Here is a 72,089-nt window from a genome sequence, read left to right on the forward strand (position 1 = left end):
TCATGAGAGTTCACAAATGACAAAAGGAATAGCAAAGACTTGGTAATAGAGGCTCATCAAAATCACAGGCACCCAGGCCTATGCAGGAATTAGCTTCCTCTGGGTATGATAAAGAAATTAGCAGTGTACCACTAAGGAATGAGGATTCTTGTTTGAGATTTTCAGTTTTAAAAGACCTCACTAGCAACGTGGTCTTTATTTGAAGTTAAATATACTGGCTTTCTAAAAAAAATTTCTTTTAAATTGTTTGTGTATATGTTGCATTCTACACCCTTCTCCCCATTCAGACATAAACTCCTCGGGGCAAGGACATTATTGTTTTTGCATCCCGCAGCAGCTAGTACAATACTTTACACATCAATGCCGCTGCTTCTTAAAAGGCACATTTTTTGATAACAGAAAGCTCTTCTTTCCATAGCTGGTAGGTATTTATTTTGTAAAGTTGCCAAAGTTGCAGGAAAGACTCAATGTTTTTAGCCAAGAGTCAGCCAGAAAAGGCCCTATTTCCACAACTTGCCAGGGCTGCACAGATACTTTGTCTCAGTTCTGATCTATAGATTAAACAGTTTAAGTCTATTGAGGCTTTGTAGCTTCTATTTCATGGCTACATGTTCAGGGCAGGACGAATTACTAATAATTTCAAATAGATATGATTAATATGGAGGAACTGAAGTGTTGTTACAGGTTTGTGTTTCCCTTCAGTATTGTTTTCCTTTGGAGTATCCACACGACATTCACTTTTAAGGGACCTGCTAGGTTTCTTTGTCTCAGTCAAAAATTTCCTATCAAAAAGGGGAGGAAAAAAAAAGATCCAAACAAGAAGATATAAACATCCACCATTTATTCTCCAGTGCCCTCCGGACAATTTGAAAGTCAACATCAGAAGGAGAAGTTTTTGTTTGTTGGTTTGTTTGTTTCGATCTGAACTCTCACAGTTGTTCAAATTGAATCAAGAAGAGCTTTAAAACTAAGTAGAAAGCGAAAATAAAAGTGTGAGAAATCCTTTTTTACAAGCATTGTGTGGGAGAACTGCAGAAAATATCCTGCAAGCAAAATCAAGGAGTGCTGTAGTTTTCACATGCAATTATGACTGCACAGCAGTCTATAGTAATATGCAATCTAATGTAGGGAAAATAGATAGATGTACACATAATGTAATTCATATTGCTGTAATCCAGGCTATGTGGGAAAGGTCCTGAGGTAGAGTTTTTGAAAGCACTATTTAAATGATGCCATCAGATGGAAAAAGTAGAATTCAAGAAGTCAGATTCCAGGACTCATCCACCATTGCTTCCCTCCTTCCCCTTCTAACAAAGACCTCCCCCTCCCCCACCACAAGACATGATTGGGGTACAAGGGTGCTGTGTTTAGAGAGCACCATGGAACAATTTTCTTTTTTGGATTCTGGATCAAATTGCTGCCCTGCTAACGAGGTTAGTACTATGTCCTTGCTTTGGGCTGTGCCATGTGGCAGAGGCTAACCTCCTACACCATTTCTATTCATTGAAAAAATAAAACCTGCAAGAATGAAGAATGTCCTATTGTTGGAGCAGAATTATTCCCCCAGATTCTCAAAGAGGAGGTATTTTTGGCATCTGGGAAGAGAGTGTATCCAGAGGGGATTCTTGGATTTACAGCTGGGTCCACTCAAATAGTTCGAACAAGTCAGCATTACATAGAGCAACACAGCCAAATGCACTCACTTCAATCAAGCTCAATTCACTTGGGCTCTGCTAAATGAAAGAACCCCACCCCCCAAACTTGGCTTTTTATTTTTCTTAGGGCAAAGTCCATTTAAAATTGATATAATCACTTGCTATGGTTACATGTGCCACATTCATTTTTAAATAGTTCAACATCCCAAGGGCTCCTAATTTCCATCCATACGGTAGGCTGCAGGAAAATAATTTTCAACAATCTAACTTGATCAGACTCAGGAGTATATCTTGTTATGCAAGAGCCTACCCTATAAGAGATCCTCAATCAGCCATAGCACCCTATGTATTAAACTCTTTGGCAGTGAATAAGAATTAGAGTGATGTTTTTTCTTGCTACTGCTAAAGATCTGACTAAGTTAATTGTAAAAGGGAATGAGAGAGCAGTCACCTGGAATGGGGAATGTTCGGGAGAACTCTCATTTGTTTCCCCCTCCATGAATATTGAGTCAGCTACACAAAAGATTCAGATGACAGTAAGACAAAAGAATGAAATGTTAATGTGATATTGGGATGAATATTATTTTTAGTGCAATTACATTAGCAACACATAAAACACTCCTAGCACCTACACATATATTTAACAGCAAGATAGGCTAGATGCCTAAATGAGGGAGGTAGCCACTTTTCCCTCTGTGCTTTGAATGGGATTGCGAGGGGCCATGTGCTTCTTCCCCAATTACTTTCCTATGGATTTGTAGTGGCACTAGCTTTGTGGTGGGCAGTATTGTCCAGTGGAAAGAACATTGGCCCTGGAGTCAAATCTCATGTCAGATCAATACTACCTGTATGACTTTCTGTAGGTCACTGAATCTCCCTAACCCTCAGTTTTCTCTTTTACATGTAGCAGGTGAAGACTGCTTATTCAAGGTAGAAAACGTTTAGTTTTTGAGATGCTGTAAGAGGAAAGAGCAGAAATTTTTCTCCCTCTCCCCCAGCCCCCACTCTTAGAATGTGAGCATCACTAGCCTTGTCTACCCACTTCCTTTCTCCCCCAAGATGTGCCCTACTCTCTGGATACTGCCTTCAGCCCTAAGGTTATAGAGGAATTTCTCTGCACCGTTTGCAGGGGGATACAATGGAAAAGGCAACATGACCATAATAACACCCAACCTCCCACCAGAAAGGTAATTGCTATTTTTAGTTCCTAAGGAAGAAGACCCAGATCCACACTTATGCCATTTTAGGAAGTTTTTAAAAATTTATTTATTTAGGAAGGTTTTTGAAATAGCAAATTAATATCAATAAGATTCTCATTTGGCTCCTGAACCCTGAACAAGATCACTCTGGTAAAAGTTGTACAGAGTATCTGTGTTCTCTGTCTGTCTGTCTGTCTCTTTCTCTCTCTGCATATGTGCCCCACCATCTCTTTTCACAACTTCCTATTAACCAGCAATTAAACAAATAGATCAGAAGTAGCTATGATGGATCACCTTCTGTAACCAGTAGATTCAAACTAATCTAAGAGAAGTTACTGTAATTTTAAGGGACAGTGATAAACTAGGAACTCAAGCTCTCCCTGGGGTAGGGAAAAGAAAGAGAAAGGGGAAAGAGAAAGTGTCATCATTATCCCCTTTCAGCCGGCTCCGGTAACCACAGTCTCCTTCATTACAGCCCAGGTAGTATCCTCAAGGATTAACATGAGGTATGTGCTAAAGCCAGCTCATACTGACTCAAGCTAATTGTTCTATTTTCATTGTGAGTATTTTCACTTCAGATAATGGCTTGATAATTGTTGTGTTGACTGTATAAACTTTAAAAAGTGATGGAAAAATGTTAATAATGCATTATAAACTTAAAGTGCGTCATGCATACATTTCACCCAGAGAGCCAGTTGTTAAACATTTAGCAACACATCCCCGATTAACCCCCATGGTGATGGCGAGAGTAAATGTTTCTTTCATCTCTCCTATTCTTCAAAAATTGAAATTCAATTTGAAACCTGAATTTGAACTATTCATATTTCTGTACTACCACTCAATTCAAAACCCTTAAGGCATGGAGGAACTGTGTCCAACCCTCTTTCTTGTAAGAGCATCTCCTCCAAGCCAAAGAGAAAATGAAACACTGTCCCTTTAAGATATAAAGCCCCTATTTTGACTAACTTAGAGGAGATGGAGTTGAAGAAAAATGCTAAGTGGAAGATTTGCACTCCTACCTCATGCCTCTGGACTTCCAGGGGCAATTGGGACCTCAGAGGGAAACCACTGAGGCCTTGGTTTAAGAGACTACAGTAAAGATTCCCCTGGAGCCCAGGCCAGAGCAAACCGAGTTATCTTTACACAGAATTGCAAAGATACTGCTCATTCAAGCTCCCCATTGAAAGAAGGCTTTAAAAAGCTTTGAGAAGCTGTGAAGAAAGGGGAGAAGGGGAGAAGGTTTTAACAAGGCCTGGGGCCTGTCTCTAGCCTATCCATCAAGCCGAGGGCAGCACTGAATTACCAGTTGAAATGAATAGGGCTGTGATTTGAAGTTTAGTCTGTTTCTTTCTCTTTATCCTTAGGTCCTAGCTTTGCAACACACCTAGTTAGTAGCAAGATAAAAGTAACATACAAAGGGGAGTGTGGGAATGCAGGGTGATTAGTTTGAGCCTCTTCTCCCACTCCCTAGACAGGGTAGGAGGAGCTGGGGAATTTGCAGAGGCAATACTCTGTTTCTTACAGGCTTTGAGAAGGGTATATTCCATGTCAACTGCTGCTCTGCCCTATAAGCAAACTGTATTCTTTCTGCCTTTGTACATTCAGGCAAGAAGAGAAAAAGAAATCTTTTTAAGAGGCAATCACACACACACACACACACACACACACACACACACACACACACACACAAGATATAAAGCCCCTATTTTGACCGTAGATCATGGCAAACCATTTCTTCAGGTCAGCAGAACTTCTTCAAGCGTGTATTTCTTCATGCCAGAAGTACCCAGGGTTATATAAACAATATATAAAGCTAGAGGGTTGGACTACGTAATCTCTGAGGTCCTTCCAGCTGTCGATCTATGATCCACATGTGATCTGAAACTCTATCAGTCACTCTCCTGAGGCAGATAAAGATAAGGGTAAAATCTCTAGAAAGTCATACTTTTTTTTAAATGGCTAGCAGAGTCAAAAAGGTGGAAAGGCCCAGGGAAATATTCTGATGCTCAATTCTGCTCCTGTTAGAGTATCAAAAAGGCTTTTATTAGATTATCTAGTTATTTGCAGAAAGCAACCATTTGAGAATGGAACTCACAACAGGTAAACTTCAGAAATCATACCAATAAGGGGAGCAAGGGATTATTGGATGCTGAGTGTGGCTGGGCAGAGCCAGGGAGAATACTGCAGAAGGAACCTCGGGTCCTTTGGTGCCAGGTCTGGGAAGACACGCCCGTGTTAATGAGGCTTTTACAAAGGGACTTTAAGGGCTGGGGGTCCTTCCAATCCAACAGAGGTTGAAAATCCATTAAAAACATACTCTGCCATCTTCACAGTAGTGCAATAGAATAAGCTCGTCTGTGGCTTTAGGACACAAGCCATTTACTTTCTTGGTTACCTTAAAAGAGGCTTTTTGTAGCACTGGCAGACCCAGTCTTCACAAATTGTTTCTATGCAAAACTAGATTAGGGCTCTTAGCATTTAGTGACTCAACTTATCATGTTCACCAATATATTTTTCAGGATTTATAATGTGATCATGGTTTGCCTGAGGGCAAAGGGCTCTATGAGGAAAATCTTGAAAGGCTAGCATTTCTTAGAATTTTATTTAAAAGGTTAGAGTGAACAGACAAGCCAACTTTTCTTCTTGGCAGGATCACTTACACACTGGACTGAATGTGTTAGGAATCATCTATCAAGAGTTTTTATGTGTATTCTAAGGGTCTGTTGTTATATTCTGAAGACAGAAGAAAATAATTTTAGGGAAAGAGGTAATAAGGAGAAAAGAAGTTTTTATAGGATCCTTTAAGATGTGCATGTAAGCTAAAGGTTTTCTTTAGTCCTGTCCCTTTAAAGAATCACTTTTTCCCCCCCACTTCTCAAAACTACTTAAGTTTCATCTGTTTGAGTCTGGCTAATTACTAAGTTAGAGTTAAAAGTTCTACACTCTCAGAGGAAAAAGGAGTAAAACTAATGAACCACAAAAATTGTGTCAGGTTTATTTTTTGTGGTCATTGAATTGACAAAGGAAAAATCCAGCCTCTCTGTCTCTCTGTCTCTCTCTCTCTCTCTCTCTGTCTCTCTCTCTCTCTCAGTGAGTCATCCTGCCACAATTTGGTAGTGGTATTTGTCACACTCAGACCACCCATTACACTAAGAGAGAGGAAAACAACAATAGAGAATTCCATTATTAGAAATTTTTTTTTCATTATTAGAAAATTAGAAAACTTTCATTTTAAGCTGCTTGCTTAAATTTGAACAATTGTGTTATTTGAGGGAATACTGTAGAAAAGAAAATGAGGAGCAGATGGATCACATAATAGTATGTTTTACTTTTTCCTCTGTGGAAGTGGAGTATAAGAGGGCTCAGAAGCCCCGTATTTAAAGCTGAAAGTCTTTTCTTAAGATCATAGGCTCCTCTTGGCATTGAGTGAATGTCACAGGAGAATTCAAGCTTTCTATTAGTTATACTTCACCCTTGCTATAGTACTATCCCATTTAAAAAAAAAAAGTCACTGGGTCATAGATTAAGAGCCAGAAGTTCTACCTTCATTTTACAGATAAGAAAACTGAAGGCAGAGAAAAACTACGACTTGCCCAAGGTCACACAGCTAGTAAGTGTCTGAGGTAGAATTTGAATTCAAATCTTCCTGATTTCAAGTCCAGCGCCTTATCCACTCTGCCACTTTGAGTGAATGTGTGTATGTTAATTGAAAAGAGAAGAAAAAAAAGAAAGAGGAAAATGCTAACATCCATGGCTAGAAAACTGATCCTGGCAGAAGGTCACTTGTCATCCAATTTTGACTGAAAAAGGGATAAAGACCTAGAAAACACCTGGCCACGAGAGGGCCTGAGGGTACCTGAAGCTGGAGGCTTCTGTGGAAGATGGTCAGCAACAGGGGCTTTTTCAGAAAAAAAATAAGTCATTTGAAAGTAGTTCCATGATTTGTTATGGATTGTTAAAATATTTTTCATAGTGATTCATATACCTCCCTAACATCTTCTATTGAAAATGTTCCTAGTCAAGGAATTCTGAAATTCATATTTCAGCCACTTTAGTGATTTCAATGATAGGAATGCTGCTTCAGATCTTCACCCCACCACATCAAGTAAGACTGTCTTGACAAGTTGATGGTTTGAAAATATACTTACACCTGTGATAGGACTAACATTAACCAGTGTTTCCCTGATGCAGCTTCTTTCTCCCAACGCATAATATGGGATAGACTCGGGCCCTTCTTCCTTCCCTCCAACAGGGATGAGCTTTCCCTAAAAGGAGACAAAGCTGTCCCTGGGACCTGATAGGCCTTGGCCTCTTTTGTGCAGCATCCTGGTCATTTAAGAGCATAAAACGTCCCAGTTAAGAGGAGTCTGGGCCTCTCAGATTTGGTGGACTTCTGAAGACTGTACAAGTCACAGTGCCCTTCACCATGTTCTGCCCTGATGACTGGATGTTCAGATGTGTTTTCATATGGAGACTGGGGTGGGGGAGGCTTGTATCCAGAGAAGCTGAGTATCACTATGTCCTTATTGCATATCCATGCTGTGTTAGGGCAAAGCCAACCTCTTTTCATTTGTTGTTCAATGACTTCTTAGTGCCTCATTTTGTCCCAACATCTAACCTGAACTAAGAGAATACTGGTATTAGAGCCAGTTTCCAACATCACCTTATGGCTAACCTTGTGGTAATGAGCCTCTCTGAACTTAACTAGGCTGGCCCATGATCAATTAATCAATCAATCAATTATTCATTAAATGCCCACTTTGTATCAGGCACTATGCTAGGTGCTGGGGACACAAATACAATGAATGAAATAATCTCTACTGGCAAGGATCTTACATTCTAGTGGGGAGACAGTGTGACATATATAAGTATTTATAGAATAAATATAAAAAGAATAAAAAGCAGTTAAATAAAGCATAGTCTGAGGAGGAGGAAACTGGTTGTTGAGGAGAGTAGGGAAGGCTTCACACAGAAGGTGGTGCTTGAGCTCTATCTCAAAAGAAGAGAATGATTCAATGAAACAGAGATGAGGACGAATGCTTTCTAGGCATAGGGGATAGCCATCAAAAGGCATGAAGATAGGAGATGGACTACCACACAAGGAACAGAGTGGCCCGAATGGTAGAGTATGGGACATGGAGCAATGTCCACTGAGTCTAGAAAGATAGGTTGGGGAGGGCTTTAAAAGCCAAACAGGAGTTTATATTTGATCCCTGGGGCAAGTCAGTTGATCAGAGAAGTCATATGGTCAGACAGGCTTTTAAGCAAAATTACTTTAGCAGCAATGTGGAGGATGGCCTGGAGAGGGTGAAGACCTGAGACAGGGAAACGATTTAGGAAGCTATTGAAATATTCTAGGTGAGCAGACCTGAACTAAAGCAATAACTGTGTGAATTAAAGGCTCAGATGCAAGAGACATTGTGAAGGTAGAAATGACAAAATTGGACAAGTGACTAGACATGTGAGGTGAGGGACAGACATGCAATCTATCAACTGTCTATGTTCAAACACTTTTCTGATTTTTATACTTTTTTCCCCAGAAACTCATTATTCTGCAAGATGAAATCAACACTGAAACTCTCACCTCTAACCTAAGGTCCTCTTCCTTCCTCTTTTTTGGAGAGGGTGGAGGATAGGAATTGAAGACCTCCCCCATAAAGCTCTACTATTTAAGGAGGGCTCTTAAGTAATTTGCTTCACTTATCATTTCCCACCCGGATGCTTTCTTGATCTCCAGAAACTCATCATTCTACAAGAAGAAATCAACTGAAACTCTCACCTCTTCAGATCATTTCCCTCCCTAGCCACCAGACTTCAGCACAGGAGGTAACTTCTCCCCACCCTTTTCAGCTTCTTTTTATGTGTAGTCTTCCCCACATTAGATTGTAAGCTCCTTGTGCACAGAGACTGTCTTATCCTTTCCTTAGTCTCCTCAGCTCTTAGAACAATGCCTGGCACGTAGCAAGTGCTTAATATATGTTTATTGGCTCTGACTCTGACTTTGGTGTGGCAAACCAGAATTCTCTGGTGGAATAACATTTGAAAGCCCTGGGATACTTCCTTCACCCCAGGGCCATAGATGGCCACTTGAATTCTCTTGACATTGCATAAATACCACAGGAGTATGCAAACTGTTTATTGGTTATCCCTCATTCTTCCTATATGACTGCCTCATCTTTTTTTTTTAATAGTTGTACATTTCTCTGGTGGCATCCTTTACACTGCTTACCATGCTTAATTCCTTATTGTATTGTGATGTAGCCTGCTCAGACTTTGAGTGAAACTCAACTTTAATTTGTCAGACATGGAGGTATTCCATGACTCACTGCCATATAACATCAATAGAAGTGTTTTGATGTAAAAAATATAAGCCTTTGTTTGAGGGAGAAACTTGGAGTCATTAAAAGAATTATATGATTTGCCAAAGGTAACCTAGCCTGCTCTTCACCTGTTCAATTCTAGGACAAGGTCATTGTCCATTGTCAGTGTCTGCTCCAGATAGAGGTACTAATGATGATCTCTAAGTGTTGTTCATCCAACTTCACGTGATAGTCTGAACAATAGACATTCTTCACCTCCTTTATGGAGGATAAGACCAAACTCTTCCAAGTGATTATGGATCTTATTTAGGAAGCTCTGGAATGTTCCAGGGTTTGATGCAATCAGCCCAATGTCATGTGATAACTGAGCCATCTGGAGGACCTTCCCATCTACAGGGAACCACTCTTCACTGCGGACTCTGTGCTGGACATCTTCTACCACTATGACTGTGGTGAACTCTTTTGTTGACCATATGCTTGTTTTATGCTTTACTTGGTATTAGTAACTAAAGGATCATTGAACAAAGGGATCTTTACTAAATATAAGCTAATATGATCAAGGTGTAGGTAAAGCAAGATAGCCAACTAAAATTAATACAAAAAAAATAAGATACTGTACTCTAAATGTATGAACAAGATGTATCAAACTTTTCTAATGGCATTTTACATTGATAAGCAAAACCAGTCCATTTTAATTTAGTACAACTTAGAATGAAAGAAGTCAGTGTCATAGTTTTAAGAAATGTCCTGCTAAAAATTTTAAGCCAGATGGAGATTTCTAGTGTAACTCAGCTGCTCTGGGGCCAGTTCTGAAGACCTCAAAGGGGAAATATTATAAATAATGGAAAAGTACCTTGGGAAATGGGGTTCTTCCCCACCCATTCCTTTAGACTGGAAGAAAACAGAAGAAATGATTTGGGGAAATTTAAGATTAAAGTACAGATCTTGCATCAGCTAGAGCCTGAATAGGGTGTAAGACCCTGTGTGCTTGTCTCTAGTGCAGCAAAAGTGGAGCAAAGGAATATGGTGGAGAAGTTGCTCAAAGCAGTTGTGACAGGAATACAGCACAATGGCATCCACAGAGTAGAGAATCTTCAAGAAGACAGAAACAGCAGTGATTGATCCAGCTGGGAGCCCCCAGTTTGGCAAATACTCCTAAGTTGTGGAACCCAGGCTGGAATAGATTGTGCTTTCCTCTATTGCATTTATTTGGAAAGCATTAGACGAAAATCCAACTTTTGCCATTTTCCTATCTCTCCCCCACTACCTCTATTAATGGCATTTTTGGAAGCCTGGTTTGCCTTTTATAAATGAATTTGTTCCTGTTGTCTGTGGGCCTGTCCTTGGGTTGGAATGTGTTTGGGGGAGGGGGACAGCCCTGAGGTATTTCTTATATTTCACAGAGTAAATTGTTTGGAGGATAAAAAGAACCCCCTTGAATGCTATGGAGTTACAGCTTAGCTTTTTTAAATGATCCTATAACTCTCAATAAGCAAAACCTTATAGTTTAAATTCGGGGCTCACTTAGATTTCCCCTAGAAGAAAGAGATGGTTGCAACCACAGTGCTGTACCCCTTTTACCTAAAGGAAGTGGAGGAACTGGAAGGGACTAGAAGAAAAAGACCTGTCTCTGAACCTGGCTAGTAGGCAGAGTTAGGTGCAGAAGAAGTGCTGAGAGCACAAACTTTCTTTTGTTCCACTTCACCACCAAAAGATTGTGCTAGGATTCATCATAATTATTCATGCAAACAGAATCTTTGATATGGTCTAAAGCTGTGTGACTCTGGGCAATTCACTTTTCCTCTGTTTGCTTTGGTTTCCTCCTCTGTAAAATGTAGATAATAATAGGACCTGCCTCTAAGGATTGTTGTAAGGATCAAGTGAGATAATATTTGTAAAGGGCTTAGCACAATGCCTGGCACATAGTAAGTGCTTAATTAATAAATGCTTAATCCCTTCCCTCATCTATAAAATGGAGATGATGGAGGGAAAGTTGTGAGGGAAGTGTTTTGTAAACCTTATAACTTTAATAAATAGAAATAGTTATGTAAACCAGACCCAACCAGCCTCTAATCTGTGGACGGCTGGAGCCGAACAGAAGAGGCTGCAGACTGAAGAGTCAGGAATCAAACAGAAGTTTAATTTCAAAATGAGGGAAAAGACTTGCATGTGCAAGGCCGCATGTGCCAGAGCCCTGCCCCTAGTGGAGGAATCCAAGGCAGTGGGGCTGAACCTTCATTTATATACTTGTGACTAGACAAAAAATCAAACAGTACAGTGTAGCAACAGTGAGGCAAGGTTGTCTATTTACAAAAAGTCTGTTCATAGCAGGGCTTCACATCTGGGCCTGCTGGTACTCGCCTGAGCTCAGGGACCATCAGTTCTGTGATTTAGTTGCAGCAGTGTTCATCCAGAGTGTGAGCTCAAAGGACTGTTGTTATGCCAAACTCAGGGCATGGTGCTTGCTGGGCCTTAGCTCTGGAAAACAGGGTGTCTCCTAATATCTTGACATTTCCCTATTTTGGTCAAAGGAAGGGGGTCTGAAAGAACACACCCTTCTGGCCAATAAAGGAGAGGCAGGTATAAGCCAAGATACCAGGAGAGGCCAATTGGGCCAGGATGAGATGTTGAGTTGAATAGATCTTGTCTAGCCATTGTTCACTTGCAAACAGAAAAGAGATGGGGGCCGGGAATGTAGAGGGAGAAAATGCCAGTACATGCTTCCCTTGGTGACTGTGCATATAACAAAAGGGAAGAGAAAAAAAAAAAAACTAGGACAGTCTACTTATCCCTTATCCGGAATCTTGGGACAACTGTCTTGTTTGGGTGTGAGCTGCTTCTGGGTCAGGTCCCCAGAGGGTTCTGCCATTCACTCAGGAGGAGGGGTTTTCTTCAGATGATCCAGGAGTACACACCCACAAGTTTGGCAGTTGTCAGAGTAGTCAGAAGGACCTGGTTGGGGCCCTTAGAGAAAACTCCTTACTTCAATCTTTAGATGAGTTTCTGGTCAGCATAACACCTGCCCTTGGTTAGGGATCTCTAAACAGCACATAGAGAAGGTCCAGTTTCCCAACCATTTATAATCATTCACATTACAGGTCAAACTACTTAGAGGGCTCACAACAGACTAGTTGTGAAAAAAGGAGTTTTACATGTCACCAAGTTAACCAAGAAAACTTAAATATAAATCATGCAAAGAAATACAATATCACCAGTATTAACTAACATCAAGTCTCCTTGTATCCTAATAACCTGCTCTCAATATCCATTTAATCAGTACATTTAGTCCCAGATGATCTGGTCCCTAGATATTTTTTTCTTGGACAATAGGCTTTATTCTCAGGACAGCTTTGAAGGGGGTTCTGCTTCTCTGGTTCCAACTCTAGAGGTTCCTAGATAATTCTGACATAATATAATTTAGTATAGTCATTTAAATTTGATTCTCCAATTTTGAAACTTCAGAGAATTTCAGTTTATATATCATGTGCTGTTTCTGTCCTTATCTAAATCCCGTACCTGATTTAAGAATCTTTTAAAATTCATGAGTATCTAATCATAGAATGAACTCTTCTCTCATTTAATGTTGCCAGATAGATCAATACAATTTATGTGTAAAATCCTTAATCCAATGTTGAGAACTTGTTACTAAAACATACACAAAGCCTGAATTTCCATGACAGATAAATTTGGAAGCCAATCATATACATCTGTATATAGTTCTTAGCAAAAACAGTCTAATCCTGTTGCTTTCTCAAAATTTACTATTCCATCTGTTTAGAAAACTTTCTATATCTTTGTCTTATTACTTTGTCTGATCACTTACCCCTTAGGAGGATATCATTCCTATATTATAATTTGACCACAAATAAAGGTTAAAATTCTAAGATATCATACTTGCATCCTATTATAGTAAATCAGAGATGTTTCAGTATCAATCTATTATTTAATAGATTTAATATTGTACTTACAAAATTTCTTGATTATAGAAATTTGCTATAAAAGCAAAAAGAGGTACATATAATGGGGAGGAGGGGGGACTCTCTTAGATTCCAGGAATGAGTCATATCTAATAGCCAATCATGTAGTCACAGGGTGTTAAAAGCAAGGCTCAGGATTAACCAGGTGGGAATTTAACTTTTCAGAAAGGAAATAGCACAATGAGGAAATAAAGTCAGAAGAATCCTACCTTGGGCCATGCCAAAGTTATCCCCAAAACTTTTCCCAGGCACAGACATCCACCTTTAGCAGTTCCCACACTGTAGCACATGCCAGTTATTATTATTATTATGTCTCCAGAAGTTAAAAAATCTTTTTTCCCCACGTTCATATTCACTACCAAAATGTACCCTGTTTTTACCACCACTCTCTTTATCTTGAGTGATTAGTTTACTTTTGATTCAACATGGGTGGGTTTATACCCAACCCTCCCCTAAGAGGCAGAAAAGAATGCACATTCATTTTTATATACTCTAGTAAAAGAAAATTCTAAACCATCATAAGGAAAATACTAGATGTTTTACACCTGTAAATGTTTTCATGAAGAGAGTTCTTTTATCTCCCAAACAAGAACTAGGAACTTCTAGTTTATTTATCCTGTGAAATAAAGGAAATACCTCAGGCTGCCCCACTAAGCATACTCTAAGGACAGGCTCACAGATATTGGAAAGAAATTCATTCATAAAAGGCAAACCAGGCTTACAAATAACCATTACATGGGACAGCAGGGGAGAGGAAGATAGGAAAGTAGGGAAACTTGGATTGTTGTCTAATTCTTTCCAGATAGATGGAGTGGAGAAAAGAGCAGTCTGCCCCAGCCTGGGTTCTACAACTTATGAACATTTACTAAGCTTGGAGCCCCCTTCCTGGTTGTTTCTATTGTCACTGAAAGAGGAAGACAAAGTACACTCCAGACAACCTGGGGGGATGAGAATTTGTACAAAAGCAAACATTTGTCATCCTGTAAGAGATTTGATTTTAAATGAACTGAGAAGTGTTATCCATTAGGGATAGCTCTAAATCCTTAGCCCAGATTTGGGACATATGGTGTTACCCTATGTCTGATGCCACCACTGTGTGCCCTTCTCTAGTATAGGAAATTGGAAATAAACTCAGAAGTTATAATACAGACTAAATTTGTTCACATGCAAGTTCATCATGATTGCTTCCTGAATTTTGGTTGTTTTGGGGAGCTCTTTGAACAACTTAATGAGTTCACAGGATGGCGAGCTTTTGAGGGATATGGGGCATTTGTTTTACTTTTTAAGGTATGGGCATTGGCAACCTGGAAAGGAATGGAAATGAATAGTTTGGCTCTAATGGAGCCACACCTTCATTGTAGGCCCATAAAAGATGTTTACATCACATTCTCAGGTTCTCTGCCTTTTTCTGGACCAGAGAGTGAAATTTGGTACTGGGAGAAGAACCCCTAGAATCCTATCAATGATTCTCTTCCTCACCCCTCAGCACCAGAGATGGCTGCAGCCAGGGAAGTGATAGTATATCAAGGGTTCCTGGACTGTGTGCAGAGCAGGAAAGACCTGGGACCAAACATCTTAGCTATGGCAACTATCAGACTCTTCAAAGTCTTCACCAGCCTCTTTCCCACCCTTGCAGTTTTCTCTCTCCCTCTCTCCTTTGCAGTCTCTCTCTCCACCCCACCTCCCCAAGTCAAGTTCAGGCAAGTTCAGTCCAGGAGTTGCATATACCAGCAGCCTTCTCATTAGCCGCTAAATGCCGTGACAGTATGGCTGAGGCAATTAGAACTGACTCACCAGCTGTTTTCTGTGCAGCTGGGTTGGGGGAGGGGCCCTGTGTTTCCACCACACACACCCATATATTTTTTTTTCGCTTCTAGACTGATAATAGGACACTACAAATGCAGAACAAACCTCAAGCGTGTTTTATGGTAAAGCTTCTAGCAGTTTAATCAAAATAGCAGCAATCTGAAGCAACTGCTATTCCCCAGCAGAGTTTGCACCACACTATTTTAAAATAGAAATATTGGATAATGCAAACCTATCCATTTCCCCTGATTCTCACATTTCAAGTATATGAGGCTTAACTGCTCTGAGTTACAACAAGAGGATGTGAAAAGGGCTACTTCAAAAGGGTGGATTTCAGTTGGTAGCGAATAGAATTTTCCAAAGCAAGAAGTCGATTGGGTCCATCAATGGTCCACACCCCCTTCTTGCAAAGAAAGAAAAGACAATGATCCTCTTGACAAATTTGGCCTGAGCTATGCAGGGAAACAAGTCACTTCCAAGTCTGGTTTATAACCCAGAGCACAAGATTTGCATATTCTTATTATCTCAGCTTAAATGGGCTAATACAACTAGTTAGAAAACTCTCCTTACAAAAAATCCAAATATGGTATGACATGAGTGGCCTTCCATGGAAGCAGATTCTGTAGATTGAATTAATGTAATGTGAAGTGGTATTTTTTTCATTGTCCCCCCATAAATTTATCATCATGATTTCATCAAGTGATTTTTTTTGGTTCTGACATTCGGGGGCAAGAAGTTCAGGGCAGGCTGATAAGTTTTCCTCACACCCCTTTGACTTTTGAAAACATATATGTTTGAATATGTCAAACAAATCTGTTCAAAGCTTTGTCCATACTAAATATTCTCAACGTGTGTAATTCATACAATAAGCTAACTCCCTCCCCTTCTTCTATTCCTTAGCTACAGAATCAGAGGCACATAGATTCAGAGCTGGAGGGGACTCTCAGAGGCTGCCTAGCCTAACCACCTCCTTTTACAGATGAAAAAACTGAGGCCCAACCTCTCCATCACCATTCACACATCACAAAACAAACCCCAACTCATTACATCTGAAAACATAGGAGACATTGGAGATTAACGTCTGCTGATAGATACAAATTTCCCCATGTCCGTCTACTTAAGCCTCTGGAGTCGTAACTGGACCTAACTGTCTCTTCTCAGCCAGCTCTACTCATGACTTTTTTATAGTCTATTCCACCTCCGAAGATGCCTCTGACCCTGCAGCCCCTTCTCTGATTGGTGAGCTTCTTCCCAATTGCATGAAGTGTCTAAGCCATGCATTCATGCCCCGGATTCTCCAGCCTCTTCTACCTTGCCCTTGATTGGGTAGCACCCCTCTGAACCCCCAATTTCCAGCTCTCTTTTATAGATTGTCTCCACCCATTAAATTCCTTGAGGGAAAGAACTATGTTTTTACTTTTTGCTTGCATTTGTATTCCCAGCACTTATCACAGTGCCTAGCTCATAGGAAATATTTGATAAATGTTCTATCTATCTATCCATCTGTCTATCATCTCTCCACCTCACTCTCTCTCACCATATAGGAAGGGGAGAGCTGACACCTTTTGAGAAGTGAGAAATGAGAAAGCCCACTAACGGGAGGACATGATGAGTTCCAGAAGCTCCATGCCGAAAATAATGACTAGAAAGAAAAGAGAGCAAAGCTTTGATAGCGTGCAAATGGTGTTCAGACCTGCTGTAGATTCTGCACCCAATGAGTGCTACTGCTACTCTATGGGAAATGAGGAAAGGAAAGGAAAATGAGATTCTAGTGTTAGTTTGTGGGATCTGGGCTAAATGTAAGCCCAAGAGAATGACATACTCATGGTGCTACAGAAGCAGAACCTGATAAATTCTACCCCACTATCCACACCACCAGTGCTAGCACCAGCACCATACCTATTTCTTTTCCCTATCCTCTTATTCTCTTTGTTTAGAGCAAATTGAGTCTATTTGCCTTTTTGGGGGATATTTGTCTACTAAATATCAACTAGAAATATTAAATAAAATATTAGCAAAGGAGCTACCATAATATACTTTTAAAAATTATACTACAGATTGGATTTTGTTGGATTTTGTGGATATTGTTGCTTCAATATTAGGAAAATTATAAGCATAACATACCAAATTAAGGGCTTACTGATTCTAAATTCCCTTTTTTCTTGAACTAAAGGTTAAGTATAAGTTAAACAGAGGGCAGCTGGGTTTCTCAGTGGTTAGAGCAACTGGGCTAAGAATCAAGAAGGTTCATATATATAACTTCTCCCTTTCTGGCAGCTGGAGGATGGAGATTAACTGCTAGCTTAACCACAAGTTCCTCTTTCCCAGTCTTGATCTCCCCTTTTCCTGAAAGCTGTACAGCAGAGATCCTTTTTTTTTTTTTTTTTGCTTTTTCATGAGGCAACTTGTGTTGAGTGACTTGCCCAGGGTTACACAGCTAGTAAGTGTCAAGTGTCTGAAGACAGATTTGAATTCAGGTCCTCCTGACTCCAAGGCCAGAGCTCTATCTGCTGCACTACCTAGCTGCCTCTTAGAGCAGAGGTTCTTAAGGCAATCTCACTTTGACAGACAGCTTGATAGACCCAGGCCCTAATCCAGTAGAATATCAGATTTAATAGCTGTCCCACCCTAAAAGCCCATTAAGCCTCAACATACCCACACTCAAAATGTTGCCAACAGTATGAATTTGGGTTAAGAAAGCCCAAGAAGGGTCATTAATGTTTGTCAAAGTCACAACAACAAAAGTTTTAAAGAAAGGGTGATGGCTATATTTTACACCCAGAAAATTACACCATAGCTGAAGTTTGAGACTTCTATCAAACAGCATACCAGCAGTGTATTTGAACCTCCCTTCAGAGAACCAGTCTTCTTTGTCTGTGGATGATTGGTGAGAGTAGATGGCAAGTGAGACTATGAGAAGTTAAAAAAAAATCCAACAAACAAGACAGTTATTGCCAAAGGACACAAATTCTAGCCTCTTGAAGGTTTCCTACTGTTGAGATAATGACCAAAGTTGGAACTATGCATCACAGTTCTATCTTAAACTGTCACTAATCCTATACATAAGATGAGAAACTGTAGTACTTAGTTCATATCACTCTATGGCCATGAAAACTTTACATGATGACTTTGGACACATGGGTGAAGAAAAACTTTACAACTAGTAAGAAACATATTCTTAGTAACCCCAGAAGACTATAGATGTACATCAGAAGTTTGAAAGTTGTATTTCTCACATGTCAAGAAAAGTGCTACCAGTTACTATGGGCAGGTAGCCATTGGCATTAATTGATGAAAAATGGCTCCTGATGGCTCTCTCATCATAATTAAAGTCCCACATTTATAGGAATCCTTTATTCATATCCAAAGTTTAGATTGTTTTTACAAATTATATTGCTTCCTATTTACCAAATTAGATCGGCTTATTGCAATCAAAATTTCTTAAAATTCAACTTTAACAATTATGAATCCAACACTATAGACAAATTATTTTGCAGCAAGTTATTCTATTCCTTGGGGTCTCCATTTTCCCATCTGAAGGGAACAGGAATAAGACTGGAATTTGTGTCCTTTGACAACACTACATCTTGCTTGTTGGCTTTCACTACTTCTCATAGTCCCCTGTTGTTATCTACTGGCATTAGTCATCCACAAACAGGACAGACTGGTTCAGTAAAGTGAGATACGCATATATGACTTGTAGGAGTTCACATGCTGTCTGGTAGAAGTCTCAAACTTAAGTTATACTGAGATTTACTGGTATACCAGCTTTCTGGGTGTTATGTTTAGTCTCTGTCCCTTCTTAATTGATACAGGGGTCACTGGTATGGTCTAACATCCTAAAAATTCTAATTGCTAAATTACCAGTACCAATCCTTTTTTCTGGGGGTTGGGAAGCTGGACAAGACCTGGGATTCGATCAGGACAGAATCATTGATTTAAAGCTTTAAGAGACTTCAAGGCCACTGAGTCCAACACTCTCATTTTATAAAGAAACTGAGGCACAGACAGCTCTGGGGTCACATAGCTAGTAAGCATCATAAGTAGGATTTGAACCCAGGTCTTCATGGCTCCAAGTCCAGTGTTCTATATACTACACCATGCTTCCTTTCCCAGTAAAGAAAATCCCTCTACCCCTGCAGATTATCAATTATTCTGAAGATTATAGTCTTAAAGTTGGTGGGGGCACAGAGAAGTTAAGTGACTTTCCCTGGGTCACATAATTAGGTTATGTTTGAGAAAGGAACTGAAACTAGGTCTTCCCGATTCTGAAGTTGCTTCGGTCTCAATAACATCATCAAAAATATTTTAAGTTTGTGCTCCCATCCAAGTATTTTATAAATGCTATTACTTGACCTTGAGTGCCATTGAGGACATCTTCAATGTCCTTTGCAACATAGTAAATGTTTCATAAATGTTTATTGATTTGAATCTCGCTAATGTATACTGCCTCCCTATGTCTTTGAGGTCCATTTTTCCTATACTTTGACTAGTTTTTAATTCCACTAGACACTTTGACATGGAATGTGTCTATTTCTTCATGCAGCTAGCTCCCAATTATTAGAAGATCTATTCTATGCAGGCCTGAATCCTTTAGGATTTAATTAAATTAAACAAGCATGTATTGAGCACCTAAGTACTGGACACCATTCAGCTCTAGGGATTTAAAAGCAAAAAATGTACCCTCAAGGACGCTTAGTGAGAGATGGAAGCATAATTTTTTTTTACAGCTGTGGCAGGGTGGAGTTCTTATCTTTCTCTGAGTATGTCCATTGATATCACTAGTCCAAGAATCAAAAATCTGTGGAGAAACCTGGTTTGAATTATTTCTGCCACAGGCAGAAGTGCTTTCCCTAAATGCCTAGGAATGTGGGAGAACTGATACTCTGGGGAGTAGACAATGGAAAAAATGGGAGTCAGGAAAACAAATCTAAAAGGGCTAATGGACTAACCAATTAGTACCCCAAAGGCTCCCATTTCTAGGTTCCATACCCACTGTACATAACATGAAGTCAAGGATTCCAAGCATTGATTTACCCAACCTCATAAAGTTCCCTGAATATCTAGGAATTCATGTAATATTTTTCCTGCCATATTCCCCTGAATTTTTCCCTATACTTACTCTATCACTCTCCTTCATTTCTATACTCTCAACCTTCTGGGAGAAACAGACATAAAATGATACCAAGGATGTCCAACTTGGAGTAATTAATACTCCTTTAAAATTTAGCATTGAACAAATTACTGTTTATTTACTCCCTTATCTGGATGGATATTCCATCAAACTTTCTGGATTTGGCAATAAATTGAAGTTTAACTCTTGCTCCTATACTAAGATATTCAGGCTTTGTTTTGGTTTTCAGCATATGATTTGTGGGAAATAAAGAGCTGTTTGTTTTTTTTAGTCAGGTTTCAGGTGGTCAATTTTTTTTCTTTCCCCTGTATTAAGGACACATTTACTATAACAGCTAATAGAAGGAAGCATTTTTAAGATAATGTCTAGGATCAAGTTTTCAGTTCTTAAAATTCTCCCTATATGCATACAGATCATGTTCCCTCTGGGAAAGCTCTTTCTAATCTGAGTGTTAGAACTATTTCAACAAATCTACTGTAATAAGGAAAAGTCATCTTATTCTTTGCTCTCAGTAAATTTACCATTCTTTGATAAGGTTGCAAACAACTGGGAAGTAATTGATCTATAATTAGTGGGGCAACTCCAAAAGTCTACTGGGCTGGGATTTCATCATTTATCTGCCCAGAGCTGTGCATCCTCTTCTCCAATGCTAAATTATTTAGCTTTCCTTTCAAATACAAATGGTCTCATGCCTCCTCCATTATTTTAAGAACTTTCAGAAGACAAGGGTAACATTTAAATTTCTGATTATCTGTCACCAGTGGAATTCTGATAGGGGCCAAGGATGGAGGGAGCTCATTTTTCACATGACTTGCCATGTACTTAGCAACACTAAAGCTTGCCTCTGCTCATGAATGAAAAGGAACAGGGGGCCCTTTGATCTAAACCAAACTTGCACAATTTATCTTTTAAATGCACTAAAGCTTTTGATAAATGTCAATTTGACAATTAAACTCTTCAAGGGCCACAATCCATCACCATCACTAGTTCTATTTTTAAGGTTCAGTCAGCTATAACATTTTTCACAAGTCTACTGCATGTGGAAGTCAGAGGTGGAAATGATTGCTTTAGGCCATACCCTAGTTCTTCTACCATGCTGCATTTTTATCTTTTTCTAAGCAAAATGGTTATGATCTCTTCCTCCAGGATGGGCTGCATGGCTGAGTTCACAACCTTCCTTTCTACGCAAAAGAATACCTCTCAAGGTCTATTCTCTCTAAAGAGAAAGAAAAGAATATTTTCTTGTAATATACCCCGAACTCTCTTGATAATAAATCGCTACATTAATTTGCGTTTTAGCCAGATTTATCTCTTTGTTTTTAGCTTTTCCACATAAAAGCTAAGTGAATAGTTCACTCAGTATCAAAGACATTAAAAAAGAGGAGCCAAAGTGGAAGTCCTGACTTCTGACTCTAGTTCCATCTGTGTCTTGTATTTACCACTTGCTTCAAAAGGTCATTGGAGAGGTCAGGGTGTCAGGCCTTTAGATGTTGGTTGGAGGGTATAGTAAATAAATAGCAGACCAGTAACTTTCAGTTTGATTTCAGGTTAGAAAGGCCATTCTATGCTTCAGGCTATGGGACCTTCAAAGCTCCCTCCTGAATAATCCTCAGCCCTAAAAGTGCATCTTTTAGAGTTCTGAATGCATACTTCTTTTGATGCTTATTAAGCAATAGCTTGGTGTTAGGTACTGTTATAGATTGCATGGAAGAACTCAGCGTTGCCTGCTTAGGCTTACATTCAAAAGCATTTCCTCTTCTTTTGCCCTTATTCCATGAAAGCAGCAACACTACTGGCAAAATAACAATTCTGATGTGTTATTAAACACTCCACATGAAAGGTCATTTCACACTCCATGGTTACCAGAGTATCTCTAAGAGACGAATAAAGAAGGATGCTTCAGACACAGCATACAACCTCTATCATCTCCTCTGACACTATTCTTTAACAGAGAATATTTCTATAACACAATGTAGAATACCTTCCAAGAGAAAAGTTGGCGTGGATGTGCATCTATGTTTTTCAAAAAGTCAACACTGTAATTAGGCTTATGAAAAAGAGCAAAGTTGCTGCATCACATGACAAAGCTGCTGAAAATACAGAGACAAGATGTTCCAATGCTTGCATGCTTTCTTTCCTCAACATAAAAGACAGAGAAAAGATGCTGTAGTCATTACTATCGCTCAGAGGAACAATGAAAGAACTGATTGGCCAACTGGAGAGCATCTTGCTATTTCCAGAACTGGTTCATTTTGCGGATGGACTATTGTGCGATATTGTCCATCATAGGATTATACAGGCCTAATGTGGCTATAGACCATAATACAATTGGAGTGATTTTTTCAGCCTATTAGGTAGAAAAGAAATATAGGTCAAAACCTCAAACTTTCTCTCTCTGGAAAGCATTTACTAGATGGGACTGTTCAAGAAAATGTACCAAGTTTCCAAGATTGTGTCAGGATAATAAAAATATGTTTATTCTGGCAACATTCCATTTTGACTAGGGTCATAGTTTTAGAGCTCCAAGGGTCCTTGGCAGTCATCTAGTCTAGTATCCATTTTTCAGATGAGTAAAAAGAGGCCTAGAGAGATTTCCCCAAAGTCACACAGAATCAAGATTTGAACTCAGATCTGGAGGCTCCAAGTTCATCACTCCTTACACTGTCCCACAATGTCTCCCATTTCCATCTGAATTTCAACTTAGTAAAGTTATAATGCTGGGGATTGACTTAAAGATGAAGCTACCTTAGATCAAGCCATTTTGGTATTCTGGTACCTGAATCTTTTGTATGGGGCCAAGATAAAACAACTTTATGAAGAAGTCTACTTCACAATGTGACAAAGAGTTTCAATATATGTCCATGTCAGAGCATTGTACTAACAGTGTTTTCTTGAACTAGGTTCAACAAATACCATCAAAAGAAGATGCCGATAGAACACATGTCTTCACAAATCTCTGTCCAGGGAGCTGTAGATATACCTCATGTTTTTAGGATCCTTCATTTTATTGGTGTGTATCTATCTTTCAGATGATGCAGATCACATTAATAGATAGTATTTGTGAAATTGAAATGGTCAAAAAGATTAATCATCTGGTGGCCAACTTTCTGGAGCTACAGCCACCTGGGCTAAGCTGATCTTTATGCAGAAGGCATACAGCCCCTCCCCAGGTCCTTACCTGAAACCTTTCTAGTTCCATAGCATCTGACAGACCTTGTACCCTGCTGACTGACAAAGTCTTGAAGAATGTAGGGTCACTTTCACATCAGAAGAGGGATCAGAAGTGGCATTTAGCAAAATCCTTGCTATGTGTTTACATATGAGTACTTTCTGTTGTAATTGTATTTGTATTCTAAAATCTCAAATGAGAAGAATGAAAGAGGTGCATGAGATAATGATTAAGTGGTCAAAAGGTATGAAAAAAATCACTCTCAAAAGAATTAAAATGACTAATAACCACATGAAAATGCTCCAGATTACTAATCACAAGGGAAATACAAATTAAAACCCAGAGATTTTACCTCAAATCCAGAAAACTGGCAAAGATGACCAAAACAAAAAATAGAAATAACATAAAAGGGACTATTGGAGGGGTTGAAAGATAAGCACACTAACACACAGTTGGTGGAGTTGCAAATTGGTCCAACTATTATTGGAAAGCAATTTGGAATTATGCTAAAAACAAAAAGTCCGACTGCTTGGCATAAATCCCAAGGAGGTCAAGGACAGAAAGAAATGTCACATATATTCCCAAAGTATTCCAATGAGCACTTTTTTGTGGCAGCAAAGAACTAGAAGCAAAGTAGATGTCCTTGGGTAGAGATAGAGAGATTGTCAGAGATAAGCAGATGACATTAAAGACACAATTAGAAATATTTTTTCCATGAAGAAAAATAGTTGAGGGCAGGGACAAAAGGGACTGTGACTTAATCAAGGTCATAGAGATGATAAATTTATAAGTGGCAGAGCTAGGATTTAAACCCAACTTCAATGTTCTTGTACTATTACAGTACCCAACTGGGCTTTCCAGACAGCCGAAAGACTTACCACCACCAGGACAACCCTTTCTACCCTCTGTCTTCCCCTTCTTTGCCCCCTCCACCAACCCTGGGCTGCTTGGCTACTCACGTTTATTTCATGAGATAAGAGTCACTAACTCTATTCCTTCCAGACTTATGGAATAATACCAGGCCTTACCATCTGCCCTGCCTCTACATCCTCCAGAGCCCTGGCACTGTCATCTGACTTACTGAGGCACCCTAAGGACAAGAGGCTTTGGCATCTGCCCCACCATAGCCATCCAGACCTTTCTACTTGCTCTGTAGTTGGCCTTTTTAAAAAATGTGTTGTCCCCAATTCGAGTGTGATCTCATGAGCAGGGTCTGTCTCACTTTTTCTATTTGCATTTCAATTCCATGGTCCATAATAAATACTTAAATTTTTTTCATTCATTAATTCATATTCTAACATATCACTTTTTTATAGATGTAGCGGTGGTGTGTGTGTGAACTTCTATGCTATTCTGGTCAATAACTCTCTCTCTCTCTTTCTCTTTCTCTCTTTCTCTTTCTCTCTCTCTCTCTCTCTGTCCCATCCTTATGTGGGCAAGACTACTCCTTCCCCCAGACATTCCGGGTTCCCTCCCCTCTGGAAGGCATTTTTCTCTAGGACTTAGCCTTGGAAAAGTGAAAGGAAAATATTGAAGTCTCTGTTTCTAGTATAGCCTCCCCCCTCTCAGTCAGACTGCTCCCATATTAATTCATTGCCTAGAAGTGATCCAAATATAACTCCTTCCCTCACCTGTCTTGGGAAAATGTAAAAGATGATAAATCAATAATTCTCTTTATTTCAGCTCTGAGTCCACAGCCAGAAAACCACCAGAATACCACAGTTGGAAATCTATCTCTCTCCCTTCCCAGGTGCTCCCTTATTGCCCTTTCCAATGAGTTTGAATAATGGCAGATACATATCAGCAATGCAGTGATTAACCATGTTGATCCTAAGAACTGACTTTTAAAAAAAAAAGTAAACCAAAAAGGTAAGCATCTTTTAAGAAACAGAGCTAAGTTTCAGGAAATAGGCACATGCTTTCTTGAGAGAGAGGGAAAGAAAAAGAGAGAAGAGTAAGTGGGAAATTGTTCAGTCATTTCCATTGTGTCCAACTCTTTGTGATCCCATTTGGGGTTTTGTTGGCAAAGATACTGACATGGTGTGCCAGTTTATTTTTACAGTTCATTTTACAGATGAGGAAACTGAGGCAAACAGGGTGAAGTTACTTGCCCAGGATTGCACAGCTAGTAAGGATCTGAGGCTGGATTTGAACTTAGGAAGATGAGTCTTCCTGACTTCAGGCCTGGCATCCACCACACCACCTAGCGGCCCCAAATGGGGAATATCCTATCTTGGATCTGCAGCATGGAGGAGTACTAATTCAGGAATATTTCATCCTTTTGATATTCTTCATGCAAGAAAGTCCGGTACTGAGGATGTAGGAGAGGAGAAGGTGGAAAGCCAGAGGTAGGGTTCAAGTTTCTAATAGGGTAAAGGTGGTTGGAGGACAGCTAGATAGTATAGTGGATAGAGTACCAGGCCTGAAGTTAGGAGTTCAAATCCAATCTTACTTACTTGCTAACTTACTTACTTATTTACTTACCAGACATTAACTATATGACCCTGGGTAAATCACTTTACCCTGTTTGCCTCAGTTTCCTCATCAGTAAAATGAGCTGGAGAAGGAACTGGTAAATCACTCCAGTATCTTTGCCAATAAAACCCCAAATGAGATCATGAAGAGACACAACTAAAATGACTGAACAAAAACAACAAAAGTTGGCTGGAGAGTGAGGCCAGGGCAAGGAGACTGTATTCTACAAGGAATAAAGAGGGAGATATTGGTTTGAAGTTTAAAAAAACCTGTGAATTTACATAGACCAAATTCAACCTCAATCAATCAATCAATATTTATCAAGCAAATACAATATGCCAGGCACTATGTTAGGTATTGGAAATAAAAAAATGAAATAAAATAAAATAGGCCCTGCCCTCAAAGAATTTACATTCTATTAAGGGAAACATTATAAACACATATGAAAGCATATACAAAGCAAATATGAGGTAATTTGGGGAAGGGGACATTAGAGTTGAGTTGCTAGGGTATCAAGAAAAGCCTTATACAGGAGGTGATGCTTCAGATAAGCCTATAAGAAATCTAGGGATTATATGTGGAGGTGAGGAAGGAGGGCATCCCAAGTAGAGAGGACAGTCTATACAAAAGCATGGTCAGAAAATGTAATGTAATGTGTGAGGATCAACAAGAAGGCCACTCTGGCCAAGCAATCCATAACATGTAATTAACCTGTCATCAACTCATTAGATATGAAGAGTGAGAGATAGTGAGGAGCAGAGTGGCAAATCCAGGTGACTCAAAAGATAGCAGTGCCCTCAACACAATTTGGGAAGTTAGGAATTTATGACATGCACAAAAGAAATAACTGGAAGAACAGAAAAACTTGAATTCATGGTGGCAAGCCTCACCAAAGAAACAAAGGAGAGAATTGATTGGGGCTGTAAAATCATAGAAGTAAAAGACAATCTGGAAGAACAGAATCAAAAAAGCAATGATGTTGAAAGAAAATATGACAAGCAAAACATATTGGTTTTGAAGACAGAATGCAAAAAGACAATGCAGGGATTACAGGTGTCCAAGGACAAGTCAAAAAACTTGAATGCCATAATGGAAGAAATAAATCAAGAAAGCTACCCCAAACTTCTAAAAGCAAAAAACAAAGTGCCATTCAAAAGAATATACAGTTTACCTCCAGAATGAATCCCTACACTGCAAATTCCAAGACACATAGTGGTTAAATTGAATTTCAATGACAAAAACAAATTCTGCAACTGACCAGAAGGAAAAATAACCCTTCTTATATAAAAGAAAGGAAAGGAAATTCAAATAACATTAAGACTGTTTTGCACCCTCCAGAAACCAAAGATTGGAATAATGTATTCCAAAAAGAGAAAGTGCTCATGACACAACCAAAGGTGATCCTGCAAACCTTAACCTAATCATCAAAGAAAAAAAAAACCTTCTCCTACCAACCTTCTACTTCTTGGCTTTGCCACATTGGTGTCATCATTTTTACTTCCCTCTCCCTCACTCAGTTGCCAAGCCTTAACAATTTTACCTCCCCATTTCTGTATTCCACTTCTTTCATTCTGCCATATTCTACCATTCAGCTACATTAGTTCAAGTGCTCATCATCTTTTGCCTGAATCATTATTACAATAGTCTTCTGTTTACAAACCGCAGTTCCCCTGTTTCTAATCTCTTCTCTGCAATCCATCCTCCAACATTAGGGTTAATAACAGGAAATTAACATTCATAAAGCATTCATAAGTTTTGCCATATTACTCTCCTACTCAAAAATCTTGAGTAGCTCCCTTTTGCCTCCCAAGACAAACTATAACTCTTCTGCCTGGCATTTAAATCCTCCACAAAGTGGATCCCCTCTACCTTCATATTAACCCCTCAGGAATTCTACATTCCAGCTGTACTAGTCTTCTAGTTATTCCCTGAACTAAACATACCGTCTTCAAGCTCTTTGCCTTTGTACAAACTGTTCCCCGTGCTTGAAATGCTTTTCTTCCTCACCTCTACCCCTTCAGATTTCTAACTTCCTTTAAAGCTCAGTTTGTGTCTCTTCCTTAGTGAAGCCTTTTCTGATGCTATTTTGTATTTTCTTATCTGTGTGCATGTTTTTTCATCTATGTCTTAGCACCTGTGCTTTGCATACAGTAGGTGCTTAATAACATTTGTTTAATTGAATTGAACTGGTGAGAGAAACATTAACCAAGCCTCCTCTCTCCCATTATTCCTCCTGTGCAGCCATGGAATTGCAGTGCAGCCATGGAATTGACAATAATTTTGAGAGCTCCTGGTGAGACCCTGCTTATAATACTTCGTTATGTTCTGAATTACAATTTGCAGCATTTCATCGAATACAATGAACCTGGAAGGAAGAAAATGGCAGTGGATGGCAGTTGTCCTGGAAATTAAATAGCTCCAGTGAATTTTACCAATAAATCTCAAGGAATATAATCAACAAGAGTAGCTTTGAGGCACTTTTTCTTTTCTGGTTTTCTTTTTGTTGCAAATTATATAAAAGTTTAAAATATATTTATGAGTCAGAGATGAAAGATTATCACCAGATTAATGTAGCAAGCCATAATTTCTTGATGTTGTATCATTTTTAGCAATAGAAAATGAGAGTTGGAACCAGTATAGTTAAGACTGATAGTTTTCAGTGGTGAAGAAGAAATGCTGAGCATGATAGGAAAAATTCAGAAAAGGGACATATAGCTGGATTTTATTTCTTTTTAGTATATATCAAGGGTATTAGAGTGTTAAAATGTGTTCCCAAAATATAAATCTAAAGATATTATTATATCTTTATACACATGAAAACCCTCAGATATGCTTCTCCATTTCATTCAATAGTTCACAAATACTTGAATAATTTTCAAAGTGAAAGAAGGAGAACATACTGTGTATTTTCCAAGTACTTCTCCTTATTCTTTTATGGAACTTATAATCAATGGATACCTAAGGTCATTGGCATGAGCATTCAACTGGTGCAGATGGCAAATTATCCACATTTTTGTCCATCCCTTTCCTTAAAATCTTCATAGAGAAGTCATTCAACCCTCTAGAAGTATGTTTCTGTTTTGTTTTAAAATACCATGGAGCACTTAGGGTATCTGTTAACTCGTGCTTATGCTACCTGACAGATCAGTCTCCTTTAAAAAAAGACATTAATATGAGTCTTTGATATCTTTTACACTGCTTCTTGAGCACATGCCATCACTGGCAATATGCTGTAGCCTTCTTACACCTACCCTGCATTTAGATTGCCCTTTGGCAAATTTAATTCTTCTGAGATTATGTTACCACATTATTTGCAGCCAAAGAACATCACCAGGGGAATACCAATGCTCTAAAAATGGACATGTATGGCAGAGAATAGCTTGGGCTCACCTAAAGGATTTGGCATGCTCTCAAATTTAGTCCTTTTCAATGGGGATAGGAACTACACCTATGAATTCATTGGTGTAGAGGACTCTTAGATGAGTAAATATCTACCGATGTGGATTGGTGTCTTCTCTGCAACTTGTAGTCTTAGTTACCTAGAATACTAAGAGGATAAGATCCTTGCCCAGGGTCACACAGCCAGGATATTAGAGACAGGACTTGAACTCAGATCCTAGATCTACAGCCTGCCTATTATACCATGCTATTGGATCATGTGTTCACAAAAATTGGTGGTGTATTTTTTCTTATGTTTAGATGTTGTGATTTCTCCAAATCACGAGGGGCATAAAACAGTCAGGCACAATAAATGGAAAATGAAAAGGTGTTTAATAACATGATATCTGAGAGTGGGGGTTGTATTTCTGATCCATGTCTTAACGTGCATAAATGACTGGATCCTGGCAATGAATACAGTCAAAAGATTTAAACTTAAAAGGAAGGAGTGAAGGAGAAAATTACCTATGTATATACACTAAACTAGTTAACATAGAGTAGATACAGTGTAGAAAGAATAGCAGTTGAAACAACCAGAATTCACATAAGAAAAAAAAAGTCCAAGAAAGAAATAAGTAGTAAAAACCCATGACATCAAATGTCTATATTACCAATGCCCAAAGTTTAAGCAACAAGCAAGGGAAATTAGAGATCTTAAATCAAAAAACACAAATTTGAAAATGGAAACTTTGTGTGGTGATTCTGAGTAGGTATTCCTTGATGAAAAGAAACAGGATAGGGCAGAGTAGTCTTCTTAAGAATATGCATGTGTATATGTATGTATGTATGTATATATACACACATATACATATACACATACATAGATACACACCCAAACTTACATGAGGAAATTTAAGAACCAAAGTGAAGAAACAAAGTGAAGAGATTTAGATGAAGATTTTTGGAGACCGAAAGAAGAAGCAATTTTGCCTTTGACATCGCTTACTGTTTAGATGTACAACTTGGCCCCTTTCTATCTTTCCAATACTTGGCTCCTGTCCACTAACTCTATGATCCAGATACAGTGGCCTGTCTGCTTCTCCCTCCACATGACACTGCATCACCCAGCTCCTGTTCTTTTCACTGACTGACCGAATACCTGGAATTCTCTCCTCTTTCACCACCTCTTGTCTTATCTGGCTTCCAAGACACAGATCAAATCCCACCTTCTTCAGGAGCCTGTTTCTGGCCTTTCTCCACCCACCCCCAACTGCTGGTACCTTTACTGTGAGATTACCTGCTAATTACACTGCATCTGTCTTGTCTGTATATAGTTATTTCCATATTGTCTCCTCCATCAGAATGTGAAATCTTTCAGGACAGGGATTATGTTTTTGCTTCATTTATATCTCCAGTAGTTAGCATAGTGCCTGGAACACAGTAAGCATTTAATAAATGCTTATTGCCTGACTGATTAGATCAAGAATTCTTAACTTGTACCCTTTGAAGATCTATGGATCAATTTCAAGGGAATCTGTGAAATTGGATGAAAGAAAAATTACATCTTAATTTCAGTATAATTGGTTTCTTTTATAAAACTATGTTTTTATGCATTTGAAAACATTATTCTGAGGAATCCATAGGCTTTACCAGACTGCCAAAGGGGTCGGTCCATGATACAAAAACACATTAAGAAGCCAAGGATGAGATAATAGTATAAGTAGGTGGATATAAAATTGATAGAATGGTCAAACTCAAAAAGAAGTCATTAATGTTGAACATTGGAAGGAGATCTCTAATAGATTGCCCTAGGGAGATGTGTGTGGCCTTGTATAGTTTAACTTTTTTATCAGTGACTTAGATGAAGACATAAATGTCATACTCATTAGATTTGCACATGATATAAACCTGGGAACTATGGCTAATACACTGGAAGACATTGTCAGGATCCAAAAAGTCTTGACAGAATATGGGGGTGGGGAACCTGTCACATTTGTTCTGTGTCATTTGCACTCAGTCAAAAGGCTGCACTTGAGGACCTAGAGGTCCCCAGGTACCCCACCCCTGGCTAGAACACGAGCCAGATCTAATAAAATGAAATTTAATAGGGGATAAATATAAAGTTTTACACTTAGAAATCAATTTAATAAGTACAAGGTCAAAGAACTATAGTTAGAAAGCAGAAGGTTATCTAAAAAGATTTTAGAATTTTGATGCAACCTTAATAAGAATGAACATTGTGATATGCCAAACAAAAAAGCTATTGGGATCTTGTGCTATATTAAGAGGGGCAAACTTTCTGCGAATAAGGAGATATAATCCCATTATCCTCTGTATTAGTTAGATCATGTCAGGAGTATTGTGTTTATTTCTGGGAATTACAGTTTAACAAGGCCATTAATAAACTGCAAACAGATCAAACCCGAAGAGCCAAATAGGTCAAACCCAAATAATCAAACCCTGCTGCCACATATTGCCTCAAAAATATTAACATTACCTATGTTTTATTGTATGTTTATTATTTATTTTATTAAAAAATTCTCAATGATATTTTAATCTAGTTCTGGCTGGGTTCTGGAGTTTTGCTTGAAGGAGGGAGTTTGACACCCCTGGTCTAAAGGAAGGAAACCAATGACGAGAGAAGGCCTTGAGATCCTGCTATCCAAGTATTTGTTAAAGGAACTTGGGATGTTTAACCTGCAGGAAATAAGACTCAGGGTGCACATCATCATAGCCTTTAAGTATCTGAAGGACTTTCATCTAGATTAGGCTTGCTTGTAGAAGGAAGAAGCAGAGCCAGTGGGTTGAAGTTGACAAAACTTTGATCTGGTGTAAGGACAAATTTCCTGAAAATTGGATTCACTTTCATTGGAGTAATTTTTTTAGAGGCCTTTTTTTCCCAAGCGTGAATTGGATTGATTGTCCTTGAGGTCCCTTCTGGAATTATATGCTTCAATAAATTTGTCATTTCATCAGTGTAGATACTCCCCTGAACCATGGTTTGCAATATATCCGCTTTTTCCTATCTTGTATTCATTTCTCCTATAAAATCTCCACTGAGAATGGAGCAAGGTGGAGAGGAAGGAGGGTAGAACATGGAGGGAGGTCCACCCAGTGGAGGTCATTACACCTCAATGTTACACGTGTGCAGCAAAAATACTTTCCTCTTGCATCCCTTGTCCTTTCTAACCTGTGATTTCATTGGTATAGAGAACTCTGAGGTGAGGAAATCCCCTCTATCAGTGTGGGTTAGCATCTTCTATGACTAGAGCACTGAAAGTTTAAGTGATGAGACCATCACCACACCACCAGTATATGCCAGAGGTAGGACTAGGAACACATCTCTTCCTGGCTTTGAGGCATTTCAAGATTAGCTACCTATCTATTAAGCCATGCAGTTGAAAATTTAACTAGTTTAAGCTTGGCCCCACAGAAGAGATGAAAAAATAGCCTTCCCTCTCTTCTTGGCACAGGTAGAGGACTGTGAGTATGGAATATCATTATATATTGTCAGACTTGGCTGTTGTGATGGTTAGTTTTGCAGAACTGCTTTTATGTTCTTTCTTTCTTATTCTTTGTTATAAGGTATCATTCACTGAGTAGGGTAAGGGAAGGGATATATTTATAAATGAAGGTGATATAAAAACAAAGAATAATTTTAATGAATTGGTTTATATTTGATTTTTTTAAAAATGAAGACAAAAGATGTTCTACATAGGAGATGATGAATGGAAGCGCAAACGGCTGGAGGCCTTATTTTTATGTCGAGATCAGTCAGAACTCTTTGGAGAAATGGTTCCACCACCTCAAACCTTAAGTGAGATATTAGAGTTGTAGGAGTAAACTTTTGCTCAGGAGAATGCATCCTGGTCCAGATTTCAAACAGACAAGGGCTAGGAGACTACTCTAAATAATGAGAAGCAGTTGTCTGTTCTACATCACAGGCATTTAATAAATACTTACTCATCAGTTGGCTGATTGACTAATTCTCACACCAGCCAAACCCAGACCTGGGATTTCTTTTGGTACCTTAAAGCACACAGAAAAATCAACTTTCAAAAATCCTCACAAACTGAGAAGGGCTCTAGGGGAAAGAGCAATTGTTAGGCAGCATTTACTGTGCCTTGTCACAGACAAACTAGCCCCAAATTACCAAATTCAATTCAGGCAACAACCAGGCAAAGGATGAGTTAGGTTCATCATAGATCACACTGATCCAATTATACTGGACAGGATTAAGCTATGCTGGTGGCTGATGCACTGGCTAATGTATAATTCTAGCCCCCAAGGCCAAAGCCTTTGGTCATGTTTGAGTAATTGCAGAGTTAAAGGATAAAATGTAATTTACTCTATCATATACCACAGACCTTAGCAGTGGGCATTTAGCTACCAGAAATACTGGAAAGATCTCATGACTACAGGGTCCCATATATATCTTATATATGATAGTACAGTAACATAAACTAAGAAGATGGCAGTAGGGCAAGACTATATATAAAGCCTGCTTCACTCCTGGACATGATGTAATTTCAGGCTCACTGGGAAGAAGGCCCCTTACTCACTTAAATTCTTCTTTTCTTCTTAAATGCTTCTCTATAGTTAAAATTCTTTTAAAAGAGGACAAAAAAACCTTTCATTATATGAAGAATATAAAGATTTAAAATGTAAATATCATTGAGAGGATGAATATATTGACTTATGTTCTCACTAAGATGAAAATCAGAGAGGTAGTAGTTATGAATAAGATTATATGAAGTTGAAAAGACAGTGGGAGAGGAAGATGTGGCCATTGAGTACAGGCTACTTTGTTTTAGGAGTTTAGCTATGGAAGGAAGGAGAGGCAGAAGATAATAGATTGAGGAGACAGTCAAGTGAAGATTGTTAAAAATGGAAGAGACCTTATTCACAACTACTACCTCTTTGAGAGAGGTATCAGTGAAAATTATTAGATTTGTCAATTAAAAGATAATTACAAACTTTGGAAAGAACAGTTTTGGTTAAATGAGGAGGTCTAGAGCCAGACCATAAAGAGTTAAGAAAAGAATAAGAGGAAAGAAAGTAAAAGCCTCTATTGTTGACAGCCTTCTCAAGGAGTTTAGCCACAAAAGGGAGGAGAGGTATAGGATGATAGCTAGTGGGAATGAACAGATCAAGTGAAGGGTTTTTTTTTTTTGATGTCTTTCTAGGCAGTCAGAAGCAACCCAAAAGACAGACTATTATTTTGTTTATTTATTCATTCATTCATTCATTCATTCATTTATTTTTAAGTTTCAACATTCACTTCCATAAGATTTTAAGTTACAAATTTTCTCCCCATCTCTACTCTTCCCCCACCCCAAGAAGGCATACAATTTGATATAGGCTCTACATATACATTCATATTAAACCTATTTTCACATTAGTCAGTTGTAAAGAAGAATTAGAACCAATGGGAGAAACCATAAGAAAGAAGAAACCAAAAAGAAAAAAAGAGAGAGAGAGAATAAATGATATACTCTGGCCTGCATTCAGACTCCATAGTTCTTTTTCTGGATGTGGGCAGCATTTTCCATCATGAGTCCTTTGGAGTTGTCTTGGATCCTTGCATTGTTAAGAAGAGATGTTCTCCTGGTTCTGCTCACTTCATTCAGCATCAGTTCATATGTCTTTACATGTGTTTCTGAAGTCTGCCTGCTCATCATTTCTTATAGCACAATAGTATTCCATTACATTCATATACCACAACTTGTTCAGCCCTTCCCTCATTGATTGGCATACCCTCAATTTCCAATTCTTTGCCACCACAAAAAGAGCTGCTATAAATAGTTTGTACATGTGGGGGTCCTTTTTCCATTTGTATGATCTCTTTGGGATACAGACATAGAAGTGATATTGCTGGGTCAAAGGGTATGCACAGTTTTATAGCCTTTGGGCATAGTTCCAAATTACTCTCCAGAATGGTTGGATCAGTTCACAACGCTACCAACAATGTATTAGTGTTCCAATTTTCCCACATTTTCCCCAGCATTTATCATTTTTCTGTTTTAAGATGGGCTATTATTAGAAATTAGTGAAAGAGCAGGGATGATAATAGATGTGTCGGTCTGCTAGAGAAGATAGGATGGAATGGGATCACCGCATGTAAATGGGTTTGCCTTGGCAAGGAGAAAGGCCACCTCTTCCTGTAAGACAGGACTGAAGGAAATAGGGGTAGAAGGTATCTTAGTGATAGGAGAAGGAACAGAGGAAAAGAGGGAGGTCTTGTAGAATGATCTCTTCTTTTCAGTGAGATATAAAGCAATATTCTCAGATGAAAGAGTGACAGGAGGGAAAATTGTGAGAAGCTTGAAGTGGGATGAAAAGGTTTGGAAAAGGTGCTATGGTGAGTGGTATAGTGAATCAATTAGAGAGGCATAATGGATTGCCTTGATGCAGTGAGGTCCCAGTTGAGATTATAGAATATAAACTTGTAGGGGACCCAGACAGCATGGTTCTGTGGTTTTTCTCTAGCCTCATCGGAACAAAGGCAGTGGATGATGGGAGTATTCCAAGGATGGTGTATGGAAGAGTAAGATCTCTGATAAAATAAAGGCACAGAGAACTCAAGAGAAAAGGACAACGTGATAGTTGTAGAGTTGAACTGATTCACCAGAAGGTCAAAAAAGGGAAGAAAAGAGAGGGTAGCCAGTACAAGGGTGATGGTCTGAGGACAAACTGAGGGATCAGACTTCATGGTAAGGATGAAAATATTAATACATGGAAATTCACTAAAATTCTATTTTTCCTCCTGTAGGGTTGATTATAGTTAGTTTTGCTCAATAGGCTATCTCTGTAATTGTAACCTTTATCTTTTGCATTTGGAAATATTGTTTTCTAAACTCTCCTCTTCTTCTTTTGGCAGCTGCTAAATCTTGTGTGACCCTTCTTGTGGTCCCTTGGTACTTGAACTAGTTCTTTTGGCTGCTCATAGTATTTTTTTCTTTGATCTAGAAGCTCTGGATTTATGCCATGAAGCACCTGAGAGTTTTCATTTGGGGTTTCTTTCTAGAGGTGACCAGTGAATTCTTTCTATTTCCACTTTGCACCCTTGTTCTAAGATTTCTAGGTGGTTTTCTTTTATAATTTCTTGAAATACGGTATCCAGACTTCTTTCTGATCATGGTTTTCAGATAGTCTGATAATTCTTAAATTCTTTCTTTGCCTTGTTTTCCGGGTCACTTTTCCTAGGTATATTTTTTATATTTTCTTCCATTTTTTTTCAAATTTTTTGTTTTGTTTTAATATTTCTTGTATTTTGGGGTCATTTTCTAGCTGGCCCATTCTAATTTTCAAAGCATCAGTTCTTGGGCTTGAAGGACTGCTTAGGTGGGATTTTACCTAGGGCTTTTCTTTCTTAGTTGAGATCAGGCTGCCGGAATCTCACTAGAACTATCTGAAATTCCCTGAGAGGCTGCTTTCTCCCTCTCCTCCCAGGCTCTGGCTGGGACCAGGGGGTGCTAGGCTCAGGCAGAGAGTTCTGGATGCTTCTCAAACCTCCAAGATCTGTCTACACTACAGCATCTATATTCCACCCTACCCCTACCCCATTTTGTCTATCCAAAGTTCTCTATATAGCACTAAGGGTTCCTCCATTGATTTTTGGGTTGAGTGGGTAAGTGACTCTTTTATTTCTCTCCAAAGTGATACATTCCTAAGCCCCACCAGAGTATTTGCAGGTATTTAGGATTCCTCTGTATTACAGCACACCTTCTTCCCACAATCCCTCACATCCCTTTTTTTTTCATGTGCTCTCACTGTAAGCTCTGAAATGGTTAACTCTGCAACAAACTTCTCAGATAAAGGTCTGATATGCAAGGAATTTAATTCAAATGTGTAAAAACAAAAGCCATTCCCCAATAGATAAATGATCAAAGAATATGAACAGGCAGTTTTTCCTCAAAAAAATGCAGACTATTAATAATATTTTTAAAAATGCTTCAAATTACTAATAAGATAAATACAAATTAAGAACGCTCTGAGTTTTCATACATCAGGTTGACAAAAATGACAAAAAGAGGATATGATCATTGTTGGAGGAGATACAAAAGCAGCTATGAAGTAGACTAGCCATTCTTGAAAGTAGTTTGGAAATGTGCCCCAAAAGTCACTAAACTGTGACCTTTGACCCACTAGTAGGTACATATCCCCAAAAAATTAAAGAAAGAGGAAAAGGATCCATATTTACAAAAATATTCATGACAGCACTTTTTGTTGTAACAAAGAACTGGATACTTAGGGTTTAGGAAGCAATGGCTCACTTTACCTTACTAGGCTAAAGAAACTCAGAATGTATTCATTCCCAGAACCTAGCAAATGTTTTTTGAAACAGAAAGAACAAATAATCAATACATTATTATTATCAGTAACTAGTATTCTCTGCAAAGATGCCAAGGATTAAGTGGGCATCCCTTCCAGCTTGGAAGACATCTATCCAGATATTCTGAATAATGACTACCACAGCTGAAGGTCTCCTGCCCTTATATCTCTTGAATTTTGAAGGGTTTCAATAGACAAGAAATCTAATTTTGAAACACTCTCCTCCACAAAAGTATGTACCAAAAGCCATCATGCCACAGGAAAACGTGCCCCACTTCCTCTTAAAGATCAATTCATGAAGACATTCTCATGTTCTTGTACAACAGAAACTAAAATGTAGAAAAGCTGAGGTCAGTTGGTACAAAAAGGGATTGCAAAGGAAAAGACAGCAAATTTATGGAAGAGTTTCCAGTTAACAAAGAAAGATGGAAACCAAATTCAGTGACCATTATTTCAATTTTCTCTAATTCCTAGTCTTCAGAGGAGTTCAGGAAATGGAATCTGCCAATTCCAGCTGTCTCTAGTCTTTTCAAACTACAGAAAATTGACGACAGGCAGAATAGTTCAGACATTTCTCCTTGTGTCCTGAAAAACAGAACTATTCTCTTTGAGTTTGGTGAGTCAATAAATGAGTTTTAGTGAAGATCTTATATTTTAAAATACTGCACAACAACATATTTTACAAGAAACTAGGTTCAATCAGTTGTAAGCCCATTAGAAACATGGGAGGTACCTCTTCCTATTAAGGGAAAAAAAAAACTCATTGCTTTTATTTATTATCAAGTTTCTTCTCTAAAGAGCTACAGTTTAGCTGAGAAAAATGCACTGGACAAGAATTTGACTAAAACATTTTATTTCCACAAAGCCTTCATGGTTCCAAACTAATCTTTCAATAAGCACAGTCAAAAACGTTTATACATTTAAATAGCATCCCCTTCCATTGCCTACCATTTTTCTTATAAAGATTTTCATGCCCTTTTAAAATATTAATTCAGATTCACAACCATTCTTATGAAAATAGTATTATACCAGTTGAGAAGTTATTGCCATCATTTACCAAGCAAGCAAAGTCAGGAATGATGTGATCACACAGCAAGTCAATGGAAGACTTGCTGCTCAGGAAATCTGTTCTCAACCTTTTGCTCAGAAACACAGGCCACGTGCTTTTTTTTTTTTTCCTCTTTTGCTTACAGACAGAGATAATTTTTTAAAAGTACATTGCCAACTCTCTTGGAATGTCACTTTAGAAACAAAGCAGGAGTAAAGGTGAACCTTTCTGTGATCTCAGTGGGAGAGAGCGTGGTAATAATTTCATCAACTAATAGCCTAATTGGCATCACCTTTTGACATAAACATCACTGTCTGCAAAACCATGCTCCAAACATACATTTCTTCTTTTATTTATAACTGTGGGTCTGGGTGTTGCTTGAGCCTCTCAGTGTATCACACCACCAAATACATTTTCCTCAAACAAGAACTTGTACATGAGGATCTAGTTAAGAAACAAAAAAGCTTTTTGTAGCATTACTACATCTGCATGAGGACTGTGTAATATCAATGGGAATAGACTGTTCTAGTAGTCACGGGCTCTCTATTGGGAATATTCTCTACTTTTAGTTCCTGACAGGTCAAAGTTAGGGACCAGTTTTTAGGCAGAGCCAAAAGGGTTTGGGAAAGCATCAGACTGCAAACCTCATGAAGAATTTAGTTTGATTCACTTTGCCTTGTTGGGGAAGATACAAGGTTTATATCACATATAGTCCCTGTCTTCACATAGATTATAGTCTATAAGGTGATATGATTCATATAAATGTTGCTCAGGATCCCCTCAATATGGATCCTTGAAAACTACACCCAAGTTGAAGAAAGTCTCAGGGTTATCATCTATTAAAAAAAAATTATAACTCATGAGCCCCATCTGAGACTTCCCTTTTACCAGACCAAAGAAGAGGACACATTAACTCAGAGCTAAGGCATTTAATTAAACAGAACTGCAAGGTAAATAACAAGAAAAATTTGCTTCCCTCTTCCCCGACATTCACTCTCATACCTACAGTTTTGTGAAACAGACCTATTGCCGTAGACAGACAGAATAGAAGAGAGTCCCTCAGGTCATGTCTTTTTTTTACTCCTTTTCTTTTCCTTCAATGGGAATTTCCTAGGCCTACTAGATAATTGACTAGTGGTAAGTAAGTCTTCTGCAATCCTGAAGCCAAACCTAAATCACTGCTGTCCATACATTAAAAAAAAATTATATTACAAAATAACATAGGACAAGTGCACAGGAGAGGGCCAAGGAATTATGTGATGACTAAATAGACTTCATTACTAATTGGTGGGAATAGAGACTTCTTAGAAGAGACATCATTTGAGTTGAATTTTTAAAAATCAATACCATTTCAACAAGTGAAAAGGAAAGAAGGGCAAAAAGGTATTCTGGGCACAGAAAACAGCATTAACAAAAAGCGTGAGGAATGGCAAATTTTAGAGTGTGCTCAGAAGACAGGGAATTGTCTGATTTGACTAGAGTATAAAAAACAAGTTAAGGAGTAATACAAGATAAGGCTTGAAAAAGAGATGCCAGATTGTGAAGATCTGAATGTCAGTCAAAGGAGATTTAATTTTACTTGGAAGGCAATAGAAAGTAATTGAAAGATTTTGAGAAAAGGAGCAACCAGATCACATTTAAGCACAAGGAAGATAATCGTAGCAACAACTGGAAAGACAATAGTGTGGAATGGCTGGGGTTGGGTGAGAGAAGGGAGGGTTAAGGTAGGATGACCTGTTAGGAGGCTATTGCAACAGAGTCTAAGATAATACCACAGTTTTAAATAGGTGAATGGTGGTACCCCAGGGAAAGTAAATAATCCCATCACTGGGCCAGAAGGTAAGCTCCTTAAATTCCAGGATTTCAGTTTTTCTTTGCATTCCTAGGATCTAGCATAATGCCTGCCACATAGCAGACACTTAAAAATGCTTATTGATTGAATGATCAATTCCATAATCCACTCCTGATTTAACATTTTGAAGCTGCTCTTCCTAGGTAAGTTCCCTAGGATAAAGCTTGAGTTATTAGTAGTCTGACGAAGAGAAGATGTTCCATGTCCTCCTCAATGTTTAAAAAAATAGTATGGAACTCTAAAGTTTATGAACTATACCACAGGCATCATCTCATTTGAAACTCTCATCAATTCTCTAAGGGAGTTATTGTTATACCCATTTAACAGATGAGGAAACTGCAACTCAGAAAGGTATAGTAACTGGCCCAGCATCACACAGCTAATAAGTATAATAAATAAACAAAAGTATTTGAAGAAGGATCTGATCCAAGGTCTTCCTGACCCTTTATACCATGCTATAGAGCCTGTGAAAGACACAGAAGAAAGAGTGGTAGAAAAATGGTTGCAAGGGAGAGCTTGAATCAGCTTTAGCTTTCAGATAGAGGTGGGATGGGAACTGAAGACTTTCAGATTCTAAGCCCAACTATCCATCACTTCACTAGATGTGAGAACTACAGAGCAATAGAATCTTGTGTTTGGAAGGGAATGAGAGGTAATCTACACATTGCTAGGGTAAAATATGGAGAAATCATCATGAAAGTGCTATCATTTGCCATTTCATCTGTAAAAATAGCATTGTATTATCACATTTATATCTCAATTAAGAGAAAGTCAATAGAATAACTAACCTGACAGCTCCTTGCATTCAGGACTTCTGAATTTTCTCAGCAGATATAAGAACAGCATGTTTCCATGTTCAGTTGTTTCAATTGTGTCCAATTCTTCATGACTCCATTTGGGATTTTCTCAGCAAAGATACAGGAATAGTTTGCCATTTCCTTCTCCAGTTTGTTTTACAGATGAAGAACCTGAGGCAAACTGGGTAAAGTGACTTGCCTAGGGTCACACAGCCAGTAAGTGTCTGAGGCTGGATCTGAACTCAGGTATTCCTGACTCCAGGCCTGGGCCTCTATCTGTTGTGTCACCTAGCTGTCCATTGTAAGCATGTAAGTATATAACAAATAAATATGTGTAAAATAAATATAATAAAAGTTGATATTAGTAATATAATAAAAATGATATCAGAAAAGTAAAATCAGAAAAGACATCATGTAACAAGTGGCTCTTGAGCTAAACTTTGAATAAAACTAAGCCTTCTAAGAGTTGGTGTAAAAGAAAGTAAGTCATATGGAGGGAAGAATAAGGCTAATTTGGCTGGACCAAAGAGGAGGTGAAGAACACTTAATAAATGTTGGAAAGGTAGAGTCAAGTTGTCCACAGCTTTAATTGTGGGATGGGAAAGTTCGTATTTTATCTTGGAGGTAAATAGGGAGCCATTTGAAAAATGAAGGGGACCAGACCTCTGAAGTCCCTTTCAACTCTCTATCTATGATCCTATGATTATACCATGACTTTCTTAGTACTCATCCTTTTTGATATCTCTGCCCTTTTTTATGCTGTCAATCACACTCTCTCTTCCCGTATATTCCTCTCTCTGGGTTTTTGTGAGACTGTTCTCTTCTGGTTCTCCTCCCATGTGACTCACCACTCCTTCTCAGGCTCCTTTGCTAGATTATCATTCAGGTCATAACACCTAACCATGGAAGTCCCCCAAGGTACTGTCATAGGTCCTCTTCTCTTTTCTCTCTATACTATCTTATTTGCATTTAGTTCCCATAGGTTCAAGTATTATCTATGTAGATAGTTCCTAGATTTATACAACTAGTCCTAATTGCTCTTCTGAACTCTACTGTGCTCAAATTGGATGTCCAATGGTCATCTCAAACACCACGTGTTCAAAACAAAATTCACTGTCTTCACCTCCAAACTCTCCCCTCTTCCCAACTTTACTCTTACTATCAAGGACACCGCAATCCTCCAAGTTACCCAGGCCAAAACCTTTATACCATCCTTGACTCTCACTTACCTCACGTATCCAATTTATCAAATCTTATCATTTCTATCTTCACAACACCGCAACCCTAATTCAGGCCTTCATGACTTCTTGCCTAATTGGTCTGACTCTAATCTGTCTCCACTCCAATCCTTCGTCCACTCAGCTGCCAAAGAGATTTTCCTAAAAGGCAAGTCTGACCATGTCACTCCCTCTATTCAATAAAGACCAATATCTCTGTACTCCTTCCAGGAATATAAAATCCTTTGGTTGACATTTTTAGCACTTCAAAGCCTGACCCCTTCCTACCTTTCAAGTCTTCTTAAACTTTACACTCTCAGTCAACACCCACACCCACACCCACACCCACACCCATCCCTACACACTCTATGATCCAGGCAAACTGGCCTATTTGCTAATTTTCACACTGACAATCTATCTCCCCATTCAGTACAGTATTATCTAGGTACCCCACCACCAATGCCTAGAGTGCCCTCCTAACCTATGATTCCTAGCTTCCCTAACTCAAAACTCAACTCAAATCTTACCTTATGTGGTTCCCTCTCCCAGATACCCAGCCCCCTGGGATTGCCTCTCAATTACACTGTACGTATCTTGTGTATACATATGGAACACCGTCCTGGCCAATGAGGACTCAGTCCTGGAAGCATGAGCTCTCAAGTGAACCTGCTTTGGAAAATGCCTGATGATATGGCATGGAGAGGCCCTGATCTCCATTTCAGAGTAAGTGTTATAGGACTGTTTATGGTTCAACAAGCATATGGTGAAGAAATGTACTTTTGATTGACTGGTGAGCTGGAATTGGGTGTGAACTCAAAGGTATCAATCACCCAAAGCATGTTTTTGTCTCCTTTTCCTATTTGGTTGCATTTGAGTGAGAAGGCCTCCTGGGAGAGAGAAAGAACTAGTGCCAGCACCCTCTTCTGCCCACCTGGATGGACATATAGTTTTATTCACACAGGCCTGAGATTGTTCATCTCCCTGTTGCATCTATTCTTTCCTGCCTTACATGGATTATTGGAGATAGAACAAACTAGGCTGTAATAGTGTAAGCTTTGAAAGTTTGAAAGAACAAGCCACTAGAGGTCCAATGATGGAAGTGCATAGTAGAGTTTTCAGGCAACTGAGGCCCATGAGAAGTGACTCCATACTTCTCACCCTGGGTCTGGGCAGGAACAACAACAGTGATGAATAAGAAAACTTTGTTCAGCTCCTATAGAATACCATAAATTATCAGGTGCCATCTGCCTTCTTCATTGGCAAAATGTGGTTGTGGTTGTTGTAAAGGGATGTGAGAAATGAGTATTTCCCTCTTTTGTTTGGTAACTAATTATTGAATTAGGACCAAGGTTTTTCCCCTTTCCTACTTCCTCATCCAGAAGCCAACCAGTGTGGGAAATCTCTTTTAAAGATTTTCCCAGGCCAAGATCTAATCGAACAGTAAAAGAAGTTCAAAGTTTGGACTCATTGTTTGCTCAGACAGGTCTGGAAAAATGTCGATTCTCCTTTTCATTTAAAACAGGTGATATAGAAATTGATGTTTCTTGACAAAGATTTGGGTGACTTGGCCTGTACCCCAAGACCCTCATTTTACTATAGCCCACCTCCCATTATGTTAAGCAGAGTTGATTGGCACCCCCTCAGGAATACCTACTCTTGGAAGGGCATATAAACTGCAAGCCCACTGCCATTAGGGGTCTTTGGTCCAAGAGAGACAGCCATATGACCATCCTTTTATTAATAATTTGCTGGCCTTATTAATAAAATGACTAAATTACCCAGAAAGTATATCTCATGAACCTCTTTATTCACCACAGGGAGCTGATATAAAAAAGTATTCCAGCTTCCTTCATCTCTATCACTAGAGAAGAAATTTCTCCCCCACCCCCTTTTCCATCCTCCCAGGACATGACATTGTTTGGTGTAAACTGCATGTAATAGTTTGGGTAACTCAGGATTTCCATTTGGTGCTACTCCACTAATATGCATACAGTTTACTGAAATAGATAATGACTCCCAAGAAAATTCTTCCCTCTGTGGTCAGGGTTCTGTGATCCAGATTGACTTCAGAGGATGCCTTAGCCATAGGTTAGGTTGAAGGGTCCCTTAGTAACCTCATGCTGAATTTCTCTGTACATTTTTATCAGCAATTCCATAGGCTATTCACCAATCAGTTTCTTATCAATCCCATATATCAAGAACCACACCCAAAGCCCCCTCTTGAAGACAGGGCCATTGGTCTCTGAACATCTAGCAAAGAGGTACATTCCACCACTTCATTGTCAGGCTGTCCTCCACATGTAGAGTGGGGGTGCTATTGTATGGATCAAAGAGTGACACAATGGACATCTCTAGTCTTTTCTCCTCCCCCAACCCTTCTTCAAGGGAGTCTTCATCACAGTCTTTAATTCCTGCCGGGAAGGGAAGCAGAAGGTAGAGAGCAGAATCTTGGCCATTCTTCTTTCCTCAAAGAGGTGGGGTACCTGGCTAAAATTATATCTATTTCCTCCCTTATATATTGATAGTCTAGGGGATGTAGTTTTTGGATTCAATTTAAACTTCCAATCATTATTCATTAGTGGGGAAAGGAGAACCCAAGCTTTATATTCAAAACTTGGTTCCCTTCCAACAAATGCCAGTTCCAAAATGAGCACACATAGTCAGAAACAAAGAAACTCATCTATCTAAGTCAACAGCAAAACAGAAATCAGAGAAAGTCTACAAAGGAGAATATATACCAGACAATACAGAGTGAAGGAATTCTCCCTTTCAGATCAAGGTAACTCATCTCAACCAAGAGAAAAAGTCCCAAATCTCACCCAAGGGGAAGCTCCCCAAAGCCTCTAGTGTAGCACGCCAAGGATAGGGACATGATGAAGACTGCCAGCTCTCCTCATGTCATCTTCTTCCCAGGGTCTTATTCTTGCTTGAGCAGCCTAAAGTAGAGTTGATATCATCTATCTTCTCTCTAGAAACCAAAAACCAAAAGCATTGGAAGCAACTGCAGGGCCTAAAGAGAATGAAGAAACCTGAAGAGACAGAAGAAATCTGAAGAGACTAGCTGAGACTGAAAAGTTCGCCTCTCTCCCACTCATGTCAACTCCACCCTACCCCTCATATAGGTACAGGGCTATGATCTCCACCAATGAGGAGAGTGTCCATACCAATGGACTTTGGGCTTCAGGTTATACTCAGAACAGCTAGTTGCACTGACAGTATTTGCCCAAGGCCCAATACCAACTTCCTGTTCAAATTTTACCCACTGATCAGCCAGCACATGTATGGTTGTGTGGTGGAGTAGATCCATACTTAAAGTCCAAAGCCTTTCTGGTAGGGTCCCACCAAGAAAGGGAAGTCTAATTGTCTCTGATACATCCTGGGTATAGGATGTGTATGGCAGTGAAGGAGGAGGATGGCCCAATGAGACACATAGATCCTATTAAGCCCATTTTCTTTAAGAATTTCCTCCCTTTTCCTTGAAGATTCCCAGCTGGGAGTCATCTGTTAAGGGAATTCATCACTGTGGGGCATGGTACCAATAATACTCTATCTCAGCCACCTATAAAGGAACAAAAGGGGGTCCCTGTCCAGACCACCTAATTGATTTAGTTGTCTGCAACAATAAATCCTCAGTTAGCTTTCCCCAGTCCATAGAACTCAGCTGTAGAGAACATCTCAGAATTGTCTCCAACAGGCCACAAACCCTCTATGAGAACATCTCACACCACTTATCTACTTCCTTAGTGGTACAGGCCAACGATCTTCTGCTCCCTCAAGTTAATAAATCATCCTCCTCCCAGGAGAGGCGGCTGGACAGCACAGTGGATAGAATGTTGGGCTGAAATCAAGAAGACCTGAATTCAAACCTGGCTTTAAACACTAGCTGTGGGACCCTGGCTAAGCCTCTTAACCTCTCTCTGCCTTGGTTTCCTCAACTGTCAAGTGAAGATAGTAATTGCATTTACCTCCCAGGGCTGTTGGAAAATCAAATGAGATAATATTTGTAAAGTGCTTAGCATAGGGCCTGGCCTATAGTAAGTGCTTAATGAATGCTTGTTCCCTCCCCCTCCCCTTTGTTTCCCAAGCATCCCATCTTTGACACATACTGGCTGTATGGCCCTAAGTGACTCATATGTCTTCTTAGTGTCCCAAGGAAATTATCTGAGGCTCTCAGTTGCAGAGAAGGTGCCCATCTACATTGGCAGAAGGAATTTCCTCTTTGTCAACTCCCTATACTGATAAAATCACAGGTGCAGTAGCATCCCATCACTTCATATAGTGACTGACAGAGGAAGGGAGCACAGGAACCATTCAGTAGATGCTCATCCCAGGTCTCTCTCTAGCACCTTACACACAGGCTTCCCATGAGACATCTCTGGTCTAATGTCCTCATCCCCCATATGCCTCAGCCAGGTATCGGGAAACAGGAGCCAAAATGGATCTGGGGAAATAAACAAATGAAAAAAAATCCCTTCAGCAGGTAACTATAGTGAGTGGTAGAAAGGGTTTGTTTTTCCTTCTAGTCTTGCTGTTCAAGGAGACAGATGATAATTAAAGTGTCAGATCCCTTCATGCTTCCCTGATCAAGATAACTACTTTAATATCGGCATTAGAAAGAAACAGGAGGAAAGTGTCTGGAGTCAGGCAAGATAAGGTGAGGGTTCCGAGAAACAGGGAGAAGCTGGATGGGCCAACAGAATCAGCTCAAGCCAAAAATGACTTGGGTGGAATCATCAGGCCTGATACTGACAGCTTTACCCATGGAGCTCTCAGGAGGTCACAAGCACACTCTGGCCTTATCCTCCTAAATTGGGTGTTGATCCCTACTGATTGATCTAGAGCCAATTTCTAGCAAATCAATAAAACTACTTCTTAATTCCAGCCAATTCTTCCAATTCAGTTAATCCGATGCTCTTGTAACAGAAGAAGCAGTTGTCAGAGAAAGTAGCTGCTTCCTTTGTCCCTTCTTTACCTTTCAGAAAGGAAATTAAGGTCTTGGGAGGGAAAGAAATAGAAAATGGAAACTGGGTCTTGAGTGTAAAAATGCATCAGAGGGGCAGCTTGGGGGCACAGTGGATAGAGCACTGGCCCTGGATTCAGGAGGACCTAAGTTCAAATCCAACCTCAGACACATAACACTCACTAGCTGTGTAACCCTAGGTGAGTCACTTAACCCCAATCACCTACCAAAAAAAAAAAATAGATCAGGGCTTTCCCTAGCAATGTTAACTTTAAAAAATTCTGAGGGCTAGATTTGGAATCAGGAGACTAGGATTCAAAGCCTGACTCTAGCACTTAATTTCGTGACCTTGAGCATGTTGCTCAATCTCAATAAATTCCCTTGCAAAATGGGACTAACGATATTTGGCACTACCTCAGAGGGTTGCTATGAGGAAAGTATTTTGCAAATCTTAAAACTGAATTGTTATTATCACCCCTATCCCTGCAGGTGCTAGATGACCCTTTCAGTTCCCACAGTATAATTATTCTTTCTACTGCTCTGATCCACTTCCTATTTCAAACTACTCAAGATGTCCAGATTTTTCTTAATCACCATTCCTTTGCCATCTTTCTATTTTGGGGGTTTTTTTGGGGGGAGACAATTTATTGTGAACATTAATAGTACTTTTTATTGTAGCAGCAAACTGGCAAAAAAAAATTGCTGAATTACCAAACAAATTGTGGTGTGTGGTTCTTTTAGGCAAAGGCTCCCCATGTTGTGAATGGGAAGAAAGAAGCTGCATCAGGGAAACACTGGAATGGAATTTAATTGTAATATAAGTAATATTGTAATAATTTTATTGTAATATAAGAAATTAGGAATATGACAGATTCAGAGAAATGTCTATGATTGCCGGGTACTGTACTAAGCACTTTACAAATATTATCTTACTTAATCCTCACAACAACCCTGGGAGGTAAATGCTATTATATTATCCTCACTTGACAGTTTAGGAAACTGAGGCAGTCATCAACAGACATTTCAAGATACAAAGAACAAGAGAAGGAATATTTGAAAATGAATTTCTGTTACATATAGTTATATATAATGTATATATAAATATTACATTTGTTACAAATATGTATAATTGAGTGAAATAAATCAACATGTTGGCCACTTCTGAAAATACATACCTGATTCTGTCCCTATAGTCCAGTATCTCTCTGACAAGGAGTGGAAAGTATTTTTCAATACTAGTCCTTTGAAGTCATGATTGATTGATGCTTTGGTCAAAGTTCTGAGGTCTTTTCAACTTAGTTTCTCCTCACAATATTCTATATATATCTAAATGTAACACCCCTTTACCCAAGGAATTGAAATGCCCTTGAGATGGATGCCTGTAGCAGAGGACACAAACCTTCAATGTTTTCTGATTCCAGGACTGAATGTGCTATGACCGTATCTGAAAGGATAATCTATCTCTTTCTAAAGTCTAAAGCAGGGGTAGGGAACCTGCAGCCACATTTGGCCCTCTAAGTTCTAAAGTGCAGCCCTTTAACTGAATCCAAACTTCACAGAACAAATAAATACCCTCAATAAAAGCATTTGTTCTGTAAAACTTGGACTAAGTCAAAAGGACCTCTTAGAAGGTCATGTGTCCTCAAGGCCACAGGTTCCCCACTCTTTATGGTGGTGCATAAGCTTTGAAGAGGTCCATAGGTAGATTTGGGGGGTGCAGTTGCAGGGTCTATAAACCTGGGAGGAGAAAAAAATTTGCATCTTTATTTTCAGTAGTCTCTAATTGAAATTTAGCATTTCCTTCAATTGTTTAAAAATACTATTCAGGGCAAAGGTCCATAGGTTTCACCAGACTACCAAAGCAGAATATGATACCAAAAAAAAAAAAAGATTAAAAATGCCTGTTATAAAAGGAAGAGTAGAAGTGAAATCTCACCAAAACAAGCCCACATGAGAGAACATTAACTCTTCCACAGAAGGACCTAGAGAGACCAAAGGGTGAGAGGAAAAGGGGAACTCCAGCTCTTCCCTGCAGTGAGAGGCCACCCAATACCACTGCTGTTGCTGCCACTGCCACTCACTGGGAATGAGATGCTGGGGGGAAGGGGGGGAACTGTAGCTGAACTCTATAGAAGCCATGCTAAATAGATGACTTTATCAGGCCCAATGGCCAAGAATAAAACTGGTTACATCCCACTTGTCATCCTTTACATCACCCTCACTCTCACATTGATCCTGTATCCACAATCTTCAAAATTGCTCTCTTTCTGTATTTGCTATGTGTTTTCAAAAGAAAATGGTTTTCTTATTATAGCATTCATTTTCATATACAAAATGAGGACTTTACGTAAAAGGGGTGGAGGCTATGGTCAACCATATCCACAAAGAAAGAAATTCTCTTTCTGGGATTCCCAGTTTGAGGCTAGAGCTGAACAAAAGAGATTTTATTAGTATCTATTATTCTAACTTCCCCAAAGCAGAAAAGATTAAGTGAATCCAGACTGTCCTAGACATAGGATGAGCCAGCTATTTTCCAGGGAAAAGAGGTATGATAAGGTATTATAAGATATAAGCCATATCTGAGTTGGTGGCCTTAGGCACCTTCCCTTCCAATTGTCTTTCCTTAGGCAGATTTTTTTAAAGAGTCCCATTCTGCTCAAGGAGCAAAGAAAAAGCTTTGAAAGTCACGTCCACTGAGAAACCTGAAGAGAGGAGCTGGGAAATAGTGATGCCACCCAACCAAGGGTGAGGGTTAGAGAGGAGTTGCTAGTTCTCCTCAGCAGAATACTATCCTCATCTCAAAAACTGATAGACATTTTTCTGAATCTCTCATATTCTTTTATACAATAAAATTCTATTCCAGTATTTCCCTGATGCAGCTTCTCTCTTCCCATCCACAACATAGGGAGGCTTTACCTAAAAGAACCACACACCACAATTCGTTTGGTCATTCATCGGTTAATGGGCACCATTTTAGTGTCAGTTCTTTGCTGTAATAAAAAGTACTACTACTAACATTCTTATGTACGTGAGTCTTTTTCCTCTGTCCTTGACTTGCTTAGGGCACATGCCTAGTAGTAGTATCACTGGGTCAAAGGGAATAATATTTTCAAATTGTTTTACAGAATTTGAAGCTATACCAGTAGTGTATTAGTATGCTCACCTTCCTACTGTCCCTCCAGCCTCTTTTGTCAGCTTTGACAATCTGACGAATGTGATTTGTGTTGTGGAATAAAGACCATTTATCTGTTTTTCTAGGCAGGATTTACTCACAGCTTTTATTATACATACTGATCAGTTTGGGAGACAACTTTTAGAAAGTTAATTCAAAATTCTACAGTACCATAAACTACGATGAAAGAAACAGCACATGTGGGTACAGTCAACATTGGGATCCTTGTTGGGGCCCAGATTTTCCTGAGCACCAAATCTGGGACATCTTGTATTTTTGGAAGAAAGGATTTTTTTTTTTAAGTAGGAGTTGCAAATGCTTACCCACAGATCATTTAGGTCAAGATGGCTTCTATACTTAGGTGACACCTTACTAGACACAGGAAGGCAGAATATCTAATGGAAGGATATTCCAAAATACAAATTCTTCAGCTAAGCTATGTTCTACAAGAATATAACCTCAGATTTGTTTTAATTTGCATTTCTCTTTAGTAATTTGGAAAGGTTTTTTTAATATGGTTATTGACAGCTTGACCCACCATTTATCTTTGCAGTGTCCTTTGGGTGACCCCAGGATCTCTTTGGAGATTAGGCCTGGCTATGTTAAAAGGAAGAAAATACAAATGCCACCAAGAAAGGTACAGTAAATATAAAAGAATAAACCATCAGCCTATACACAGATTCTGCTCTGATGGATATGCCAGATAAACCAGAAACTGAATCAAACGGCCAAGTTAATGATGATTGTCCTACTATTCCTTGTGTTTAGGTAATCACAACCTTTATTTAAAACATGAAAACGAACCAAAGATGAGAAGATGACTGTGATTAGGAGCGGCCCTGATGAATTCCCTGATGCATCGTCTTTCTTCCCACCCACAATTTGAAGAGGCTCTACCAAAAAGAAGACAAAGCTGTTAGACAAATCCCTGGAGGCATTCCCTTTTTAAAAATGTTTTTTAAATTTTTTCCAATTACATATAAAAAAACAATTTTTATCATTCATTTTTTCAAGTTTTGAGTTCCAAATTTTCTCCCTCCTTCTTTCCCTTTCAAAAGGCAAGCAATTTGATATAGGTTATACATATATAGTCATGTAAAACATATTTCCACATTAGTCCTGTTGTGAAAAAAAATCACAGACAAAAAAAAAAAGAGAAATAAAGGAAGTAAAAAAGAGTATGCTTCAATCTGCACTCAGTCTCCATCAGTTCCTTCTCTGGAGGTAGAGAGCATTTTTCATCATAAGTCCTTCAGAATCATCTTGAATTATTATATTGCTGAGAATAGTGAAGTCATTCAAACTTGATCATACGGGGAATACATTTTTCCTGGTTCCGCTTACTTCACTTAGCATCAGTTCGTGTAAGTCTTTCCAACTTTTCTGAGAGCATGCTGCTCATCATTTCTTATAGCACAATAGTATTCCATCACAATCATATACCACACCTTGTTCAGCTATTCCCCAATTGATGCGCATCCCCTTAATTTCCAGTTTGTTGCCTCCATAAAAAGAGCTGCTATAAATGTTTTTGTACATATAGGTCCTTTTCCTTTCCTTTTTATTAATCTCTTTGGGATACAGACCTAGTAGTGGTATTGCTGGGTCAAAGGATATGCACTGTTTTATAGCCCTTTAGGCATAGTTGCTGGAGACATTCCTGATGAGTCACTCCTCCCAACCAGTGTAGGCTAGGATAGACCAAGGACAAAGCTGCTTCTTGAGGGGGCATTTAGATGGCACAGTGGATAGATCACCGACCCTGGATTCAGGAGGACCTGGGTTCAAATCCAGCTTCAGACACATAACACTTGCTATCTGTGTGACCCTGGGCAAATCACTTAACCCCATTGCCTAACAAAAAGAAAAAAAAAAAGCTGTTCCTTGGGCCTGATTGGCTCCTGCTTCCAAGTTTCTGATTGTCTAAGGGCACAAAAAGTCCCCGTCACATGGAGTCTAGGCCTCTCAGACTTCATAGGTCTGACCCATCAAGTCATATGGTTACCATGTGAGTCACCATACCCTGATGACCTTCTGATGAAAAGTGTTTCCACAAGAAGGCAAGGGAAGCTGTATCTACCAATGCTAAAGCTAAGTGCCACTGTAGCTTTGTTGCATATCTTTGCTGTGTTAGTGCAAAGTAAACCTCCTTTTGTTAAATGTTCAAGGACTTACAAGTCCCTAAATCAACTCTGAAATTAAGAGACTATTGGCTGTATTTGCTTCAACTTGACCTATTCGAATGAACTATTAATACCAAAAATGGGGAATAGAAAACAAAAAAAACGCCAAGGAGATTCCCTTTGGCCAGGGAGGTCTCATGATTCAGTGGAAAGTGCACTGGATTTTGGAATCATTTACCTCTAACCTCCCTGGGCCTCAGTTTCCTCAGACATAAAGGGCTCAGGCTGACCATGCTTCATTATTCTCTAACTCTTCTGATTCTTTTGGACTTCACCACCACCCCCTACTATTACTACCCCCTTCCCCTTTTATGTCCTATCTTTCCCATCAGAATATAAGCTCCTTGAGGGCAAGATCTCTTTTTTTTTTCTTTTGTATTTGTATCCCCAGAACACAGCACAGTGCCTAACACATAGTAAGCACCTAACAAATGCTTGTTGACTGACTGAAGGAATTGTCTGTTCATATCCTTTGACTACTTATTTATGGGAGAATGTCTCTTAGTCTTATATATTTGTATAAGTTTTTTATGTATTATGGATATTATACCTTTATCTGAGAAGTTTGTTGAGAAGATATTTCCCAATTACTTACTTCCCTTCTGATTCTAACTGTATTTATTTTGCTCAAGCAGAAGCTTTTCAATTTTATATGCTCAAAATTGCCCATTTAATCTTTTATGAATTATGTCAGTCAGTGCTAAGAGACACAAAGAAAGACAAAAACTTCCTACAAGGGGACTGTGCAGCAGGAATTCATCTTTATGGAGTCAGGAGTGAATAATTCCCTATCTCTACCCCTTAACATGGGACAAATAACATCCTTTTACTGGAGAGTCTAATAAATTTGGCTGATTCTGTTAAAAAAAAAAAAAAGTCCTCAGGGAGTCCGTCTAGCAGGTCAGCCGCAGAGATTGTCTCAGCATCGGCTCTGTTATGTGCCAGATCCACAGGAGCCATTGCTCCAGTCACTCATTAGGTTTCTGTTTGAATTCCTCCTTCAGCCATCTCCAGCTGCTTGGTGGAGAAGATCTTCCTCTTCCATCATGACAGAGTCATCTTCCTCCAGGGAGCAGTTTCTTCCACACTCTCTCTCATTTCTCTATCTCATGGCTCCAATCTCAGCAGGAAGCAAAACCAGGTGGAAACCATAGGCAGGAATGATTGTGGTTCCAGTACTGGAAAGTGGGGGAAGGGAAAAGAGGGAAGTAAAGGGGAGCACACATCGGAAATAGAGCATTTGGTGAAAAGACAATCAAGGGGTATGGGTGGAATCCACCTGGGTGTAATTAGCAATGTGAGGCGTTCATGGGAAAAGAGCTGGGGGTGGGGTGGGGCAGGAGTAGCCAAGAAGCACTGAAAGGGGAATGTGACAACCTGGAAAGTGGACGCGAGGTCTGGGAAGCACCATAAAGCTACGGCCGGATCACAGTCATCGTGTGGTGGGGGGTGGGGGAGCAGTCGTTCCTCTTCCATGCCTACGTGCCTGAGCCATAACTGTAAATGATGCAGGATGATACAGGCACCAGCCCAGTTGGAGAACAAGTGTGATACCGATACAGACTAGCTGAATTCTCATCCCTCCCTCACCCTACTTGCCTATAATATAATAGTCTCTTGCCTATTTCTCCCAAAGAGAAATTTGCTGATTTCCCAAGCCTTGTTTGTTAAGAGCCTGTCTGATCTCTGTTTTGACCGCTTGCTTTTAAAGAGACCAGTTTCTCCAAAGTTATCCTTTAAGAAGAGGATTTGTTCTGTGAAGTTTGGAGTTCAAACGGCCCTGCTTGAGGACCTGGAGGCCGCAGGTTCCCCACCCCTGCTCCAAACAAATATGCTCATGTGTTGTATTGTTGATTTGTGTGTGAGAGTGTGTGCCCCTTGGGGTATAGTGCAGCTGAGAGGAAGGCTCTTGGGATAAGTTACTAGAGGGAGAGATTGAGAGATTATGACTAAGGCTGAGCGCTTTCCTCTAGAAATATTTTGTTGCTGTTGTTGTTCAGTTGTTCAGTCATGTCTGACTCTTCATGGCCCCATGGACCATAGCACACCAGGTCCTTCTATCCTCCACTATCTCTCAAAGTCTGTCCAAATTCATGTTTGTTTTTTCTATGACAATATTTATCCATCTCATTCTCTGTCACCCCCTTCTCCTTTTGTCTTCAATCTTTCCCAACATCAGGGTCTTTTCCAATGAGTTTCATCTTTGGGCTCTTAATCAGATTGAAAAGAGATATTATTGATCCATATTTTATAACTTCCCAACAGTAGAGACAAAGACCTGGTGAATCCAGGCCACGAACTTAGGCATAGCCTGAGTCAAGTCAATCCGTGTTGGGGGAAGGGAAAGAGGTAGCTCTAAGATGCTGTATGCAAGGAAGGAGGAGAAATCTGAATCTACCATTTATTTTGAGGAACCTGAAAGTGAGCTCCACTACAATGAGGGACACACAGGGGGCATGGCAAATACACAAGCATATTCACAGACATGAGTAGACTGTGGCTGTCTCAATGTGGAGTATTGGGGCTCAGGTTACATGTATAAGGCTTCTGAATCCAAGGACAAGGGAAGTATCTCCCTCACCCACAGACTAACCAGGTCCTATTTCATCACATAGGATCACAGATTTAAGGACCCTAGAAGCAGTATAACCTAAATGATAGAGGACTGGTCTTGAAATCAGCAGAGGTGGCAACACTTGGGTGCAACCCTACTTTTGTCATGTACTGGCTTTGTGACCATGGACGAATCACTTAACCTCTCTCTGTCATAAGAAATTCTCCAAGACTAGAAGAGAGATTTTCAGCCTGGGGTCCCCACACTCCTAAGGGGTCCACGGATGGATTTCATTAGGTCCATAAATTTTGACAGGAAAAAATGACATCTCTATTTTTAACTGAAATATTCTAACTGAAATATGGTATTTCCTTCTATTTTGAAGGTATGCCACAAACAAAGGGATAACCATAGGCTTCATCTGACTGCAATAGGGTCTGTGACACAAAAAGGTTAAGAACCCCTGGACCAGGAGTTATACAAGAGTTGATATCCTATAATTGATTCCTAAAATGGGAATTCCCTATAAAGATTAAATGACTAGTTCAGATTTTTTTAAAAATCAAACAGACTTGAAGAAGTTACAAAGTGGCAATCTAAAGGATGGATATGTATGTATATATATGTGTGTGTGTGTGTGTGTGTGTGTGTGTGTGTGTGTGTGTGTAATGAATATGTGTATACCTATACATATACATATGGATAGATAGATATAAACACATGCACATAGATATGGGTATATAAACACAAAGGCAATATCCCTACTTTACCTAGGGGAAGATAAAAGAATTAGTAAACAACTTAAGCATGTAAATGAGTCTTAGATATCTTAACAGACCTAGAGTCACCTCCTTTTCTCTCACTAGCTTTCTCCTTAGTCACTATCCATCTGCAAGCCCCATAGCTCCCAGGGGAAATGGTCCAATCTCCCTTTGTCCTTGAGTCTTCCATGGCCTAGTAACTGAATTTCTAAAGGTACTCTAAAGCCTGAACTCCCTCAGGATGGCTCATTATACCTACAGCTGAGCACCCAAGGTGGTACAGCTGACAAGCTATGTTTTTTTTCTCACCTAGCACAGGCCTGTCCACCTGTCCTACTGCTAAGGAAAGAATTATTTGGGCCCTAGTGTTGTCTTTATGGCTTATGGGTGACATTGCACAGACTCCCCAATTTTGCTCCCAGCTCCTTTGTTTCTGATCTACAAAAGCCTGTTTAGTTTCGTTTGGGCCTTGTCATGTTAACAAAAACAAATGGGATAATATTCATCCAAAAAGTCTGGCAGGTCTTGATATTTTAATAAGCTTGTGATTCTACTGGGGCCTCAGAGGCTCTTAAAAGTTTAAAGTTAATAAGGAGAGTAAAAGAAAAAAAATATGAATTGTTTTTAATTATTATTATACAGGATTAACTATGCCAGTTGTGTATAATTAGACAGTAGCTACCTTGTAAAGGGGAGACAGTGAAGAGCCCCAGAGGGCTTCTGCCAGAAGGCTGAGGTGTTTACAAGGCACAGGAGACATTTTCACGAAACACATGATCCCCACTGTGGTAACTATTGCTTTTATAATAGATGTGTTCATTACAACCTGAGAATAATATGTTTATCCATCATCTTCCTAGCAGAAATCATTTTGAAGTGGGGGAAGGGAGAGGAGCATAGCATTGGTAATGCAATTTTGTTGGGGAATTGTTATAAAAGCCCATTCAAATGCAGATTTTTGTCTTTGTTGTAGTTACCCTTGCCTAGATGAATTTTAAAATGAACTTGGAGAGATTGGTTGCCAGTGATTAGGGTATCTTCTGAGAAAGTTGAGTTATTAGTATTAGGAGCATACATGCTCTCAGCACTTCTATTTGAACTGGAAAAAAACTCTAAGCTGGACATTCTTATTCTGACTTTAACATGAACTGGATCATACAACCCTAAGCAAATGATTTAATCATTCTCTGCCTCTGCCTCTACACCTAGAATGGGGATGATTATTCTCATCCTAACTACAGGCTCTAACAATCATATAAGAACAGATTGGAAAATACTTTGAAAGAAAAAAAAATGATATTTTACAAATGTAAGTTATTTTAATAAAAGTTATCAAAGATTATAAAGAACTAGCTTACATTAATATATTTTAATTGTTACTTTCTATTTGTAACATATATTGAGAAACAGAGTGGTATAGTACATAAATGTTTAACCTCAGAGCCAGGAAGACAAAATCCTAAGTTTAAGATTTGAGATGGATATCAGTAGGCACAGGGCAGCTAAGTGGTGCAGTGGAGACAGTTCTGGGCTTCGAGTCAGGAAGACCTAAGTTCAAATCTAGCCTCAGACCTTTAGTAACTGTGTAACCCTGGGCAAGTCACTTAACACTATTTGCCTCAGTTTCCTCATCTGTAAAATGAGCTGGAGAAGGAAACTACAAACCACTTCAGTCCCAAAACTAAATCTGAGGGCTTTCCTCCCAGAGGGGGATAATCTATTGTTTTGTCTTTCCCCTTGTGACCTCTCAGCCATGCTCAGAAACATTCTCCTGTGAGGATGGAGCCTACATGGTAGCTAGAGGGTAGGTCATGACAGGTGGGAAAGAGAGGGAATCTCTGCAAAATTCTAATGTTACCCACATTCCTAAGGAAAAGGAGTAAGTTAGCATTCTTCTTCTCCTTATACAGGAAATCTCAGAGAAGTACCCGGCTACACTTTAAGTACTAGTGATAGGTTCTGTTTGGACAGAACAGATACATCTTCATGCCTGTGCTACAATTCAGAGTTACCTGTTTTCCCATTTTAGTTAATCATCAGGCATGATAATTGCAGAATAATTTTTTACACGTAAGTGAAAAGTCATCTGCCTCCACCCTGAGCAGCCATTCAGCAGGTTTAGGAATATTTTAGACTAAGAAGCATTCTTAACAAGAGACTTCATCTCCCTGAGCTGGGAATTTTAAAAAGCAAGCTAATCCCCCAGGACAAAATAAGCTAAAACACAAACACTTAAAGGTAGGTAGGTACATGAAAATTCTCTAGTGCCTTTTAGGTGAACCTGACAAGTGAACCTGAATGACAATTAATGATAATAAAGGAATTTTCAACAGGTTCACTTAGCAAAGTTGTCTTAACTCTGGATTTTCAACCATACACATTCTATTGCAAAGGGCAAAACCTTTGACCACCTTAATCTATGATTTGACATCATGGTGACATGGTACTATCATAGCAGTGCTTTAGCTAGAGATTTGTGAGGCTTGGGATCAGAAATATGTATTTGTGTTAGAGGTTGAAAAATAAAATAAAGTAAAGCAGCCACCATCATTTTAGAACTGGAAAGGATGAAAAATAAATAGAGATTTTAAAAATCTTTAAAATTTTTAAATTTCTAAAAATTAAAATTAAATTTTTAAAAATTAAAATCTTTAAAAATTAAAAAGTTGTACATAAAGGCTTTTAAAAATTGATTTCTAATAGTCCACTACTATTGTGTTACATATTAAATATAAACAATATTAATCCAGTAATTAAAGAATTAATAATAAGCAAAACTGAAAATAAGTATTAAAGAAAAAAATCTAGAAGTACCTTACAGGATTCTAAGAGCAGAACAGAGCAGTCTTTAAAATCCAAACTAGATTAAAGCCTAAGAAATATGTGATATTTTCTATTGTAAGAACAATTCTAGACTATCTCTTAGGGACAGACAAAATCATCAAATAGGGCATTCCTCGCTTTAATTTTTTTACCTCTCTAAAAAATCTTTCTCAAACTCTCCCCAAACCTCTATGGTGTTTACTACATGAAACAACTTAGTACCCTCACAGCCATCATTAACTTACTATCCACTTGCTCTTCCAAATCAATAATAAACACATTAAATAGCATTGGTCCCCAACAGACCCAGAGGCCCTACTCTATTAACCTCTCTTCACTCTGGCTGGCCAACTGACAAGCTGTTTCCTGCTGCCTCCTAAGTTTTGCAAAACTACAACACTTTGTCTGCTAGCTCCCTATAAGACATAATGGGAAATGTCCTGACTCCTGGTTGCATTTCTCTCCCTTTAGTGAACCACAACTGTCAGGTTGTGGATTTGGATCTTGGAGAGCAGGGAAGCCTAGGTACAATGTGTCTATGGATAAAGGTGATGTAATTTTAATGAGAGGAGAAAAAGGTGATTGAGGAGAGAAAAAGAATGGTTGAAATAATATTTTCCTTACAGAAAAAAGAACTAAATTAAATTACTATTTTTCAATTCCATTGAGAAATTTCTGCTTTCTTTTTCCATCCTTTGGTGAAGGCTAATTTGCCTTAGTATAATTTACACACAGTGAGCTTTTTCCAATCTGGTTATTTGTAGGCCAATCAGCTAACCGAGGAACCTTCCCATCTCCTGATTCTGCTTGCCAAGGCACACTTCTCCCTGCGATACCCTTATAAACAGCTGTGAAGGGATTCATATCACCTCCAACAAACCTCTTTAGCCATCATGCAACTAGGTACTTCCTTTTCGCCATACTGCATCATATCACTGCGCTCACCTTCACTTTCAAGTGATCAGCAATAATATATCATGTGATTTAGAATTAGAAAGGACTTTAGAAATCATGTAGTCCAACTTCCTCATTTTATACATGAGGAAATTGAGCTACTAGAAGGTAGAATGACTTTCCTAAGGTCTCACAGGAAAGTAAGTAATGTGACCATAAATTGGAACCCAGGGCCACTTATCCCAAATTTAACCTCTACAATAATACTAGAATCATTTAGTTGTAATTATCTGAATTGATCTTTGAAGCAAGTACCTCTAGTAGGTTATCACTAGAATGACCAAGGAAATTGAGCGACCAAAGAATCAAGAGTGCAGACATAATGCGAAGAGAAACAAGAAATGACATAATGCATGGTCTAGATGCAAAAGGAATGTTTAATTTCCAATTTAAGTTGTGTTATCTGTTGGCTTTACTCTCCATGTCTATATTCTTATCTCTGTCTATTCTCCATCTAACTCTAATATGTATGTGTGACATATACACACAGAGTACCAAAAGTCTTAGTGTAATTTTAAGCAATTTAAGCTTTTAAGCTTAAATCTGCACTAAGAACTTTTGTGACACCCTGTACATATACTACACACATGCACACACACACACACACACACACACACACATATATATTTATTATGGTAATATATAGTCAAACAGGAGATGGAAAGAGTAAACATTGATATCTTGTGTGTCAGTTAACTTAAATGGATAGGAATGGCTGAATTTAATTCAGATGATTATTATATATACTACTATGGGCAAGAATCCCTTAGAAGAAATGGGTAAGCCCTCATAGACAATAAAAAGGTGACAAAAGGTGACATCACTAGGGTATTATACTGGCCGCACGCCGACCTTCTGCCAGCCGTATGCCGGTACCCACTCCTTCTATAAGGAGCACACTACCAGAGTCATACTCACTCCCGAGTCTTCGGTCCTCAGCCGGATCAACACACAGAGACGAGCCATCAGGAGGCGCCAACACCAGAGCTTTATTCAGAGGCCAACACAGCAAGCCATCATAGCAAGCCCAAGCAGCAAGGCCAGAGCAACAGGGCAGGAGCCAGGAGAGCACGCGTGTGTGATCTGACCGCGCTTGTTCCTAAAAACCTACCTAGCCCCTCCTCCCCAGCCCGCTTACTAGCCAATGATTGTAGGGTCAGATACTGGAAGGGGCTGTCTGAATTTAGCACACCAAGGGGGAGGGAGTGATGTAGGAGGCTAGGACCGGATATAGGAAGGAGAGGTCTGGGATTAGCGCATAGACAGAGTACATGACCTAGGAAGTCAGACTCAGGAGGGGTCTGGGGTCAGTGCTGCACAAAGGGACCCAGGAAGTCAGGAAGGTCACAAGAGGCGTCTGGGGATGACGTTGCATATAGGGAGGGGACTAAGCAAAGGGAACTCAGTCCTCTGCCGTCCCACTCCCACGTGGCACCGCCCCTTGCCTCAGGAGCTCAAGCTCCGGCTACTTCCTTGTACCCAGCTTATCTCACAAAGCATTGCCCACTGCCTCAGGGCTTCTCCGTATCCAGCCCATCCCAGTTCACCACGACTCTGCCTACCACAGCCCCTGCCTCGACTTCCAACATACCCAGATCTTACCCTACTCTTGCCACAGCGCCCAACCTGGTAGCTGCCAACATCAGACAGTCCCTCACAGGGTATAACCTCAAAAATTACGGAATGATACAGTAATACAAGTCTATGCTCTAACCACTGATGCCGAAGAGGCCAAAGTTGATCAATTCTATTAAGGCCTACAATGCCTTCTAGAAATAACACCAAAAAAAGATATCATATTCATATTAGAGAATTGGAATGCTAAAATAGGAAATCAAAAGATAATTGGAATAATAGGAAAGATTGGCCTTTGAGTACAAAATGAAGCAGAGTTAAGGCTAATAGAGTTTTGTCAAGATAACTTGGTGATCATAGCAAACACTCAACAACTCAAAAGGCAATGCTACAGATGGACATCACCAGATGGTCAATATCAAAATCAGATTGAATATATATTTTGCAGTCAAAGTTAGAGAATCTCTATACAGTCAGTTAAAACAAGATCTGGAGCTAACTGTGGCACAGATCATGAGCTTCTTATTGCAAAATTTAGACTCGAATTGAAGAAAGTAGGGAAAAACATCAGATCACATGGTATGATCTAAATAACATCCATTATGAATATGAAGTGGAAGTGATGAATAGATTTAAGGAATTAGATATGGTAGATAGAGTTCCTAAAGAACTATAGTAAGAGGTTCACAATATTGTGTAGAAAAGAGCAACAAAAGACATCCTAAAGAAAAATAAAAGCAAGAAAACAAAATGGCTGTCTGATGAGGCTTTACAAATAGCTGAGGAAAGAAGGAAACCAAAAGTTAAAGGAAAAAGGGAAAGTTATACCCAACTGAATGCAGAATTCCAGAGAATAGCAAGGAGAGATAAAGGTTTCTTAAATGAGTAATGCAAAGAAATAGAAGAAAACAATAGACTGGGAAAGACAAAAGATCCCTTCAAGAAAATTAGAGATATCAAGGGAATGTTTAATGCCAAAAAATGAGCTTGATAAAAGATAAAAATGGTAGGGACTTAACAGAAGCAGAAGGGATTAAAAAGAGGTAGCAAAAATACACAAAAGAACTATACAAGAAAGGTCTTAACATCACTGATAACCACAATGGTGTGGTTACTGACGGAAAGCCAGACATCTCAGAGAATGAAGTCAAATGGGCCTTGGAAGCTTTGCTAACAAAGATAGTGGAAGTGATGGAATTACAGCTGACCTATTTAAAATCCTAAAAGGTGATGCAGTTGAGGTGCTGCACTCAATATGCCAACAAATTTGGAATACTCAACAGCGGCCACTGAATTGGAAAAGATCAATTTATATCCCAATCCTAAAGAAGGGCAATGCCAAGGAATGTTCAAATTGCCAAACAATTGTGCTCATTTCACATACCAGCAAGGTTGTTCTTAAGATTCTGTGAGCTGTGTTTCAGAAATATGCAAACCAAGAATTACCAGAAGAGTAGGCTGGTTTTCAATGAGGTAGAGGAACTAGAGACCAAATTGCCAACATTCGCTGGATTATGGAGAAAGCAAGGGAGTTCTAGAAAAACATCTACTGCTTAATTGACTACACTAAAGCTTTTGACTGTGTGGATCACAACAAAATATGACAAGTTCTCAAAGAGATGGCAATACCACATCATCTTACTTGTCTCCTAAGGAACCTATATGTGGTCAAGAAGCAACAGTTAGAAGTGAACATAAAACAACCAATTGGTTTAAGATTGAAAAAGGAGTATGACAAGGCTATATATTTTATCTTATTTACTTAAGTGGAGTACATTATGAGAAGAACCAGGCTAGATGAATCAAAAGCTGGAATTAAGGTTGCTAGGAGAAATATCAACAAGATCATATACGCAGATGATACCACTCTGATGGCAGAAAGTGAAAAAGAATTAAAAGTTTTTTGATAAGAGTAAAACAGGAAAGTGTAAAAGCTAGCTTAAAGCTTAACACAAAAAAAGCCCCTAAGCTCTTGGGCAACCGGTCCCACCACTTCCTGGCAAACAGAGGGAGAAGAAATGGAAGCAGTGTCAGATTTTATATTCTTGGGCTCAACGATCATTGCAGACAGTGACCACAGCCATGAAATTAAAAGATGCTTGTTCACTGGAAGGAAAGTTATGGCAAATCTGGACAGCATACTAAAAAGCAGAGACATAACTTTGCTGACTCTGTATGTGTATAATGTATATATGTATGTGTATAAATATAATATATATATATAATTAAATACTCTCTCTCTCTCTCTCTCTCTCTCTCTCTCTATATATATATATATATATATATATATAGTCAAAGCTGGGGTTTTTCCAGTAGCAATGTATGGCTCTGAGAGTTGGATTGTAAGGAAAGCTGAGCACTGCAGAGTCAACACTTTCTAATTATGGTGCTAAAGAAGACTTTTGAGAGTTCCTTGGACAGCAAGGAGACCAAATCAGTCAATACTTTAAAAAATTAATTCAGACTATTCACTGGAAGGGCAAATATTGAAGTTGAAGCTTAAATACTTTGGCCATCTAATGAGAAGACAGGACTCATTGGAAAAGACCCTGATGTTGGAAAAGATTGAAGGCAAAAGGAAAAGAAGATGAGATGGATAGACAGTGTCATGGAAACAACAAACTAACTTGAACTGATTTTGAGAGGCAGTGGAGGATCTGGAGATCAGAAGAAGATCCTGACATACTGTGGTCCATGGGGTCACAAAGATTTGGATGTGATTGAATAACTAAACAACAACACAGTAATATCATATATTATGATACTATACTACATATAGACAATATCATATGTGATATACATGGATATATGGCAATATAAATGATAATAAATGACAAATATATATGGCTATATAATATACATAGCAATACACACATATATACATACACACATATATATATGTATACATATATATAATCACCAAGAACATGTTCAATGCTATCATTGATGATGGGAAACCAAAGTACAGTAGGCTGATGAAGTCATAGATATTTTTTCTACTTGAATAGCTTTGAGTGAAAACAGGAATCCTGCTTGTCATTTACCACAGAGCTACAGGGATAATGAATGCTCACATTTATATAATACTTTGAGATTTACAGGACCTTTTTCTTATAGTTCTGCAATTTAGGTAATTAAAATATTGTTTATTCTCATTTTACAGGTGAGGAAATAGACTAAGCAAAGTGAAATAACTTACTGTGTTTGTAAATAGTAAATTTTGGCCTCCTAACTACAAACTACACATTCTTTCCATTATAATCTAGTCTCATTATGGTGGCCAATGGGAAGATTATTAAATACGAAACAGCAAAGTTTGAAAAGGGTATGCATGAACACAGGTTCTTCTCTTAACTTGAATTCTTCATGCCCATTGTGCCACAAAAGATTTCTTCAACTAGGATTCCTAGTGACACTAGCTTATAAAAGCCCTACATATTAGATGAAAAACATATAGAAAAGGCCACTGCCGAGGCATTATGAACCATGGAGAGGAGTGTGGTTGCACAGACTAATGTATGATCAAGAGCAGGTTCCCCACCCTGGTCAAGAGTCTTTCCCCCACTTCATACATCTACAAGCTACAATTTTATTTTACAACATAGGTATAGCTCCTACCCTGCCACGTGGCATTTGGCTAAAGGAACTGCAAATATTTAGCCTGAACAAAGGAGGCTTAGAGGGAGAACGTTACAGGAATCAAATTTTTGAAAGGCTATCATGTGAAAGAGTGATTAGGCTTATACTTCCTGGTTCCAAAAAAGCAAAAATAAGTAGCAGAAGTTGCCAGAGAGTGTTTTCAACTTGATATAAATTTAACCACTGGGTGGCATTAATAGTCATTCACTAGGGAGTCCCACACTTACTCTGACAGTTCTATATGTCCTGCTGGGGTGGAAGTGCTAAGGAAATGCCACATTTCTATGGTTACCAGAGAGTCAGTGGCCTGTTCACCACTCTACCTCTGAACAGAGTGGAACTGATTTGTTGTCATGAAATGAATGGATTTGTGCATTAACCCAAAAAGAATTAGCTCTGAGCTTCCTCCCACTGGTTAATATTGGCTACTTCTCTTGAACTAGCTACTTCTCATGGAGATTGTCACATGACCTTGGCATAATGTCATCAATTTTTACAAAGAAATAGATTGTGTGTAAAATTTACTCAGCACAAAATCAATAACAAATAAACCATACATAATAAGGAGAAATCAATGTGTAATAAACATAGAGAACATAGATTGTAACTCTCCTGTTTGGTTTCTATTGATATCCTTATCGCTAATCCCCACAGATTGTAGTCAGAATGAGAGGGATAAACATCCTATTAATTAATACTGTCCAAAAATTGAATGGGTAGCCTAGTGAAATAGTGAAGTGCAGGCTAGATGATCACTTGGATTTGAACTAGATGACATATGTGGTTCTTTTAATTCTGCAATTCTATCATACCAAAGACTGAGAGAGTTCACTATTCTCTTCAACCTAGGTGTCTTTCAAGGCATGGGGTCTATCATATAGAGTTTGAATTTGTTTAGTTTTCCACAACCATGTCTCTTATGAATGGGTAAAGAAACATGGAAATGTGTACTAACACAATTCCCACAACACATTTCTGGAGGAATGCTTATTTTGGGACTCAGAGTATGGAAACATGGAATTTGGTATCTGATGTGAATTTAAATTCAGGAGGATCCGTGCTTTTCTAGGTCTCAGTTACTTCCCACCTCACCTAGGCCACTATGGATCAGGATGAATGTATTCAGCAGCCAGATAAGGAGCCATGCCACCATTGTTTTGGAATCTCATTCTTGTGAACTTTGACCCTCCATTGCATTGCTCTGCTAAAACTGTATTTTCAGTTTCTGTTGGCGCTCATCTCCCATCCCTACAGATTGGAGTCAGAGTGAGAGGGATAAACTTCCTATTAATTAAAACTGTCTAAAAATTGATTGAGCTGCCTTGTGAAATAGTGAAATGCAGGCTAGATGACATATGTGGTTCCTTCCAGCTCTACAATTCTATCCTATCATGTTTACCAATATCAAGAATGAACGAAAGGAGAGATTTAAAAGATCTTTGAAGAACTAAGAGGATCATAACAGTTCATGGGCAAGCTTAAGTAGGAGAAGAGGAAGATTCATTTGAGCCAGGATAGCAATAGGATGGGAATTTGTGGCAAGCAAGAGCACAGAAGTCATATAGAAACTTGATCCATCTAAGGAATAGAGGAAGAGAGGTCTATCATGAGATCTGCGTGATCAAGGCCTTTCTCAAATTTTGGTTTAAGAACCTTAGATTTCTACCTACCTTTCTAACAGTTAACTGCTCTAGGTATGTTCGCTCACTAACAGGAGATATAAGTAAAAATCATTTCATAACCACATTTCCAAGGGCAGAAATTACTACAAAATTTGCCATTTTAAAAAATCTGCCTCACAGACAACAGTTTAATAGTGATCAAGAGTTGCATGTTGTTTTCCTAGTTCTATTTACTTCATTTTGCATCACTTCACATGTCATCCCATGATTCTCTGTACTCATCATGCTCACGATTTCTTATAATGTATTATATGTATTAATGCACCACAATATTTTAGCCATTTCCCCAACTGATGGACATGAAGTACTCCTAAGGATATCTTATTAGGCAGTCCATTTTACTCTTAGGAAGCATAAATCTACCTTGTAAATTTTACCTATTGGTTATAACCCTGATTTTTTTTAACACTAAGTCTTCTGTCTCTTTCAAGACAGTCCTTCAAAAGTTTGGCATGGTATAATGAAAAGAAACCTGGATTTAGAGTCAAAAAACATGGTTTCAAATCCTGACTCTCCCACTTATTAGTTACCTGAACTAATGAAAGGGGACAGTGGTCAAGGAATAGCATGGGACAGAAAACCCACTCCACCTGGCTTTGGCTGTGAAAAGAGGACTTTGGTACTGTCTTTACGGTAACGAGCTGGCCACCCTGGCACCCACATAATTGACTTCTTAGGATCTTAGTCTTGATTTTTTGTTGTTCATGGCAGGGGATCTAAAGTTGTTTCTAAAACTGGAGCAAATAATTCATTAAAAGATTCATTATATATCCAGTAAAAGAAATTTAGTCTGAAACTTATGGATGTAAAGCTCTCAGGATTAAAGTTAAGTTGTAGCTTTTTCTTTTTTTTCCACTTGACTAGTAAGATTTTATAAATGTTTTTTTTTCTGAAAGAACCAAAGCAATAAATCCTTGAATTGGTATAGTAGTGTAGTATTTATTTTCAGAAGTCTGAAACTCATTTTCTTAGAGCAGAAATATAAGGGCAAAAGAAAATAACTATGTCCAAATGGGTCTCAGTTGGAGATTTTTCTTTGTGCTCATAGCCAAAAAACAGCTTTCATCTAAATAATGAAATGTGACAAGAAATTAATCCACATTGTGATCTAATTATTTTTGGAATTATGAGGAAAATGTAAAGTGTCTCTACTATTTAATGTTGAAAAGTGTCTACAGAAATTAATTTTAACTACTTTTTAGACAGATTCTAAGTTTTCTCACACTAATCCCTACTTAAATGGCATTTATAAAGGTCATTTATATTGCCATTTTTTGAGGTCAGATCACTAGCATATAAATTAAGTTTCTTCAAGAAATACATTACATGTAGTGGTTGGGACTGACCAGAAGCTCATGAATTACAATATATGTGCTTGCTATGAACAAGAAACCAATTTCTTCATCCTCTTCATCAAAGCAGATGTGTTGGAGAGCTAAATTACATTAAACAAAAAGTCCCACACTCAGTAAGCAAGCTTCCTTGGTGACATAGGGCAAAGCAAATATGAATCTGGCCTTTGGACTAAAAATAATGGGAAATTAGGATACAGAAAAGGAGTTACAATGTTGGGAATGTACAAACAAGGCGAGAAAGGACCAGGTTGTGGAGAGTTTTACTGACAGAAGAGTTTAGATCCAACCCTAAAGGTTATAGGGAGCCCTGGAATTTATTGGATTGGAATGGGGTGAAACTTGAGTAAGAAATAAAAGTATGTTGCAATAGTCCTAGTGAGAGGAGATATACTCCTGAACTAGGGTGGTAGCTGTAATCTAGTGTGACATGTTTTGGTTGAAGTTATACAGGTTATGAGTGACCACTGTTTTCCTTTGTAGGTGTCCACTAACCATTCCTTTCAAAATATGTTCTAGAATTCCCAGGAATTAAAGTCAAGTTCACCAATCTACACCCCTTTTTATCTTATTTTACTTTTTGAACAATTGAGAAAATCGCTGTTCTCCAGTCTTATGATCTTTCAGAGATTGTCTCTGTACATTTATCATGTGCAAGGAAGAAGAAAATGGAGGGTGATAGTTCATAGGTCAGGGGAATAAAACTCTGTTCTAGAGGTTAGGGTTTGAGTCTGATCTGGCTGGCCCAGAATTATATGTGTAATAGGAGCTTCTGATGATGATTTTATTAATATCCTTTATTAATAAGCTACTAAAGCAGCATAGAAAGGGACCCATGTGGCTTGGGGCCATTTTGCCCCAGGTTAGAAAGCTGACTGCTTTATCAGAGTCTGGCTACTCAGATCACAGATCTAGCTTCTCACAAGTTCAACACTTGAGCTGGGCCTTGAAAGAAGCAAAAGAGATCCAACCATTCCACAAAATAATTTGGAATCGTGTAAGATAAGTCATTAAATCATTTATAACTTTGACCCAACTTTTCACTAGAGGCCAAAGAAGCCAAAAGCAGAAGGGTCCCGTATGTAAAACAGCAATTTTGTTGGTGATGGGGAAAAAAAACTGGCAACAAAGGGGGTGTTCATTAGTTGGAAAGTGGCAAAGCAAACTGTAGTGTGTAAATTGAGTGGAATTTATTGCATTGTAATAAATAACAAGTATGAAGGATTTGGAGAAAAACAGAAAGACTTATATGAAGTAAAGAAAGAACCAGGAGAACAGTAGATGTGCCATGACTATGGTAATGTCAATGAAAACAATGTCAGAACAGCTAAAATCAGATTAGTTGCAAATATAAATCTTAGTCTCAGAGTTCCACACTCAGTAAGCAAGCTTCCTTGGTGAAATAGGGCAAAGCAAATATGAATCTGGCCTTTGGACTAAAAATAATGGGAAATTAGGATACAGAAAAGGAGTTAGAATATTGGGAATTACATAATTTCTTACATAATTCCTTACATAATTCCTCTTGGTAGAAAGGTGAGGGAATATGTTTATAGAATGTCTCATGCATCCTCAATTGCATCCTCAATTTTATCAGGCAGTTTTGCTTAACTTTTCTTTGTTACAAGGGAAAATTCAATGTAAGGAGATAATATATCAAAGACATCAATAAAGCTTTTAAAAAAGAATCGAGACTATATCTTAAGTCTGGGGGAGGTGTTATTGCTTTTCAACAGTCATGATTTCATTAGTGTGGATAATGATAATAGCTAGTATTTATATAATACTTGAAGGTTTAAGGAGTGTTTTATAGAAGTTACCTCACTTGATATTTATTACCTTCACCAATTCTCATAAGACTTCAGAATGCAGTCTTTTTAACTTAAAAAAATTAACACTTATTTTTTCTAAAACTAAACTTCCATAAAATATGCATAGTCAGGCAAAATAAATTTCCACATTGACTATGTTCAAAAATGTATGTCTCATTCCGCATCCTGAGAATATCACCTCTCTGTTAGGATGTGGGTCACACATGTCATCACTGGTCCTCTGGAAGCCTGGTTAGTCATTGCACTGATCAGAGTTCTTAAGTCTTTTAAAATTGTTTGGATTTATAATGTTTTTGTTGTGTAAATTATTTTTAAGGAAACATACTTCATATTAATTTTGACAATCATTATAAAAAACTCCAAAAGATATTTGTATCAATTGTATCAACCAATAAATGAAACCAGAAGATATTTGTATCAATTGTATCAATCCTGTCATTCTTACTATAAATAAAAAGACATTCTGGTTTTATTTATGGTGAGTATGTCAAAAATGATAAAACTCAGTTCCATTCATTTGTCATTGGACAAGGATTTCACTCCCTACTCCCCTACTATCCTCTCAACAATCTTGCCAACTGCCTTACTACCAAGAGGGTACCTTACCTAGAATACAGCATGCTTGATGAAGACTGATCTGGTAGTTCAGGTTCAAGATTGAAATAAAAGGTTCTACTTGTTGAACATTTAGTAATTTCTGGTTTTTTTATTTTTATTTAGTATTTTATTTTTCCCCATTTACATATAAAAACAATTTTTGACATTCATTTTTAAAACTTTGAGTTCCAAATTCTCTTCCTTTCTCCTTCCGCACCCCTCTCATTGAGAAGGCAAGCAATTTGACATAGGTTATACATGTGCATTCATGCAAAACATTTCCATAACAGTTATGTTGTGAAAGAAAACAGACAAAAAAAACTCAAGAAAAATAAAGTAAAAAAAGTATGCTTCAATCTACATTCAGATACCATCAGTTCTTTGTCTGGGAATGGATAGCATTTTTCAGCATAAGTCCTTCAGAGTTGTCTTGGATGGTTGTTTTGCTGAGAACAGCTAAGTCATTCACAGCTGATTATCCATCTTGATGTTACTTTGTACACAGTACATTTCACTTTGCATCAGCTCATGTAAGTCTTTCCAGGTTTCTCTGAGAGCATTCTGCTCATCATTTCCTGTACTACAATAGTATTTCATCATAATCACATGCCACAATTTGTTCAGTCATTCCCCAATTGATGAGCACTCCCTCAGTTTCTAATTCTTTGCCCCCAGAAAAGAGCTGCTATAAATATTTTTTGTATATACATGTTGTTTTTCTTTTTCTTTTTCAGGGGGGGGCAATTGGGGTTAAGTGACTTGCCCAGGGTCACACAGCTAGTAAGTGTCAAGCATTTGGCCTGAGGCCAGATTTGAACTGAGGTCCTCCTGACTTCAAGGCCAGTGCTCTATGCACTATGCCACCTAGCTACCCCCTTTTTCCTTTTTTTAATCTCTTGGAATACAGACCTAGTAGTGGTATTGCTAGGTCAAAGGGTATGCATGGTTTTATAGCCCTTTGGGCGTAGTTCCAAATTGCTCTACAGAATGGTTGAATCAGTTCACAACTCTACCAACAGTGAATTAATGTCTCATGTTTTCTTTTGTTTTCGAATAAGGTTTGCTTTGCCATAATATGGATAGGATAGCTTGGGTTTAAAGGTAGATATAGCCTCCTTCATCTCCATTGAGAGACACCTAGTCTTCAGGGGAAGGTATGAAGATTTGTGTAGCCAACGGTTATCAGCCAACTCTGAAGGGCATAGGTAACCACAAAGTTGTGTCAATGTTGACACAGCTTGGTCATTATCCCCTTGAGCCAACAAACTTCTGGGACAGCTTTTTTTTGCCTTTTAGGGAAAGAACTAACCCAGCCTATATAGTTATCACACCACACCCCTAGATGGGAAGCTCTTCAAGGCCTTCCAGAAACCTTTCCTCCACTTAACTGCCCTTTGGCTGTTACTGGACAACTTTAATTCTAGACATTCAAAAAGGAGAGGGGAGAATAACTAAACAGTAAAGATAGCCAAAAAATTCCACCAGTTAAAAAATCAATGCCCCCCCAAAGGAGTGATTGAATATGGAAGATAACAAAGACCAGAAATCCCAAACTTTTCCTTCTGTCTTCGGAAAGATGGAGTCTCAGATCTCAACAATCTGTTGTATAAGGAGCAGCCTGGCTAAAGCTTAGGGAAGATCACC

At 38.8% G+C, this 72,089-nt stretch overlaps 1 long non-coding RNA gene across 1 annotated transcript; it reads left to right on the forward strand.

Moving 5' to 3' along the window:
* Positions 1-8,529: 8,529 nt before the first annotated feature.
* On the forward strand, positions 8,530-51,493 carry LOC114048340. Its single transcript, XR_003569740.1, has 4 exons — positions 8,530-8,680; positions 42,911-43,084; positions 51,047-51,130; positions 51,262-51,493. It is a non-coding gene; the product is annotated as an uncharacterized LOC114048340 (long non-coding RNA).
* Positions 51,494-72,089: the final 20,596 nt, after the last annotated feature.

The sequence above is a fragment of the Vombatus ursinus genome, unplaced genomic scaffold, assembly GCF_900497805.2.
Source record: "Vombatus ursinus unplaced genomic scaffold, bare-nosed wombat genome assembly UNPS02014792.1, whole genome shotgun sequence".
Classification (NCBI taxonomy): domain Eukaryota; kingdom Metazoa; phylum Chordata; class Mammalia; order Diprotodontia; family Vombatidae; genus Vombatus; species Vombatus ursinus.